The 72,089-nt window shown below is 44.4% G+C and overlaps 2 gene segments (V, D, J or C); both read left to right on the top strand.

The window, feature by feature from the left end:
• Positions 1–48,808: 48,808 nt before the first annotated feature.
• Positions 48,809–49,204, top strand: LOC138999354 (immunoglobulin heavy variable 3-7-like). The segment is given in 1 exon segment: positions 48,809–49,204. A coding segment is annotated over 1 exon segment (396 nt).
• Positions 49,205–54,592: 5,388 nt separating this feature from the next.
• On the top strand, positions 54,593–55,065 carry LOC138999353 (immunoglobulin heavy variable 7-4-1-like). The segment is given in 2 exon segments: positions 54,593–54,650; positions 54,737–55,065. Coding segments are annotated over 2 exon segments (375 nt in total).
• The last annotated feature ends 17,024 nt before the right edge of the window (positions 55,066–72,089 follow it).

Below are 72,089 nucleotides of genomic sequence, written 5' to 3'. Positions count from 1 at the left end.
TTTATCCAGGTTAAAACATGATTATTTCAGATGTGGTTATTTCAGGGTGTCTGCAATATGCCATGGGTTTACATAAGGGAAGAGTTTGCAGAGTGTGGCACATTAAGAGTTCCAACAACAAGAATCATGGGCTCCCTTTTTGTGGTTGGGAAGCAGGTACTCATATGAAAGTAGAAATGAAGACAATGTGACAGAAAAATGGTTGTGCTTTCTTCTTAAAATATTTTACACCAGGTGAACATAATTATCATATAAAATGGTAATGATAAACATTTATTACTTGTAGATATATGTAATTGTTGGATTCAGAAGCTAAACAAATGCTAAACCCTATTAAATTTGTTTGAAAGATGAATGAGAATTTATCAATGAAACCTACTTATCTAGTTCAACATTTCTTGTTCTGCTCAGGTGAGGTTGTCCTTGACCTAATTCCAATGTGCTTCACGACCCAGGTTGTTCCCTATCCCTGACTTAAATGGTGAGTGAGGTCAAGGAAAGAGATACCCCAACATGGACCCCAAAATGATTAGGGAATTCCTACCTCAGTCCCTCTACTTAGAAGGAAAATGCTTCCCCACATGCAAATGTCTGTTCAAACTCCAGGGTAAATCCTCTCCTGGGCTGTGCAGGCTCACAGCTCTCTCCTCACATAGGGCTGAGGTCTCTGGGAAGGCAGAGCTGTGGTCTAGATAAAGATGAGACTGCTGTGCCTGGTGACAACCTGTCAAGATGAGGGTCTCAGGGGTCATAGAGGGGTCAGGGGATGGGGGTGACTGCATATGACTGACAGGGACTGATGTTCCTTGTCCACAGGTGTCCTGTCCCAGGTGCAGCTGCAGGAGTCAGGCCCAGGACTGGTGAAACCCGCACAGACCCTCTCTCTCAGCTGCACTGTCTCTGGATTACCTCTAATGAGCTATGATGTGATCGGGACCTGCCAGGCTCTGAGAAAGGGGCTGGAGTGGGTTGGTGTTATATGAGGTTATGGGGGTACAAACTATAACCCCACACAGAAATCCAGACTCAGCACCACCAGGGACAAGTCCAAGAACCAGGTTTATTTACCATTGGACAGCCTGAGAGCCAAGGACACGGCCATGTATTACTGTGCAAGACAAAGTGAGGGGAAGTCAGTGTGAGCCCAGACACAAGCCACCCTGCGGGAGACAGCAGGGCTGGGCTATAGTGGGTGCTCAAGACACCAGGGGGCGCTCCTCACCCCTGAAGCCCAGAGGACAGCCTCAAGAGCAAGGGTAGAGGGAGGTAGGGAGGAAAGGGGCTCACTGGCAAAAAATCCTGTACCAATCAATAATTGTTTTAAATGTAAATGGCTTAAATGCTACAATCAAAAGACTTAGGGTAGCTGATCGGATAAGAAAGCAAGACTCACACCTATTCTGTCCACAACCAACATACTCCAGAATGAAAGATACACACAGAGAAAAGTAAAGGCTGAAAAAAGAAATTTCATGCAAATGGAAATGAAAAAAAACAAGACCAAACTGGGGCAGAAATACTTATATCTGAAAAAACAGACTTTGAAACAAAGACTATAGTAAGAGACAAAGATATACCCTACATAATAATAAAAGGAGCAATCCAACAAGAGGGTATAACGCTGGTAAACATTTATAAACCCAACAAAGGAGGACCTAAATATGTAAAGAAAATCTTGAGTCTGGCCTGTGTTGCTCAGTGGTTGAGTTCTGACCTATGAACCAGGAGGTCACAGTTGGATGCCCAGTCAGGGCACATGCCCATGTTACAGCCTCTTTCCCCAGAGCAGGCCAAGGCAGCCGATGAATGATTTTCTCTCATCGTTGAAGTTTCTTTCTCTGTCTCCCTCTCCCTTCCTCTCTGAAATCAATAAAAATAAATACATTTAAAAAAAACAAATCTTGAAGGACATGAAGGGAGAGATTGACAGGAATAATTTCATTGTATTGGACTTTAACACCCCATTGACATCAATGGATGGATGTTCCAGACAGAAAATCAACAAGAAAACAGAGATCTTCAATCACATACTAAATCAGGTGGATTTAATTGAAATATTCAGAGCATTCCACCCCAAAGCAGCAGAATATACATTCTTTCCATGTGCACATGAAACATGAAACATTTTCTAGGATAGACCACGTGTTAGTACACAAAGCAAATCTCAGTAAGGTTAAGATTGAAATGATATCGAGCACCTTCTCTGACTATAATGTTATGAAATTGTAAGTCAACGACAAGAAGAAAAAACAAAACAAAAACAGAGCAACACACAAAGTCAGTGAGGCTAAGGAACATGTTACTGAACAATGAATGGGTTATCAGACAGACCAAGGAAGAAATCAAAGTTACTTTAAAACAAATGAAAATGAGAACACAACAACCCAAATCTATGGGACAGAGAACAAGCAGTTATAATAGGGAAATCCAAACCAGTGCAAGTCCACCTCAGGAAACAGGAGCAAGGATACCAATCTAACTCTACACCTAAAGGAACGGGGTAAAAAACCTGGAGTGAGTACAAGGAAGGAAATAATAAAGACCATAGAGGAAATAAACAAAACACAATCTAAGGAAATTAATGAAACCAAGAGCTGGTTCTTTAAAAAGATAGACTAGCCCTAACTGGTTTGGCTCAGTGGATAGAGCATCGGCCTTCAGACTGAAGGGTCCCAGGTTCGATTCTGACCAAGGGCATGTACCTTGGTTGTGGGCACATCCCCAGTAGGGGGTGTGCAAAAGGCAGCTGATTGATGTTTCTCTCTCAGCGATGTTTCTAACTCTCTATCCCTCTCCCTTCCTCTCTGTAAAAAATCAATAAAATATTAAAAAAGATAGACTAGATTGACAAACGTTTAAACAGACTAGTCAGGAAATAAAGAGAGATGACACAAATAAATAAAATGAAAAATAAAAGTGAAGTAACAACTAACACCATAGAAATAGAAAGGGTTATAATAAACTATTATGAACAACCATATATCAATGTATCAGAAAACATGGGTGAAAATGCTAAATTTCTAGGAACATATATTCTTTCAAAACTGAATCAGAAACAATACGAAAATCTAGACCAAATTAACCTAATGAAATCAAAGCAGGAATTAAAAAACTCCCAGCAAACAAAAGTCCTGCACCAGATGACTTCACAGGTGAATCTGACCAGAAATTCAAAAAAGCACTAACACCGATCTTTCTCAAAATAGTCCCAAAATTCAAGAAGAAGAAAATCTCCCAAGCTGTCTTCCATTGTCCACATTCTCCCTAGATCTGTCTGAGTCCCTGAGCTCCATGGCCAGGCCCCTGCTGACTCTCCCCAGCTGTTCCCACAGCGTCAAGAGAAGATCAGACCCTGTAAAACCCACCTGTCCCCCTTCATCCACCAGCACCCCTCTCACAGGTGCATGCAGCTGTGGACACCCCAGGACAGGTCACAGACAGGAGACCTGAAGCTGAGCCAGGACATGGTGACAGCAGTCCCAATGGTCACATGCAGACATTGATGGTTCCAATAACAAAATTCTCCTGACCCAAATATGGTTATTCCTAAATCATTACCCACACCATCTCCTAAACACACCGGGTCATGATGGAGATTCTTCAATATCCCAATGTATGAACCTGGATCTACAACAAAGTCTAGAGAATAAACACCACAAAGGAGGTAGTGCAGCTGCTACACGATCAGCACCAAACTCCTCTGAAGGAACAGGACACAGGAGCTCTGTCTGTGTCTCTGTAGTTCATGCTTCTGGTTCCCAGAGACACACAGAGATGTTTCTCTCTCCCCCAACACTCGGTCCACTGGCTCTAGGCTCACACTCTGGTCTTAGTTTATCCTCTGAACACTTTGTAGGGGAAACAGTGTCAGATGGATCTTCCCGTCTCCTGATCATGAACTTATTGCACTTTTACTTGTTTCTCAGATTTGAGAGTTAATTTCTCTTGGTTGTCATTGCTGGTTACTGTCAAAGACATCTCTGATTTTCCGTCCTTCTTTTTTCATTTTATGACAATTATCTATCTGGAATGTTTGTACAGATTTCTTAGAGCAGTTGGGTCCAGTGGAGAAGGCACAGGCCCAGACGTGGTGAATTATTTTAACATACTTGAACCTTTGGACATGTCACACTCTGGGACCGTGTCATTGTATCAGATTCTAACTGAGAGCTCCCTATATAGCAGAAGGACATGCAAATAGGGCTCCCTCTGTTCATAAAAGCCAGCCCATCCCTGACCCTGCATCTCTGGGACAGGAGCCCAGCCCCGGGATCCCCAGGTGTTCCCATTCCCTTATCAGGACTGAACACAGACCACTCACCATGGGGTTTGGGCTCTGCTTGGTTTTCCTTGTTGCTATTTTAAGAGGTATTTTATGGAGAACTAGAGACACTGAGTATGTGAGTGGATGTGAGTGAGAGAAACAGTGGACGTGTGAGAGTTTCCTGACCAGGATGTCTCTGTGTTTGCAGGTGTCCAGTGTGAGGTGCAGCTGGTGGAGTCTGGGGGAGGCTTGGTGAAGCCTGGGGGGTCTCTGAGACTCTCCTGTGCAGCCTCTGGATTCACCTTCAGTAGCAACAGCATGAACTGGGTCCGCCAGGTTCCAGGGAAGGGGCTGGAGTGGGTGTCAATTATATGGAATGATGGAAGTCAGAAATACTATGCAGACTCTGTAAAAGGCCGCTTCACCATCTCCAGAGACAATGCCAAGAATATGCTGTATCTTCAAATGAGCAGTCTGAGAGCTGAGGACTCGGCCATGTATTACTGCGCAAGATACACAGTGAGGAGAAGTCAGTGTGAGCCCAGACACAAACCTCCCTGCAGCAAAGGCTGTGACCACCAGGGGGCGCTCAGGGTCCCGGAACACAAGGACTATCCCAGCAGCAGGTGCATTTGGAGGTTTGGGCTGGTTTCCTGTATGGTTTCCTGGTCATGTCACAGTTCCCCTCAGGGAACCTCTGGATTCCTGACTCTGCGTTTACCTCTGACGTCTCTGAGTTAGAAAGTCTGTTGTAAACAGAGACAACTTTCTCACATGGACAAAAGGCAGAGTCTCTTTCAGAGAATCTTTTGCCCAAATGACAATTAATGATCTAATATTCTGACCCAAGTTACATAAATCTAACGCAGGCTCTGCTGACTCAACAGTGCATCTCAGCCCCACACAGCTCAGGTCCCAGCCAGCCAGCAGCAGGAGACCTGTGTGCTGGACAGCGGACACCAGAGGAGTGTGACTGCAAAGCTAGAGAAGAAGGACCCTGGCGGTGAAGTTCATTCACTTGTCATCACTCTCATAGCACCAATAGCAGGTGATGCCATCAGGAGGAAGTAGAGGAACCCACCATACCTTGGAATGGATGTGCAGACTGATGATGTTCTCACACAGAGGGACCTTGACAAGGTTTATTGCTTCATGGAGGTGTCTGTTGGGAGCAGGGCAGGCTTTTCAACAAGTAAGTCTTGATGGGGCCTCCAGGTAAGGACACTCATTCATGTTTTTATTTTGTGTCAGTGATGGGGCCTGGGAGGATCCTGCTCATGGGAGGGGCTCGTGTGGGTTTAATGTCCCTCTCTCTTCAGTTTCCCAGGTGGACAGGAAAAGAGAGAGGGATGAACTTTAACATGTCAGCATCAAACATAAAAAATAGAGCCTGACTACTTATTCCACTGACACCTAAAAATCTGAGGGAACACAAGGAGCTACCCACCATTGTAGGTAAAAAACAGTTCTAAGTCTTCAAAGATAAGAATAGTGAGCACCTGTGAGCACTGATAAGGAACAAAAACAGGATTAACCAGAGGCCTTAGGTCAAGGTCCAGGGTGGACTCTGCAAGGTCATCAGCTTGTTCTGAAGGACTTGGGTCAGCTTTCTGCTTCCACAGACCAGGAGCTCCCTCAGGGTGATGAGGATCTTCAGGTGGGGGAGCTCTATTGGAGAAGCCTCCCAACTGGGTGGGGTCATGATTGGATCCTTTAGTTGCTGCTACAGACGATGCATGTGTCCCTCCAATACTCACACATTAAAATCTAAAACCCAAGGAGATGGTGTTAGGAGGTGGGGTCTGGGGACCTGCTTAGGTCTTGAGGGTGGAGTCCTCATGAGTGGGATTAGTGCCCTTAAAAAAGAGGGCTGGGGAAGCTCTCTTGGTCCCTCCACCTTCTGAGATTACAGATAAAAATGAGCCACTAGGATGCGAGTGCTCACCATAACCCAACCTGCCCTCATCAAGTCTTGGATTTTCCAGCCTCCTCACCTGTGAACCCCCAATCTGTGGACTGTGTCACAGCCCCAGGAACGATGGAGAGTGTGTTGTCACATGACCATCAGGACTGACCCTACAGTTTCACTGCTGCATTGGTTGTTCAAAGTACACCCCATGTTTCCTTCCAGTGATGGTCAAGGGCAGTGTTCCTCTGATGTTTCCTTCAACAGACAGAGTGTCCTGGTGGAAGGTCAGGGGAGGCTCTGACACAGCTGTGGTGGAAAGGCAGCATGAGAGCTGAGGGAAGGCATGAGCCCTTTCAGTACCTCCCACATCAGCACGCAGCAGGGTGGAGGGTCACTGGAGGTGAAATCTGTAAATGCCTGGTCCTCTCAGTTACCAAGTCACAGGGAGACGGCTGATGTCCTCCTGACACCGTGGACACCAAGGCCACATGGGAGGGCCTTTGGCCTAGAGGCTTTAAGGGTGCATTTAGGTTTGACCATTTTAACTTAAGAATGTCATTCTCTCAAATATTCCAAAGATTTTCTGTAATAATGATAGTGAGGCACTTGAATCCTAGTGGCTCCCTACAGACCATTTGTTGAATAATGATTCCTGTTATGTGAGCCCACGGATGAGTCACTCACTGTAAAAGTTCATCAGCCATTGGGGGGAGGGGTGTGCAGAGGCTGAGCCCAGAGAGTGTCTAGGGCAGATAAAAGGCTCTATGTGTACAGGCTCCTTCTCTCTGCTCTGATGGACCTGCAGCCACAGAAGGGTGTGGGCAGTGGTTATGTCTGGATGCCACAGAAGAGCAGCCTTGCAGGGCCCCAGCCCTGGGAGCTGGAGGTGAGTAGGAAGCTCTCTCCGGGAATTGACACATGGACAAGGACACATGAAGAATTTATGCTGAGCTGGAATATCCTGGCCCTGTGGGTGGGACATGATTGTAAATTATATAGAGTGTAACTGATGATGGTGGTATTACCAAAAACAACCGCACTGCAGCACACAAACGAGCCACCCCTCATGAACATCTGCAATCTCACAGGAGTTGCTTGTCCCTCTGAGTTGAAGGGGACTGTCCCCCAGGGTCTCCACTCCTCTGTCCCTAAGAGGAGGAGACCATACAAATGCGATCTCCTTGTGCTGATAAGCCTGGCCCAGGCCCTGTCCCTGCATCTCTGGGAGAGCAGCCCCACCCCCGGGACCTGCAGTCTCCATTCACTCCAGGAGTCAACCCAGAGGAAGCACCATGATGTGTGGGCTGATCTGGGCTCTCGCTTTGATGCTCTTACATGGTAACATCATGGAGAAGCTGGGCCTTGTGTATGAGTGTGTGTATGTGTGTGTGCCTGCTCCTAAAGACAACTCTCTTGTCTGCAGGTGTCCAGTGTGAGGTGCAGCTGGTGGAGTCTGGGGAGGCTTGGTGCAGCCTGGAGGATCTCTTAGACTCTTCTGCAAAGGCTCAGGATTCACTTTCAGTGACTATTATATAAGCTGGATCCGGCAGGCCCCAGGAAAGGGATGGGAGTGGGTAGGTTTCGTAAGAAACAAAGCCAATGGTCACACCATGGAATATGCTGCATCTGTGAAAGACAGAGTCACTATCTCCAGAGATGTTTCCAAAAGCACTGCCGACCTGCAAATGAGCAGCCTGAGAGCCAAGCACACGGCCTTGTATTACTGTGCAAGAGACACAGTGAGGGGAAGTCAGTGTGAGCCCAGACACAAACCTCCCTGCAGCAAAGGCTGTGACCACCAGGGGGCGCTCAGGGTCCCTGAACACAAGGACCATCCCAGCAGCAGGTGCATTTGGAGGTTTGGGCTGGTTTCCTGTATGGTTTCCTCTTCATGTCACAGTTTCCCTCAGGGAACCTCTGGATTCCTGATTCTGTGTTTACCTCTGACGTCTCTGAGTTAGAAAGTCTGTTGTAAACAGAGACAACTTTCTCACATGGACAAGAGTCATGGAGTCTTTTTCAGAGACCCTTGTGCCAAGTACAACCTAATGAGAAAAAATTCTGCCCAAGCCACCTAATCCCAACGAGATGCTCTGATGACTCAACAGTGCAGCTCAGCCCCACACAGCTCAGGGTCCCAGCCAGCCAGCAGGACAGGGGCATTTGGACAGTGGGCACCAGAGTCTTGTCACCCCAAAGCTAGAGAAGAAGGACCCCAGATGGTGATGGTCATTGACTTGTCATGCTCATAGTATTGAGAGTACGTGACACCAGGCAGAAGCAGGGGGACCCACAGCAGCTTGTACAGATGTCCAGGCTGACGAAAAACACACACACCAAGGGACATGGGATGATCATTGTGCTCATAGTTGAAATCTCTGGGAGGCGCAGGAAGGGCCCTCCAGGAAGTCAAAGGTGTTTGAATAGAGGCAGGAAAGGAGGCTTTTATTTTCTGTGAGGTGGGGGGAAGTGGGCAGAATTCTGCTTCCTTGTGTGGTTCCAACTTCTTGGTGACAAATGAAGAGGAGAACAGCCTTCTCACTTAAAGGCTAATCCCATCCAGCCTAATCCCACTCATGAGGACTCCACCCTCTTTCCTAACCGAGTCCCCTTGGGGCTGATGGAGAAGAGGCAGGACGTAGCCATCAGTTGTCAGCAGTGAAACATAAAGTAATATACAGTGTGACTACCAATCCCACTTAATAACCATAAATATGAGCAAAAATGAGACAGGGGGGCTCTTATATATGAAGAACAATGATACCTACATAAATTAGTAGAAGGGTGATTGATTATAAGTAAGGAAATAAGTAGGAGAATGAGAGGGGGTAGGAGGACAACAGACTGAGACTGGGGCCCTTGTCCAATGAAATGATGGCTCCTCATACAGACACACCATCACCACTGCTCCTGGGTGAGGGGTGTCCACTCTTCCCTGTCAGTGTTGAGAGATTTCATAAATGGAGACTGAAAACAATGCAGTTTGGGTGGTTCATGATGAGACCAGATCAGTAATGACCCCAAAGGTGTCCAAGTGCGGATCCCCTGGACCTGGGAAGGTGTTACCTTCTAGAACAGAGACACTGTGAGACTGTGCATGTAGGAAACAGGGATCCCCTTCCCACCAATTTGCAATGACACGTTCCTTATTTCTCTTGTTCCCTGCCTTCATGATCTTTAACGTTTCTATTTCTAACAAACTCCTGCTGATATTTTTTCAGATACTTCCTACAATGATTCAAGTTGTCTCTCTCATGCCCTGCACTTCCTTCTGGGCCTTCACTGGAGGAGGCTTTAAACCCACATGTCCAGTAACTCTCTGTCCATGAACATCAGGCACATTTCTCTCATGTGACTCAAAACAAGTCCAGCTTCCTCCCCTCACTCAGTCCCACAGTGACAGCCAGATTTTTGGGTAATTTCCCAGCAGTGCTCCCCTCTGATACCAGAGCCTGCTCCAATCCCTGTGGCTGCTGTAGCCAATCCACATTGACTGTGGAAACTCAGAATTTTCTGAGGAATTCTTAGTAAAATCTCCCAAAACAGGACTCATCAAAGAAAGTACTGATGAATTGAACTTTAGTAAAATAAAAAACATTGGTCCCACCAAATATTCCATCAAAGGTATTAAATGACAAGGTTAGCAAGAGAATATCTTTCAGAATCATGTGCCTGATGGGAGAATGTGTGTATTACACACATAGGATGTTGTATGTTGTATTGGGGAACCCAGCACCCTCTCACCACAGTGAGCATCCCCAGGGACAGGGCAGAGGGAGGCTGAGAGTGAGGGATTCCTGCCAGAGGTGAAGTTCCCTTTCCTGTGAGAAAACGTATGCCAGGAATTCTTCAATTTCCCTCACCCTGAATCCCAGCATCACTGATAACCTTAGCCTGAGAAATCAGGTCAATCTCCTTCCATCATCATTTCAACAAATGGATGATTCAGGGATGTACACATACATGATCACTATTTTCATTTCTGTGTTTCTCCATTTAAAACCATGATTATTTCTGATGTAACTAGTTTGGGGTCTCTGAAAATAGAAGAGTGTGCACAGGAAGCTCTAGACACAATTATAAAATTTGTAGCATCAAGAGTCAGGGCTGTCCCATCTGCCTGGGGTTGGGGGGTTCTTTGTTAGATCAAATAACGTTGTAAATTAAGATACAAGATATTAAAATGTCTATTTTTAATTCTTATTTTTTCACAAGGGTAGGAAATATTTATATAAAATGAGATTTAAAAATTTGGAAATCTTGCCAAGGCCGGTTTGGCTCAGTGGATAGAGCGTCGGCCTGCGGACTCAAGGGTCCCGGGTTCGATTCTGGTCAAGGGCATGTGCCTGGGTTGCCGGCACATCCCCAGTGGGAGATGTGCAGGAGGCAGTTGATTGATGTTTCTCTCTCATCGATGTTTCTAACTCTCTATCTCTCTTCCTTCCTCTCTGTAAAAATTCAGTGAAATATGTTTAAAAAAAATTTGGAAATCAATTCACTAGGATTTTGAGATTGAAGAGTGGTCTGAACAAATACTAATCTCTTTTGCATCTGTTTGAAAGATGCCTGAGAAGGGAAAAGTGTAACCTGCTCATCTAGTCCATATTTCTTATGCTCAGAAAGTTTAGGCCATTCTTTGCCCTAATTCCAATGTGCTTCATGATCCTAGTGGTCTCCTCTCCCTGACTTAGCTGGTGAGTGAGGTCTTGGGAAGAAATGCCCCCATAGAGATTCAGAATGACCAGGGCATCCTGACCACAGGCCCTACACTTATAAGAAAACCACTGCTCCACATGCAAATTTCTGTTCAAGCTCCAGGGTAAATCCTCTCCTGGGTGGTGCAGCTTCACAGCTCTCTCCTCACACAGGGCTGAGGTCTCTGGGAAGGCAGAGCTGTGGTCTAGAAGAAGATGGGATTGCTGGGTCTTCTCCTGTGCCTGTTGACAGCCCCCCAAGGTGAGGTCTCAGGGGTCAGACAGGGGTCATTGGATGGCTGTGACTGCAGGTGACTGACAGGACTGATGCTCTTGTCCCCAGGTGTCCTGTCCCAGGTGCAGCTGCAGGAGTCAGGCCCAGGACTGGTGAAGCCCTCACAGACCTGCTCCCTCACCTGCACTGTCTCTGGATTCACTGGACCCGCCAGGCTCCATGAAAGGGGCTGGAGTGGATCGGGGTTATATGGACTGATGGAAGCACAAACTATAACTTTCCCACTGAAATCCCGACTCAGTCTCACCAGGGACACATCCAAGAGCCAAGTTTATTTAACACTGAACAGCCTGAGTGCCGAAGACACTGCCATGTATTACTGTGCGAAACACACAGTGAGGGGAAGTCAGTGTGAGCCCAGACACAAACCTCCCTGAGGAGACATTAGGGCTGGGCTGCAGGGGGCGCTCAGGACCTACAGCACAGATAGCAGCCTCAGGAGCAGGGGCAGGGGGATGTGAGGAGGGAAGGGCCTTCCTGTTGGGCACAGGGGTTTCCTCTCAAGCTCTCAGATGCATCCAGGGATGGTTCTTGCTCTTTCTCTGTGGCTCTAACTTCCCGAATTCTCACTGCAGACACCAGAGGAGGAGGTCACATTGCTGTTGGCAGATGACATATGGGCAGTGACTGGGGCCTCTCCTCACCATGTGATTGTATTTTCTGCTTTTCTTTCTCCACAGAGACCATCCTCACTGCTCTCATTGGCCTGTGGTTGGAAACTTTCTCACAAAGAGAGACCCCAGCTCAGCCCAGTCACTTGTGTGCTGAGTTCAGGGTCTGAACCACATGCCCATGTGTCATCATAGGGACCTTCCTACTGACAGGCCCACAGTAAATAAAACATGTGCACGTCCCACGGACAGTGGAAACTGGATGAAACCCATCTGAATGGTGCAAGGGGCCCTTTAGCACTGCTACATGGTCATCTCACCTGTACAGGTGCCAGGCTTTTGCTGTTTCTGGTACCACAGAAGCAGGAAATGAGCTCAGCTTTTTGTAAAGATATTACACCAGCACTGATGTGAGATGATACCAGAGTGCCTATCCCCTGTAGTGCAGTTTAATAAGGAATTTAAATACAAAGGTTCATTGAAAATCATCTCATTTCAACAAGCAGCTGACATGAGAAATCAAATATCTTAGTGAAGAAGACAGCTATATAGTTTTCCATTATTTTTTACTTTAAAACCATGGGCTAAACTTTGACATTTTATAATGATGGTTTTGAATCCTCTGCAGAATAATCATTCGAGGCCTCAAATGGGATAATAACCCAGGTTGAGGCTGCTTGTTGGGCATCTTGATCTATCACAGCATTTTCCCAGCCTCCATGTTATAGGTGCTGTGGTGGCTCCACCTTCACCTCACTCATGTCTGCAGGACAGAGGAGAGCTCCCACACTCCCCTCCTTGTTCCTTTGATGGGTTTCCAGGAGGAATGAGAACCCACTTTGTCTGCACAGAACCCCCAAGTCCTGCAGTGGTCCCCAGACCTCTAGGTGTCTTCCCTGGGTCCCTCCTGACTGACATCTCTGGTGACTGTAGAACCTCCCACCAAGTGGCTGAGTTTACATCAGATAGAGGAACCGATTCTGAAGGAAACTCACTTTATTTCGCAAGTGCTGGTTCCAGCTTCCAGTTATAATACTGCTGTGTGATCCATCAGGTGCTATTAGGTCAAGGCTCTCCCTGGGAGTCTCTAATAAAGTGAAGGTGTGCACTGAGTCATCCCTGATGGAGGTAAAACAACTACCTCCCATTCTTGGAATTCAGCCATGACACCTGTCTGTCTGGCATGTACGACACAGTAGTTTGGACCTTACCTGGAACCTTGAACTTGGGTTAAATTTTAAGTCAGTGCTTCCTTACCTGAATGACTCTGGATGTTATGTGTGGCTACTTCGGGAAAATAGGAGAGAAATTGAACTGGGTAAACAATGAGGAAATCGCAGCATAATGAAAGGACAATCCTGGAGGTGTATCTGCTCAGACATGGTGAATTCCCGTCCATGGTAATTCATCTCCTGGGCCCAGGGTTGCTTTTCCCACATTGTACATTGATCCATCCAGTGAATGGGCTTCAAGTTCCAGGGGATGCCGATCATGTACAGACACGGTGACTGCACTGCCAAGGGCCTCATGCAGACGTGAATAGGGACTTGAGAGGGAGCAGATGATGCTTCTGATATGAGCTGGTGATGAAGCAGGAAAGCCCAACATGCCTTCCTGCTCCCAGGTTAGAAGTATGTAATATGTCCTCATGGACACAGGCCCTGAGGGTGAATACAAGGCAGAACCACCCAGGAGGAAAAGGTTTCTATGAAATTATATCCATCAGCTCCAGGAATGAGAGGTTATTTGAATGATTTATTCACGCTGTGATCCATGCACAGAGAAAAATAATATTGTTCATATCCATAATGGTTTTATTTATATCAGTTATTTCATATCAGTGATATGCATCAAGATTTTCCATAAACTTCCAAAATTAAACTTAATTCCCTCTCAATCTTTTCTTACAACTTCACCTAAACACACTTGGTCATGGCTGAGGTCTTCTATATTCCAATGTATGGAACTGCATCTACAACAGAGTTTAGAGAATAAACACCACAAAGGGGGCAGTGCAGCTGCTACACATCCAGCACCAAATCCCCTGAAGGAATAGGACCCAGGAGCTCTGTCTGTGTCTCTATAGTTCATCCTTCTGGTTCCCAGGGACCCACACAGACACTCCTCTCTCCCCCAACACTTGGTCCACTGGCTATGGTCTCACACCCAGGTCTTAGTTTATCCTCTGATCACTTTGTAGGGGAAATAATGTCAGATGGAACTTCCCATCTCCTGAACATGAACCTCCTGCACTTTTATTTCTTTCTCAGGTTGTGAGGGTTTATTTCTCTTGGTTGTCATTACTGGTGACTGTCAAAGGCATCTCTCATTTTAAACCTCCTCTTTTTTTCTTTTTGTGACAATTTTATCTCCTGGGTCTTTGTATAGGTCCCCTGGAGCAGTGGGGTCCAGTGGAGAGGACACAGGCCTAGATGTGGGGAGTAATTCTTAATAGACATCACCCTTGGACATGTCACACTCCAGGTTCATGTCTTCTATGTTAATATCCAACCCCAGAGCTCCCTATATAGCAGCAGGACATGCAAATAGGGCACCCTCTGCTCATAAAAACCAGCCCAGCCCTGACCCTGCAGCTCTGGGACAGGAGCCCAGCCCTGACCCTGCAGCTCTGGGACAGGAGCCCAGCCCAGGATCCCCAGGTGTTCCCATTCCCTGATCAGGACTGAACACAGACCACTCACCATGGGGTTTGGGCTCAGTTGGGTTTTCCTTGTTGCTATTGTAAGAGGTAATTTATGGAGAATGAGAAATACTGAGTATTGTGAGTGGATGTGAGTGAGAGAAACAGTGGAAGTGTGTTTCCTGACCAGGATGTCTTTGTGTTTGCAGGTGTCCAGTGTGGAGTGCAGCTGGTGGAATCTGGGGGAGGCTTGGTGCACCCTGGAGGGTCTCTGAAATTGTCATGTGCAGCCTCCGGGTTCGCCTTCAATAGCTCTGGCATGAACTGGGTCCACCAGGCTCCAGGGAAGGGACTCGAGTGGGTGGCAATTATATGGTTTGATGGAAGTCAGAAATACTATGCAGACTCTGTGAAGGGCCGCTTCACCATCTCCAGAGACAATGCCAAGAAGATGGCGTATCTGCAAATGAACAGCCTGAGAGCTGAGGACACAGCCATGTATTACTGTGCTGCAAACACAGTGAGGGGAAGTCAGTGTGAGCCCAGACAAAAACCTCCCTGCAACAGAGGCTGTGACCACCAGGGGGCAAACAGGACACACAGACCTTGGGTTGCAGCCCTAGGAGCAGTTGCAGGTGGTGTTTATGGCAGTTTCCTCTGAGGGTTCTGGGTTTCCTTTCCACATAACAGTTTATCCAGGAGCCTCTCTAGACCTAAGCCTCTGTGCCTACCACTGATGGCTCTGTGTTTCAGCAGTTTTGTTATATTAGTAGGAACACTCTCACATGCAGCACAGTTGAAGTTTCATGTTTGCAGGAAGAGAAATGCAGAGGGTGAGGGCGCAAGGTGGTTTTGATGTAGGTGGATTTTACACTCACCTCCTCCCAGAACCAACTGGAAATTACAACTAAAATGGGACTCAATAACCTTGAATTACCAACTAAAGGCTATCTGAAGAGGAGACATTTAACCAAGGAGCAGGGAGAAACCACCTGGAGACTGGAAGGAAGGGGGGGCACTCAAAAGAGGCTGGCCCCTCTACCCTGGTTGTCAAGCCAAGGTGATAGAGGGATAGTTCAGCTGCAGAGGTTCCCCTGAGAAGTGTGAAGCCCATAGCAAGACCAGGCCACAGGTGGAATGCCAGAGACTTGAATAGGCAACAACATAGCACCCAGTTGTGAAATGCAGGGAGGTTTCTGTCTGCCAAGGAGAAGCAGAACCTGCTGGAGACAAAACCACCACTTTAAAGGCTAAGGAGCAAAATGTGTGTTAGCAGCCACTCATGCTGTGCTCCAAGGGAAGGAGGGCAGTCAGAAATCACCTGCCTGAGGAGCGTCAGGATGGGTGGCTTTGGGGAGGGACATGGGGAAGAGCCTCCAGGACCCTGTACTGGGCCCTCCTCCATTCCTCAGCAGCCATCTTCTTGGGAGAATTATCCCCACCCCATAGCATCAGCCTGGGGAAGCAATCCCCCACCTCTGGAACCCTGTCACCCCGCCCTGCATCCTAGGACCTGCTGATTAGTCAGGGGCATAGGCCTGGTGTAGATGTCTGGGCATCTCAGGAGGTATCAGAGCCTGGCTTTGGTGAGGCCATTGACCCACTTTCTCATGAACCTCACTGGTGCCTGCTCCTCACAGGAGATCTAAGGAAAAAAATGCTCTTTTGGGCTCTGGGAGACCCAATCTCTTGTCTGCTTAGGCCCCAAATATCTGACCACCAGGGGTTCCAAGGTACCAAGTTCAGGAAAAAATCTTGGACAGACTCGGACAAGTGGCTCTGGAGCAGGGGAACACACCCACCATCTTCCCTGAAGTCTGATCAGTACTTCCTAGAGCCCCATCCTCCTGATTCCGCCAGGGGCTCTTTAAGAGACTGAGCCTTTCCAGGTACCAAGGTTAACAGCCAGTCAGCAGGTGGAGGCAGGGACAGGAGGATCCAGGGGTGCCTTGGGACATTTGCTGACCCCCAACCTGGGCTCTGTGGTGGTAAACACCAGGCTTGGCGCTCAGCTTGTTTCTTCCTATGCACAGCCAAGCCCAGCAGAGTCACCACAAAATATGGGTCACTTATATCTTCAAACTGGTCTCCAAGAGCTAGGCATAGACAACACTTAAGATCAGCCTGTACCAGAGAACCTTCCAGGAGGCCCTAAGCCAGCACACCCACTGGCCATCTTCAGACAACATTGGAGCAACATCCAACAAGCTTCACACACAGCATATCCAAAGGGAGATCACAGCAGGCACTACATACTCTGCTGAGGAGAACCCCTGTTTTACTTTTTATTCTTTTCATTATATTTAGTTTTCGATTTTTTCCTACTGTCTTCTATATTTCTTATTTTTCTCTATTTTTACTCTATTATTTCCCATTTACATTCCTTATTCCTTATTCGTCCTTCTTTCTTTTCATATTGAAGTATGGTAGCAATCTTCTCAGGTAGAAACTGTAGTTTAACTTTAACCCTGCTGTTTGGCTTTTGTACTTATTTGCTTTGTTTAACAATAGAAAAGTTATTTTGATTTTCTGAGTTATATAAATCATCCTATTCGATTGAATGCCTTATTGATTGTAATGTGAATATCCCATTGATTGTGATCTTACTGGTTTTAGAAAGCAAATTTCCCTGTACCTGGGTGTTAGGTTAGGTGGCTCAGGAGGCAGCGCAAGAAATAGAGAGTCCAGTGAATCAGAAAAGAAAGGAAAGGAAAAGGTTTATTTCTGCGTCCCCGGGAGACCCACGTACCTCCAAAGACAGGGCACGTGGATTCACACCAACAGGGAGGGGGGCGCTTTTTTATACTGCGGTTGGGTGAGGGGCGGGGACATGAGGTGAGGTATTCAGTTGAGGAAGTTTCAGCTGCAGGGGGGTCAGCCAGGTATTCAGGAATGAATCAGGATCTGTGTGGGGGTCGGTGTTGATTCAGGGAGAAGCCAGTATCTGTGTCTGGCATGCTGATCTGTTAGACATGCCAGGGAGAGTCCATTGTCTCATCACATGTCTGCATGTATCTGATCCTGGGCTCTCTCCGACCTAACACTGGGAACCAGGATAGCACAATTATCCCAAGACCTGAGGGTTCCAGATAATGTTTCCCTGTCAACTCAGTGGTCCCAAGACACGAGGGCTCTAGATAATGTGTTCCTGTTAACTCAGTGGTCTCAAGACCGGAGGGCTCTAGATAATATGTTCCTGTCAACTCAATGGTCCCAGATAATGTGTTCCTGTCAACTCAGTGATCCGGAGACCCAAAACTGTAATTAACATGCTTAATTCTGCTTCTGTAAACTGCTTTTTTGCGAACCAGGCTTCTCATTCCAAAACCTGGGATGTAATCAATACCTTTGTGATTTTTGCCTATATAAATCTGGTGTTGCAGCCATCTTATCACTATGAGATTTGGGAGAGTGAAATGCCCCCTCATAGTCCCGGATTTGCAATAAATGTGACTTTTTAATTCGACTTCTTGAGGCATCCTTCTGTGATTCGAGGGGTACATTACAACAATATATTTTGCAATTCTTTTTCTTCTTTCCTTATTCATTTTTTTCATGTTTATTTGTTTGTTTTTAGTTTTTATTCATGGTGGTGATGGTGTTTTGTTCTTATTTTTTTGTGTTGTATTGTACTGTATTATGTTGTCAACATCTGTATATCAATTCCATGATGTGGTCTGGTTTGAGCCTCACAGTCAGCCAGTCTGAAGGTCAATACCAGTCATGAATGGGATAAGAGAAATCAAGACCCAATTACAAAAAGAGGCCCCCCTAACCCACAATATGGACATTCCAGAGCATCAGGCTCAAGACATCAAGGAGCCGAAACCGGTTTGGCTCTGTGGATAGAGCGTCGGCCTGCGGACTGAGGGGTCCCGGGTTCGATTCCGGTCAAGGGCACGTACCTGGGTTGCGGGCACATCCCCGGTGGGAGATGTGCAGGAGGCAGCTGATCGATGTTTCTAGCTCTCTATCTCTCTCCCTTCCTCTCTGTAAAAAATCAATAAAATATATTAAAAAAAAATAAAGACATCAAGGAGACTGAACCAATGGGGCTCACAGGACACCTACAACCTACGGCCTCCCCACAAAGACCGGGAGTCATATCAGTTCTATCTGATACATAGAAAGAAACTCAAAGAGACAGCCATACTGGGGAGACAAAGAAACAGGCCCCAGAACAAACAAGAGGAATCTCCAGAAAATGAGCTAAATCAAATGGAGGCAAGCAATTTCTCAGATATAGAGTTCTAAGTAATGGTTATAAGGATGCTCAATGAACTTAGTGGGAACTACAAAGGCATTAAAAATTACATAGGGACTCTGAATAAGAACCAGTTTTAAATGAAGACTACCATATCTGCCATCAAGAACACAATGGAAGGAATTAAATGTAGGCTGGATGAAGCAGAGGATCAAAACAGTGATTTGGGAGAAAAAGTAGTGGGAGAGGACATTCGGAGAAGAAAAACATAATGAAAAAGAATGAGGATAGTTTTAGGTAAACTTGGAACAACCTGGAATGAAATAACATCTGCATAATAGTGGTATCAGAAGGAGGAGACACTGAGGAAATGATCAAGAACCTATTTTATGAATAATAACTAAAACTTTCCCTAAACTGGTGAAGGAAAAATATGCACAAGAACAGGAATCACAGAGCGTTCCAAATAAGATGAACCCAAAGAGGCCCACAAGACACATGATCATTTAAATGACAAATATTAAATACAAAGAGAGAATCTCAAAAGCAGCAAGAGAAAGGTAGTTAATTAACTACAGGGTAGCTCCCATAAGAATGTCAGCTGATTTATCAACAGAAATATTTCATGCCAGAAGAGATGGCAAGAAATATTCAAAGTGATGAAAAACAAGAACCTACAACCAAGACTACTTTACCCAGTAAGGTTTTTAGAATTGAAGGCAAAATAGTTTCCCAGACAAGAAAAAGTTAAAGGAGTTTGTTACTATCTAACCAGTATTGCAAGAAATATTAAGGGTCTGCTAGAAGGAAAGGAGGAGGAGGAGGAAGAGGAAAAGAAAAAAAATACAGAGGTGAAAGCATAAAATAGCAATAAATGTGTACCAATTAATCATCACTTTAAATGTAAATGGATTAAATGCTACAATCAAAAGACATAAGGTAGCTGATTGGATAAGAAAGCAAGACTCACATACATGCTGTCTACAACTGACATACTGCAGAATGAAAGATACACACAGAGAAAAGTAAAGGGATGAAAAAGAAATTTCATATAAATGGATATGAGAAAACACCTGGGATATCAATACTTACATCTGATAAAATAAACTTTGAAAAAACGACTATAATAAGAGACAAAGAAGAAGACTACAGAATAATAAAAGGAGCAATCCAACAAGAGGATATAATGCTTGTAAACATTTATAAACCTAACAAAGGTGTACCTTAATATATAAAGGAAAACTTGAGCTGGCCAGCATGGCTCAGTGGTTGATCAGCGACCTATGAACCAGTGGTCAGAGATGCATTGGCACTCAGGGCACAAGCCCAGGTTTCAGGCTCTATCCCCAGTAGGGGGTATGAAGTAGGCAGCAAATCAATGATTCTCTTTCATCATTGAAGTTTTTAGCTCTCTCTCCTTCTCCCTTCCTCTCTGAAATCAATAAAAATTCATTTATAAAAGCAAATTTTGAAGGACATATAGGGAGAGATTGACAGTAGTATGTTCATATTAGGGGATTTAAACACCCCATTGACATCAATGGATAGATTTTCCAGATGGAAAATCAACAAGAAAACACAGATCTTCAATCACATTCTAAAGCAGATGGATTTAATTGAAATCTTCAGAGCATTCCACCCTAAAGCAGCAGAATATACATTCTTTCCATGTGCACATGAAACAGGAAACATTTTCTAGGATAGACCACATGTTAGTACACAAAGCAAATCTCAATAAGTTTAAGAAGATTGAAACCATATCAAGCATCTTCTCTGATTATACTGGTATGAATTTAGAAATCACCACAAGGAAAATAAAAACAGAGAAACACAAATGCCATTGATGCTAAGGAACATGTTATTGAACAATGAATGGGTTATCAATGAGATCAAGGAAGAACTCAAAGTTACCTTAAAACAAATGAAAATGAAAGCACAACAACCCAAAATCTATGGGACACAACACAAGCAGTTATAAGAGGGAAATCTACACCATCACAAGCCCTCCTCAGGAAACAGGAACAAAGATGAACAATCTAACTCTACACCTGAAGAATTGGGATAAAAAGCCTGGAATGAATAGAAGGAAAAAAGATTAAAGACCTTAGCAGAAATAAACAAAACACAGTCTAAAGAAATTAATGAAACCAAGAGTTGGATGTTTGAAAGGATAGACTAGATTGACAAACTTTTAAACAGACCTATCAAGAAATAAAGACAGTGCACACAAATAAATAAAATAAAAAAATAAAAGAGAAGTAACAACTAAAACCATTGAAATACAAAGGATTGTAATAAACTACTATAGAATCCCTGACCGGTTTGGCTCAGCGGATAGAGCATTGGCCTGCAGATTCAAGGGTCTCAGGTTCAATTCCGGTCAAGGGCATGTACCTTGGTTGCGGGCACATCCCCAGTGGTGAGTGTGCAGGAGGCAGCTGATCGATGTTCCTCTCTCATTGATGTTTCTAACTCTCTATCCCTCTCCCTTCCTCTCTGTAAAAAATCAATAAAATATATTTTTTAAAAAAATAAAAAATAAACTACGATGGAAGATGGCGGCATAGGTAAACACCGGAAATTGCTGCCTCCCACAACAACTTCAAAAATACAAATAAAAGACAAAATGGACATCATCCAGAACTACAGGAAGGCTGGATGAGTGGAAATTCTACAACTAGAAGGAAAGAGAAAAGCACACTGAGACTCAGAGGAGGTGTGGAAGTAAAGTGCAGAGGTACGGAGACGCACGTGGCAAGGGCTGGCAACTGAGAACACGGCTGTCTTTTTCAATTGGGAGGGAGTCACAAGCCCCCGACTGCTCTGAACTCCAGTTCCAGGAAGTCTCTGGGGACCCAGAATCATACAAGAAGAAACTGGACTGTCTGGCAGCGGGCAGAACTCAGAACTTGAGGGCAGATTTCTCTCAGAGGTGCTTGCAGCAATTACCAGGACACTGAGACGTGGGGCCTCTTAGGGCAGGGCTGAGGATCAGCCATAGCTCTTTACTCTGCCCTGTTGATTCCCTGACACCCCACCCCACCCAAGCTGCTGCAGAGGCTTTTGCATATGAATGCCCCAGCTCTTTGCAATCTGAAAATTACCTAACAAACTGCAGCTGGGCCAGACAGACCCAGAACTTCCAAGAGAAGGCCCAAGGCTCCACAGCAGCTTGCATTGCTTCACAGCTGGGCCTCATCTGGGCACCTCCAAACCACAAATAAGGAAGGGGAATCTGCAGCTCTCTCTGTAGCTCCTGCTGGGTAGCCTCAGGCAGAGGCTAAATTAGCACCTCCTTAGATCCAAGAGCCAGTGTACCCAGTGGTCAGAGTGGGACCATCCATATTACAACTCCTCAGATCCATAAGGGACACACTCAGGGGGCAGATTCCGTGAGCACCAAAGCCCCACTGAAGCAAGTCTTGCCCCAGAAGGGTGTCTTCAGCACAGAAGTTCTCCCACCATAGACACAGCTGATTCTCACAGCCAATTGGCCTGGAGGTCAATTCTTCCCAGTGATACCTACAACAATCAAGGCTTAACTACAACAAGACTGTGCACAAAGCCCACAAAGGGGTGCACCAAGAGGGTCTAACTCAGGTAATTGGGGAGGCTGAGCCACAGGGCCCTATAGGACACCTAGCACACAAAGCCACTCTACCAACACAGGGAAGCATAAAAAATGTGGAGACAAAGAAACAGGTCACAAATGACAGAAATGGATGAAAGCAAACTACTGGATATAGGGTTCAAAACCACACTTTTAAGGTTTTTCAAGAATTTTCTAGAAACTGCTGATAAATTTAGTGAGACCCTGGAGGATATGAAAAAAAATTAAGCATACACTGACTGAAATAAAGAATAATATACAGAGATTCAACAGTAGACAAGAGGATTCCAAGAATCAAGTCAAAGATTTGAAATACAAAGAAGCAAAAAATACCCAACCGGAAAAGCAAAATGAAAAAAGAATCCAAAAATACGAGGATAGTGTAAGGAGCCTCTGGGACAACTTCAAGCATACCAACATCCAAATTATAAGGGTGCCAGAAGAAGAGAGAGATCAAGATATTGAAAACCTATTTGAAGAAATAATGACAGAAAACTTCCCCTACCTGGTGAAAGAAATAGACTTATAAGTCCAGGAAGCGCAGAGAACCCCAAACAAAAGGAATCCAAAGAGGACCACACCAAGACACATCATATTTAAAATGCCAAGGGCAAAAGACAAAGAGAGAATCTTAAAAGCAGCAAGAGAAAAACAGTTAGTTACCTACAAGGGAGTGCCCATACGACTGTCAGCTGATTTCTCAACAGAAACTATGCAGGCCAGAGGGAGTGCAAGAAATATTCAAAGTGATGAATGCCAAGAACCTACAACCAAGATTACTTTATCCAGCAAAGCTATCATTCAGAATTGAAGGTCAGATAAAGAGCTTCACAGATAAGAAAAAGCTAAAGGAGTTCATCACCACCAAACCAGTATTATTTGAAATGCTGAAAGGTATTCTTTAAGAAGAGGAAGAAGAAAAAGGTAAAGATAAAAATTATGAACAGCAAATACATATATATCAACAAGTAAATCTAAAAATCAAGTGAATAAAAAATCTGGTAAACAGAATAAACTAGTGAATATAATAGAACCAGGGGCATAGAAAGGGAGTGGACTGACAATTCTTGGGGGGAAAGGTGTGTGGAGAGCAGGAAGAGACTGGACAAAAATCGTACACCTATGGATGAGGACAGTGAAAGGGGTAAGGGCAGAGGGTGGGGTGGGAACTGGATGGAGGAGAGCTATGGGGGGGGAAAGAGGAACAACTATAATAATCTAAACAATAAAGATTTAATTTAAAAATAAATAAATAAATAATAAAACATCAAAAATTAATAAACTACTATGAACAACCATATACCAATATATCGGACCACATGGCAAACATGCTTAATTCCTAGAAACATACACTGAGTGGCCAGATTATTATTACCACCAAATCAGTACAATTAAGTGAATTAATTATGGAAATAATTATAAGAATAATAAAACCTTGAGAGTATTTGCTTAGGAAGTTTTCAATATTAAGTATTTTTGAAAGTGTTAATTAAGTACTGATGGGGTGGTCATAATAATCTGGCCACTCAGTGTATAACCTTTCAAAACTGAATCAGGAACAATCAGAACATCTAAATAAACCAAATTAGCCTAATGAAATTGAAGCAGGAATCCAAAAACTCCCAGCAGACGAAAGTCCTGGACCAGATAACTTCACAGGTGAATTTCACAAGACATTCAAATGAAAACTAACACCTATCCCTCTCAAAATATTCTCAAAATTCAAGAGGAGGGAAAACTCCCAAGCTGCCTTCCACTGTGTACATTCTCCTAGATCTCTCAGGGACCCTGAGCTCCATGGCCAGAGCCCTTCTGACTCTTCCCAGCTCCTCCCACAGTCTCATATGCTGAGCAGACCCCATAAAAACCCATCTGCCCCTCTATATCCACCAATACCCCTCTCACAGGTCAATCCACCTGCAGACACCCAAGGACAGGTCACAGAAAAGAGACCTGAAGGTGAGTCAGGACATGGAGACAGTAGTCCCAAGGGTCACATGCTAACATCAAAGCTTCCAATAACAACATTTTCCTGACCTGAACTTAGTTATTCCTAAATCATTACCCACATCTTCCCCTAAACACACCTGGGCATGACGGAGATTCTTCTATATCCCAATGTATGAAACTGTATCTACAACAGAGTCTAGAGAAGAAACACCACAAAGGAGGCCGTGCAGCTGTTATACTTTCAGCACCAAACTCCTGAAGGAATAGGACCCGGGTACTCGGTCTGTGTCTCTATAGTTCATGCTTCTAGTTCCCAAGGACCAACACAGATGCTCCTCTCTCCTCCAACACTTGCTCCACTGGCTCCACGTTCACACTCTGGTCTTAGTTTATCCTGTGATCACTTTGTAGGGGAAATGGTGTCAGATGGAACTTCCTGTCTCCTGAACATGAACCTCCTGCATTTCTACTTCTTTCTCAGGTTGTGAGGGTTGATTTCTTTTGATTCTCATTACTGGAGACTGTCAAAGGAATCTCTCATGTTAAACCTTATCTTTTTCTTTTTATGAAAATTTCTGGAACTCCTTCCTCCACATTTTCTCCTGGATCCAAGGATTTCTAGCTTCACTATGTGTGAGATGTGCATCAGGATCATGTTGGAAGCAGAGGAGCTGTCCATGGGACCTACTATATGCATACCAACCTCTTACTACTTTCCCAGGAAACACAGAGTCACATAGACATGTTGTCACACACACAGTCACACACACAGATACACACTCAGTCACACAGTTACAGAGAGAAAGGGAGAGGGATAGAGAGTTAGAAACACCAATGAGAGAGAAACAAATCAGCTGCCTTCTGCAAACCTCCCACTTGGGATGTGCCTGCAACCAAGGTACATGCCCTTGACTGGAATCGAACCTGCGACCCTTCAGTCCACAGGCTAATGTTCATCCACTGAACCAAACCGGCTAGGGCGGCAGTTGTATTTCTCAGTTCACTTAGTATGAGCTGAAATTAGGAACTGAGAATCAAACTAGCTAAATTGCCACAAATTTTTAAAAAGTAATTGAAGTGAAAACCTACCAGCAAATAAGAGTTAATGACCAAATGGACTCAAGAGTGAATTCTACCGGAATGTCAAATAAAAATTGATAACTTTTAGTCAACTCTTCTTGAGCTCTTCAAAGAATTAAAGAAAGAGACAACACTTCCAAACAAATTTATTTAGGTGACCATTGGACTCATGTCAAAGCAAATAAAAGCATACAAAATGAGAGGTGAATATCCCTGATGAACATACATAAAAAAATCCTCAACAATATACTAGGAAACTTAAAATCACACTGAAAGTATCATTTATCATGATCAAGTGGGATACCTTCCTAGCATGAAAGGATGGTTCTAGGTATGTAAGATAGAAAATGTGATCCATCTCTTCCTCAGAATGAAGGATAAAATATACCATCATATAAATAGATATAGAATAAAGCCTTTAAAATTAAAAATCACTTTAGAGTTAAAAATCATCATTGATTGGGTGTTGAAGTGATGGATCTCAATATACTAAAGGACACATTGGAGAAGCCAACATGTGACATCATGCTACACAGAGAAAAGTTCAAAACTTTCCTTCTTACATCAGGACAGAGACAATGGCTTCCCTGTGATAACTTATATTCATCAAAACTAGAAGTCCTTGTCAGATTAATTAGGCAAGAAAAGGAAATTTAAAATTCTAAATCAGAAAGAAATAAGTTAAAATGTCTCTTTTTATCTGTATACAGATGGCATGATCTTGTACATACAAAACCCTAAAAACTTTATGAGAAGCTAATAGAACTAGAATTCAGGAACCATGTAAGATAGAAAACTAGCAACAAATGATTTATGCTCCTGCACACTCTTAACAGAGTGTCTTCATGACTCTAGGATATATGTGGGGCTGTTTGGGAGGAAAGTAAGGGAAGAAAGCTTAAACTGGCTGTACAAGGACATGATAAACTAATGAAAAATGAACCACGGTGTGTGTGTCCTAGGTCGTGCTTAATCTCCCCATCATGATCCCAGGTAGCTTTCCCCCCAATGTGGCACTGAGTCAGGTTCAGGTTTCAGTTGACCCCCTTCATGTGGGGACATGGTGCCAGCAGTCCCAAAGGTCACATGAAGACATCATATTTCCAATAACAAGATTTTCCAAACCTAAACTTAATTATTCCTAAATCATTACCCACATCTTCCCCTAAACATACGTGGTCATGATGGAGATTCTTCTATATCCCAATGTATGAAACTGGATTCACAACAGAGTCAAGAAAATAAACACCACAAATGAGACAGTGCAGCTACTACATGTCTAGCACCAAACTCCCCTGAAGGAATAAGACCCAGATCTCTGTCTGTGTCTTTATAGTTATGCCTCTGGTTACCAGGGACCCACACAGACACTCCTCTCTCCCGAACACTTGGTCCACTGGCTCTAGGTTCACACACAGGTCTTAGTTTATCCTCTGATCACTTTGTAGGAAAAACAGTGTCAGATGGAACTTCCTGTCTCCTGAACATGAACCTCCTGCACTTTTACTTCTTTATCAGGTTGTGAGGGTTGATTTCTCTTGGTTGTTGTTACTGGTGACTGTCAAAGGTATCTCTCATGTTAAACCTCTTCTTTTTCTTTCTATGACAATTTTCTCTCCTGGGTCTTTCTACTGGTCTCCTGGAGCATTTGCGTCCACTGGGGAGGGCCCAGGTTCAGATATGGGGAGTAATCTTCACACAAGTCACCCTTGGACATATCACACTCTGGGACCATGTCTTTTATGTCCTAATCCAACCCCAAAGCTCCTAAAATAGGAGGCAGACATGCAAATAGGGCCCCCTCTGCTCATAAAAAGCAGCCTAACCCTGACCCTACAGCTCGCGGACAGGAGCCCAGCCCCAGGATCCACAGGTGCTCCCATTTCCTGATCAGGACTGAACACAGACCACTCACCATGGGCTATGGGTTCAGCTGGGTTTTCCTTGTGGCTATATTGAGAGGTAATTTATGGATAACACTGAGTATGTGACTGGATATGAGTGAGAGAAACGGTGGAAGTGTGTTTCCTGACCAGGATGTGTTTGTGTTTGCAGGTGTCCTGTGTGAGGTGCAGCTGGTGGAGTCTGGGGGAGGCTTGGTGCAGCCTGGGGGGTCTCTGAGACTCTCTTGTGTGGCCTCTGGATTCACCTTCAGTAGCTACTGGATGAGCTGGGTTCGCCAGGCTCCAGGGAAGGGGCTAGAGTGGGTCTCATATATTAATCCTGATGGGAGTACCACAAGCTATGCCCAATCTGTGAAGGGCCGGTTCACCATCTCCAGAGACAATGCCAAAAACACGCTGTATCTGCAAATGAACAGCCTGAGTGCCAAAGACATTGCCTTGTATTACTGTGCAAGACACAGTGAGGGGACTTCAGTGTGAGGCCAGACACAAACCTTCCTTTAGCAGAGGCTGTGACCACCAGGTGGCGCCCTGGGTTCTCTGAACACAAGGACCAGCCCAGCAGCAGGTGCATGTCACAGTTTCCCTCAGGGAATCTCTGGATTCTTGATTCTGAGCTTACCTCTGACGTCTCTGAGTTAGAAAAGTCTGTTGTAAACAGACAACTTTCTCACGTGGACAAACTGCAGAAATTTATTTTTCCGACACTCTGTGTCAAGTACTAGTTAATGATTAAAAATTCTGTCCAAGGCACCTAAGTCCAACTAGAGGCTCTGCTGACTGAACAGTGCAACTCAGACCCACAAAGTTCAGGGTCCCAGCCAGGCAGCAGCAGGACACGTATGCACTGGACAGCGGGCACCAGAGTCCTTTGACCTCAAAGCTAGAGAAGAAGGACCCCAGGTGGTGATGGTCATTGACTTGTCATGCTCATAGCAATGAGAGTAGGTGACACCAGGCAGAAGCAGGAGGAACCATGGCAGCTTGTACATATGTCCAGGCTGATGACAAACACACACCAAGGGACATGGAATGATCACTGTGCTCATAGTTGAAATATCTTGGAGGCACAAGGAAGGCCCTTGAGGAAGTCAAGGGTGCTTTGATGGAGTCAGGAAAGGAGGCTTTTATTTTCTGTGAGGTGGTGGGCCAGTGGGTGGAGTTCTGTTTTCTTCTGTGGTTTCAACTTCTTTGTCACAAATGAAGAGGAGAACAATCCTTTATTATCAGAGTCGCTTTGGGGCTGATGGAGAAGAGACAGGCTGGAGCCATCAGTTGTCAGCAGTCAAACATAAAGTAATATACAGTGTGACTATCAATCCCATTTAATAACCATAAAAATGTGCAAATATATGACCGAGGGCCATTATGTGTGAACAAAAACATCCTATATAATAAAGTTGTAATATGCAAATAGACCATCACTCCAACACATAAGATGGACAGCCCCATGTGGACACAAGATGGTCACCACAAGATGGCCTGCAGGGGAGGGCAGTTGGAGGGCACCAGACCTGCAGGGGAGGACAGTTAGGGGCAACCAGGCCAGCAGGGAAGGGCAGTTAAGGGTGACCAGGCCAGCAGGGGAGGGCAGTTAGGGGTGACCACGGTTGTAGGAGAGGGAAGTTGGGGGCAATCAGGCTGGTGGAGGAGGGCAGTTAGGGGCAACCAGGCTGGCAAGGGAGGGCAGTTACGGGTGACCGGGCTAGCAGGGGAGGGCAGTTGGTGCAACCAGGCCTGCAGGGGAGGATAGTTAAGGGTGACCAGGCCAGCAGGGGAGGGCAGTTAGGGACAATCGGTCTGGCAAGGGAGCAGTTAGGTGTCTATCAGGCTAGCAGGGGTGTGGTTAGGTGTTGATCAGGGTTGCAGGCTGAAGCAGTTAGGGGTAATCAGGCAGGCAGGCAGGCGAGCGGTTGGGAGCCAGCAGTCCTGGATTGTGAGAAGGTTGTCCTACTGCCGTTTGGACAGTCAGACAATCCCACCGGCAGTCAGACATCCCTCGAGGGGTCCTAGAGTGGAGAGGGTGCAGGCTGGGCTGAGGGACACACACCCTCGTGCACAAATTTTGTGCACTGGACCTCTAGTATCTACATAAAATGAGAAGAAAGAGGGAGAAGAAGAAAATAAAATGAGGATATGGTGATGACTATTGACTGAGACCCCTTATGAATTATGAAGATTCAGTACTACATGTTGAGACTAGATCTGTAATGACCCACAGGTGTCCAAATGCAGATCCCCTGGACCTGGGAAGGTGTTACTTTCTAGAACAGAGACACTGTGAGACTGTGAAAGTAGGAAACAGGGATCCCCTTCCCACTAGTTTGCAGTGACACTTTCCTTATTTCTCTTGATCCCTGACTGCATGATCTTTAACATTTCTATTTCTAACAAACTCATGTTAATCATTATTTAGGTATTTCCTGTGATGATACAAGCTGTCTCTATAATGTCCTGCACTTCCTTCTGGGTCTTCAAAGGAAGATGCTTTAAACCCACATGTCCAGTAACTCTATGTCCATGAACATCAGGCATATTTCTGTCATGTGACTCAAAACAAGTCCAGCTTCTTCTGGTACCAGAACCTGCTCCAGTCCCTATGGCTGCTGTAGCCAATCCACATGGGCAGTGGAGGCTCAGCATTTTCTGGAGAGTTCTTTGTAAAATCACCCAAAACAGATCTCATTAAAGAAAATAGTGTTCAATTAACCTTGGTTAAAATTATTTTTTTCATCAAAGATTCCATTAAGCAAATAAAACATAAACATTAAAAATATATTTCCAAGTCATATGTCTGATGGGAGATTTAATAAATTATACTTTAAGGATGTTATATGTTTGTGGGAGAGCTCAGCCACTTCTGACCACAGTGACCTCCCAGGGAAAGGGCAGAGGGAGGCTGGGAGTGAGGAATTCCTCTCAGAATTGAAGTTTCCTTTCTTGTGAGAAATTCTGTGGTAGAAATTCTCTTCACTCACTTCCCTATGGACCTCGGCATCACTGATAACATTAGACAGAAAAAACAGGTCAATCTCCTTCCAACATCATTTCAAATGTGAATGATTCTGAATTGTGCACCTGAAATATCACTGTTTTTATTTTGTCTATTTTATCCACTTAATACAATGACTATTTCTGATGTAACCAGTTTGGGGTCTCTGTAATAGGCCATTGGCTTGCATAAAGGAAGAGTTTGCACAGGAAGCTGTAGACCCAATCACAGAATTCCCAACATCAAGAATAAGAAATGGCTCACCTGCCTGTTCTTAGGAGGTAGTTTCTCACATCAAAGTGATGTCATAAATTAATATATAAGATATTGAAAGTGGCTATCCTTTATTTTTTATATTTTTTCACAATTGTATAAATTGTTTGTATAAATTTAGATTGAAAAACTTGGAAATTGTGGATGCACTACAGTTTTGAGATTTAGAGATGGTCTGAACAAATGCTAATCCCTCTGACATCGGTTTGAAAGATGCATGAAAAGTTAAAAGTGTAAACTACTCATCTAGTCCATATTGTTTCTGATGTTTAGAAAGTTTAGGCCATTAATTGACATAATTCCACTGTGCTTCATGAGCCAGGTGGCCCCCTGTCCCTGACAGACATGGTGAGTCAGGTCAAGGAAAAAGATGCTAGAATGACTAGGGCAGCTGAACTTCAGACTCTACACTTATAGGAAAGGTTTCCCCATGTGCAAATTTCTCTGCAAGCTCGTGTAAATCATCTCCTGGGCTATACAGGCTCACAGCTCTCTCCTCACACAGGGCTGAGGTCTCTGGGAAGGCAGAGCTGTGGTCTAGAAGAAGATGAGACTGCTGGGTCTTCTTCTTTGACTGGTGACAGCCCCACAATCTGAGGGTCTCAGGGGTCAGAAAGGTCATGGAATGGCTGTGACTGCAGGTGACAGAACTGATGCTCTTTGTCCCCAGGTGTCCTGTCCCCGGTGCAGCTGCAGGAGTTGGGCCCAGGACTGGTGAAGCCCTCACAGACCCTTTCCCTCACCTGCACTGTCTCTGGATTCTCTTTAACTAGCTATGCTGTGCACTGGACCCTCAAGGCTCCATAAAAGGGCCAGGGGTCGGTTGGGATTATATGCACCACTAGGCTCACAGCAGCACAATTTACAATAGCTAAGATCTGGAAACAGCACAAGTGCCCATCAGTAGATGAGTGGATAAAAAAAACACATTTATACTATGGAATATTATGCAACAGTATAAAAGAAGGATCTCTAACCCTTTGGGGCAGCATGAAGAAACCTGGAGAGCATTATACTAAGCAAAATAAGCCAGTTAGAGAAAGGTAAGTATCACATGATCTCACTCATATGAGGAATATAAGGAATAAAATAAACTGATGAACAAAATGCATACATAATCCTAGAGGCATGGAACAGACTTCGGAATCTCAGAGGGAAGGCAGGGGAAGGGTGGGTGGGTCAAAAAGATCAACCAAAAAACTTGTGTGCATATATGCACAACCCATGCACACAGACAATAGGATGGTGAAGGCCTGGGTCAGGGATTGGAGCTGACTAAAAAGGGTCAATTGGGGGATAAAAGGGGACATATGTAATACTTTCAACAATAAAGATAAAATTTTAAAAAAATAATGAAAACTTGGACACTCAGACTTGTACTGAGCATGCTCCTGTATCATTCATCTTCCCTCAGGTGGGGTCAAGACCTCATGAATATTCAAAAGAGAAGAGGTAGACTATGTTAAATATGGATAAGTATTTGCCCTAAGGGCATCAGCCACAACCTCCCCTTAAGAAGTGCTCACAGCACAGCCCCTCATTATGCACTATAGCTGGAGATCCCTCCACCTGGTGGCCATGGCTATAGGTAAGGGGCTCCTGTTCTGTGTTAAGAAGGGGACCAGGGATGGTCAAGAGGAATTTCCACCCTCTCCTGTCTCTTCTCCACAGGTGTCCACTCCCAGATACAGCTGGTGCGGTCTGGGGCTGAGGTGAGGATGGAGGAGAGCTCCCAGACTTCCCACCTTGCTCCTTTGATGGTTTTCCAGGAGGGATGATAACGCACCTGGTCTGCAAAGCATCCCCAAGTCATGCACTGCTCCCAGACCTCTGTGCATCTTGCCTGGCCCCCTCTTGACTGACAGCTCTAGTGACTGCAGAACCTCCCAACATGTGGGTGTGAGTTTACATCCAATAGAGGAACCGATTCTGAAGGAAACTCACTGTATTTATCAAGTGCTGGTTCCAGCCTCCAGTTATAATACTGCTTTGGGATCCCTCAGGTACTATTAAGTCAAGGCTCTCCCTGGGAGCCTCTAATAAACTGAAGTTGTGCACTGAGTCATCCATGATGGAAGTAAAACAACTGTAGACCCATTCTTGAAATTCAGCCATGACACTTGTCTGTCTGAGATGCACGATGCAGTAGATTTGACCCTGGAAATTGAATCATGGGTTAATTTCCAAGTCAATACTTTCTTGCCTGAATTACTCCAGATATTATGTGTAGCTATTTCAGAAAAAAATAGAGACAATGAGGAAATCAAAACATAATGAAGGGACAGTCTGGAGGTGTGCCTGGTCAGACGTGGTGAACTCCTGTCCGTGGAAGTTCATATCTAGGCTCAGGTGGATTTTTTCTTGTTGCACATTGTTCCATCCAGTTAATAGGCTTCAGGTCCCAAGGGAACAGACCCGGTGACAACACTGCCAAGGGCCACATGCAGATGTGAGTAAGGACTTGAGATGGAGCAGATGGTATTTCTCAAAGGAGCTGCTGATGAAACAGGAAAGCCCAACCTGCCCTCCTGCTCCTGGTTAGAACCATGTCATGTGTTCTCATGGACATAGACCTTGATGGTGAATACAAGGCAGAACCGCCAAGGCTGACCAGGTTTCTATGACATTAGATACATCAGCTCCAGGAATGGGAGGTTATCTGAATGATTTATTTATTCTGTAATAATGGACAGAGAAAAATAATATTCTTCAGGTCCATGATGATTTTATTTATATCTATTATTTCATATCAGTGATAGGCAATGAGATTTTCCATAATAAAATTTCCAAAACTTAAACATAATTCCTCCCTGATCTTTACCAACAACGTCACCTAAATACACCTGATCATGATTACTTTCGTCCACATCCCAATGTATGAAACTGGATCTACAAAAGAGACTAGAGAATAAACACCCCAAGGAAAACAGTGCAGCAGCTACACATCCAGCACCATACTCCCCTGAAGGAATAGGACCTGGGAGCTCTGTCTGTATCTCTATATTTCATGCTTCTGGTTCCCAGGGACCCAAACAGATGCTCCTCTCTCCTCTGATACTTGGTTCACTGACTCTAGGCCCACACTCTGGTCTTAGTTTATCCTCTGATCACCTTGTAGGGGAAAGTGTCATGTGGAACTTCCTGTCTCCTGAACATGAATCTCCTGCACTTTTATTTCTTTCTCGGGTTGTGACGGTTGATTTCTCTTGGTTGTCATTACTGGTGACTGTTAAAGGCATCTCTCATTTTAAACCTTCTCACTTTTTTATGAGAATTTTCTCTCCTGCATCTTTGTACAGGTCTCCTGGAGCACTTGAGTACACTGGGGAATTCATAGCCGAGAAGTAGGAAGAAATTAAAAATAGGCAAGAGCCTTTGCACATGTCATACTCTGGAACCATATACTTTATGTAATAACCCAGTACTGAGCTCCCTATATAAAAGGAGGACATGCAAATAACTTCCCCTCAGTTCATAAAAAAACAGCTCAGCCCTGACCCTGCAGATCTGGCACAGGAGCCCAGCCCCGGGATCACCAGGTGTTCCATTCCATGATCAGGACTGAACACAGACCACTCACCATGGGGTTTGAGCTCAGATGGGCTTTCCTTGTGGCTCTTTTAAGAGGTAATTTATGGAGAAGAAGAGACACTTAGTATTTGAGAGAACATGAGTGAGAGAAATAGTGGACTTGTGAGAGTTTCCTGACCAGGATGTCTTTGTGTTTGCAGGTGTCCAGTGTGAAGTGCAGATGGTGGAGTCTGGGGGAGGCTTGGTGCAGCCTGGGGAGTCTCTGAAACTCTCTTGTGCTCCCTCTGGATTCACCTTCAGTAGCTATGCGATGGATTGGGTCCGCCAGGCTCCAGGGAAGGGGCTGGAGTGGGTGGCAGACATATGGAATGATGGAAGTCAGAAATACTATGCTGACTCTGTGAAGGGCCGATTCACCATCTCTAGAGACAACACGAAGAACATGCTATACCTGCAAATGAACAACCTCAGAACCGAGGACATGGCTGTGTATTACTGTGTGAGGCGACACAGTGAGGGGAAGTCAGTGTGAGCCCAGACACAAACCTCCCTGCAGGAGAGGCTGTGACCACCAGCGGGCACTCAGGGTCCCTGAACACAAGGACCAACCCAGCAGCAGGTGCAGTTGGAGGTTAGGGTTGTTTTCCTGTGTGGTTTTTCTCTTCATGTCAGTTTCCCTCAGGGAATCTCTGGATTCCTGAGTCTGTGCTCACCTCTGAAGTCTCTGAGTTAGAAAAGTCTGTTGTAAACAGAGACAACTTTCTCACATGAACAATCCACAGAGAGCCTCTTTCATACACACTTGTGCTAAAATGACTATTAATCACAAATCTTCTGACCCCGGTCCCCTAAATCCAACATAAGGCTCTGTTGACACAACAGTGCAGCTCACCTGAATGCTGGACAGCGTGCACCACAAGTATGTGACCCCAAAGCTGGAAAAGAGGGAACCCCAGTGGTGATGGTCATTGACATGTCATCATGCTCATAGCACTGAGAGTAGGTGACACCAAGCAGAGGCAGGGGGACCCACAACAGCTTTGTGTAAATGTCCAGACTGATGACAAACACACACACCAAGTGAACATGGAATTTTTATTGTGTTCATAGTTTAAATTTCTGGGAGGCCAAGAAAGGCCCTCAAGACATCAGATTTGTTTTGATGGAGTCAGGAAAGGAGAATGGCTTGGGGTTTTTATTTTGTTGAGGTGATGGGGGAAGGGGAAGAATTCTGTCTCCAGGGGCTTGTGTGGTTTCAACCTCACAAAGACATATAAAGACAAAACCAAGATTTCTTGTTCGATTTCTCTTGAGTGGCAGATGGAGAAGAGGTAAGAATATTCCATCAGCTGTCAGGAGTCAAACAAAAAATAAAATAGAGTATAGCTACCTACTTTAATTAACAACTTTGCAAATATGCAAAAATTGAGATAAGGTGTCATAATATGTGTTCAAAAACGGGCCTACAGAAAATGAGAAGAATAATTATAGTAAGCAAATGAAGATGATTAAAGTGTTGATGATGATGATGATGATGATAATTGTGGTGGTGGACTTGGTAATGGAGATGATAGAATTGGATACTGGTTTTTGTCCAGTGTCTTAGCAGGAATATGTACTTCATCCGAAGTCAACAATGTTTAGAAGGCCTTGTGTCAACTTACAGTTGGGCCATTGGGGTTGCAATTTCCCAATAACAACCAAAGAGAAGATGCATGTCTACTTTTCCTATACAAATTCATTGTGTATGGACAACCACCAGGTCTACAGACAATGAGAGGTGCAACTATAAGTAATTAATGGTGATGATGTTGATGTTGATGATGATGATGATGATCACTACAATGGACTGAGACATGGGTCTTGGTCCAATGGAATGTGTGCCATGCCAGCATGGCCAGGTTCGGTGAGCCTGAGGAGGGGTGGTGAAGGATTAAAGAAGATAGACAAGAGGATCTTAAGCCAGCCAAAGGAATGACATTTCAATTTTTCATTTTTATTTTTTTATTATTATTTTGTTAGCTTTTTGGGGGTTTTTTTTTTGTTCTCCTATTTTTGTTTGTTCCTTTATTTCCTATTTCTTTGCACATTATTTTTTCAACCACGTGAGCAGCAGACACTTGAGCGGCGCACTCTTGTCCAGGGAGCATCAGCCCCGTGAGCAACCTGCCTCAAGCCTAAGAGCAGCAGCCTCATGTGGCCAGCCCCTGTCCAAAGAGCAGCAGCTGTGTGAGCGGCCCGATTCCCTGTTCAAGGAGGAGCAACCACGCGAGCAGTCTGATCTGTCCGAGGAGCAGCAGCCACACAAGCAGTCTTCTAACGTCTGAGGAGCGGCAGCCCTGCGCAGCCTGCCCCCATCCAAGGAGCAGCAGCTGCACACACCCTGCACTAGTCCAAGGAGCAACAGCTGCACAAGCATCTTGCCCTCATCCAAGCAGCAGCAGGAACACGAGCAACCTGCCCAATCCGAGGAGCAGCAGTTCTGCGAGCGGCCCGGCCCCATTTGAGGAGCAGCAGCAGCCCACCCCGGTCTGAGGAGCAGCAGCCACATGATCAGACTGCCCACATCCGAGGAGTGGCAGCCCTGTGCAGCACGCACCGGTCTGAGGAGCAGAGCCCCAACTGCCTGCACCTGTCCGACGAGCAGCAGCCAGGTGAGTGGCACGTCCCCATCTGAGGACGAGCAGCCACGCGTGCAGCTCACTCCCATCCAAAGAGCAGCAGCCGTGCAAGCAGCCCACCCCCATCTGAGGAGCAGCAGACTTGCAATCAACCTGCCCATGTCTTAGGAGCAGTAGCCCCACAAGCAGCCCACCACATCAGAGGAACAACAGCAGTGTGCAGCCAGCCCCATTCAAGGATCAGCAGCCACGTGAGCAGTCTGCCCCAGTTCAAAGAGTAGCAGATGCGTGTGTAGCCTGCCCCCATCCAAGGAACAGCAGCCTCATGATCAGCACACCCTCTGTCTGAGGAACAGCAGCTGTGTGTGTGAAGCCTCCCCCGACCAGCCAGAGGAGACACCACAGCTGTGAACAGCACCCACCAGAGGAGCTGCTGCTAACTGAGGAGCAGCTGCTACCACAACTGCCCAAGGAGCAACCACAGCCTGAGAAGCCACTGCCACCCAAGGAGCAGCCCCTGAACGACTCAACATCTAGGTATGTCTGTAAGATCAAACATGGGTAGACAAAGAAACCCCCAAAGGAAAGAAAAGGAGGACTCGTCAGAAAAGCAGCTAAGTGAAACAGAGGCATTCAGCATGACAGAAAAAGAATTAGATTAAGGGTCCTAGAATGCATAAACCAAATGGAGGGAAAAATCAACAATTTATGCAAGAATCAAAAAGAAAAGAATGAAAAAATCAATAACTAATGTAAGAATCAAAAAGAAACGAATGAAAAAAATCAATAAATTATGTAGGAACCAAGAAGAATGAAGAGTAATATAGCTGCAATAAAAACAACATTGAAAGTTTCAACAGTAGACTAGGAAAAGCAGAGGACCGAATTAGCGAATTAGAAGACAGGGAAGCAAAACACACCCAAACTGAACTGCAATTGGAGAAAAAAATTAAAAGACAGGACAACATGAAATCAAACAGCATATGAATAATAGGGGTGCCAGAACAACAGAAAGAGGAACAAGGGTTAGAAAACCTATTTGAAGAAATAATATCAGAAAACTTCCCTGAGGTGGAGAAGAAAAAAGTCACACAAGCACAGAGAGTCCCAAACAAGGTGGACCTGAAAAGACCCACACCAAGACTCATCATAATTACCATGGCAAATGTTCAGGACAAAGAGAAAATCTTAAAGGCTGCAAGAGAGAGACGGAAAGTTACATACAAGGGATCTCCCATTAGGTTATCAAATGATTTATCAACAGAAACACATCAGGCCAGAAAAGAATGGACAGAAATTTACAAAGTGATGCAAAGCAAAGGACTGAATCCAAGAGTACTCTATCCAGCAAGGCTATCATTCAAAATTGAAGGGGAAATAAGAAGCTTCACAGACAAAAAAAGGCTAAGGGATATTATCACCACCAAGCCAGTAATGCAAGAAATGCTAAAGGGACTGGTGTAAAAAGAAGAAATATCAAGCTCAGAAAGAAAACAGCAACACAAAAAAAGAAATGGCTACAAAAAAGTACCTTTCAATAATTTTAAATGTAAATGGACTAAATGCTCCAAACAAAAGACATCGAGTGGCTGAATGGATAAAAAAACATGACCCATACATTTGCTGTCTACAAGAGACGCACCTCAGAAGAAGGGACTCACACAGACTGAAAGTGAAGGGATGGAAAAATATCTTTCAGGCAAATGGAAAGGAAAAGAAAGCTGGGGTAGCAATACTTACATCGGACAAAATAGACCTCAAAGTGAAGGCCATAACAAGAGATAAGAAAGGCCACTTCATAATACTAAAGGGATCAATACAACAAGAAGATATAACCCTGGTAAACATATATGCACCCAATGCAGAAGCACCCAAATACAAAACTACTGGAAGATATCAAAGGAGAGATCGACAACAATACAATCATAGTAGCAGACTTTAATACACCACTGACATCACTGGATAAATCCTCTAGACAAACAATCAGCAAAGAAACAGCAATCCTAAATGACTCACTAGATCAGATGGAATTAATTGACATTTTCAGAACGCTTCATCCCAAAGCCACGAAATATACGTTCTACTCAAGTGCTCATAAGACATATTCAAAAATAGACCACATATAGATCACAAACAAAGTCTCCCCAATTTAAGGAGATTGAAATCATACCAACCATCTTCTCAGACCACAATGGCATAATATTAGAAATAAACTACAATAAAAACAACCCAAAATACTCAAACACTTGGAAGCTGAATAGCATGTTATTAAATATTGATTGGGTTACCAATGAAATCAAAGAAGAAATTAAAAACATCCTGGAAACTAATGACAATGAAAACACAACAATCCAAAACATATGGGACACAATGAAAGCAGTCCTGAGAGGGAAGTTTATAGCTCTACAGGCCTATCTCAAAAAACAACAAAAAATGATAGTAAACCATCTAACTCTACATCTCAGAGAATTAGAAAGCGAGCAACAAGAAAACCCCAGAGTGAGCAGAAGGAAGGAGATAATAAAGATTAGAGCAGAAACAAATGACATAGAGACCAAAAAAACAATACAGAAACTCAATGAAACCAAGAGCTGGTTCTTTGAAAGGATAAACATGATTGACGAACCTCTAGCTGGCTCACAAAGAAGCAAAGAGAGAGGACCCAAATAAACAAAATCAGAAATGATAGAGGCAAAATAACAACAGACCCCACAGAAATACAAATGATTGTTAAAAAAATACTATGGACAACTCTACTCCAACAAAATAGATAACCTGGAGAAAAAGGGCAAATTCCTAGAAAAATACAACATTCCAAAACTCAATCAAGAAGAATCTAAAAATCTCAATAGGCCAATAACTATGGAAGAAATTGAAGCAGTCATCAAAAAGCTTCCAGCAAACAAAAGCCCAGGACCAGACGGCTTCACAGGGGAGTTTTACCAAACATTCAAGGAAGAACTAAGACCTATCCTCCTCAGACTACTACAGAAAATTCAAGAGGAAGGAACACTTCCAAGCTCATTCTATGAAGCCAGCATCACCCTAATGCCAAAACCAGGTAAAGACAACACAATGAAAGAGAATTATAGGCCAATATCCCTCATGAACATAGATGCCAAAATCCTCAAAAAAATCTTAGCAAATCAGACCCAGCAGTACATCAGAAAGATCATACACCGTGACCAAGTAGGATTTATCCCAGGGATCCAAGGATGGTACAATATCCGCAAATCAATAAACGTGATACATCACAGAAACAAATTGAAAGAAAAAAAAAACACATGGTCATATCAATTGATGCAGAAAAAGCATCTGACAAAATCCACCACCCATTTTTGATAAAAACTCTCAGCAAGGTGGGAGTAGAAGGAAATAAACCTCAACATAACAAAAGCCATATATGAGAGGCCCAGAGCCAACATCATACTCAATGGACAAAAACTAACACCATTTCCCCTAAGAACAGGAACAAGACAGGGATGCCCACTCTCACCACTCCTGTTCAACATAGTACTGGAAGTATTAGCCATTGCAAGTAGACAAGAAGGAGAAATAACAGGCATCCAAATTGGAAAAGAGGAAGTAAAACTGTCCTTATTTGCAGACGACATGATATTATACATACAAAACCCTAAAGACTCCATCAAAAAACTACTAGACTTAATACATGAATTTGGCAATGTAGCAGGATACAAAATTAACCCCAGGAAATCTAAGGCATTTCTATACACCAATAGTGAACTTTCAGAAAGAGAGACTAAAAAAACAATCCGATTTACCATCGCACCAAAAATATTAAGCTACCTAGGAATAAACTTAACTAAAGAGGTAAAAGACCTCTACTCAGAAAACTACAGGACGTTGAAAAAAGAGATAGAGGAAGATATAAACAGATGGAAGAACATACCATGTTCATGGATTGGTACAATCAACATCATTAAAATGTCAATAATAGCCAAAGCAATCTATAAATTCAATGCACTTCCCATCAAAATACCAATGGCATATTTCACAGATCTAGAAAAAACTCTCCAAAAATTCATCTGGAATAAAAAAAGACCCTGAATAGCTGCAGCGATCCTGAGAAAGAACAAAGTAGGTGGGATCTCAATACCTGATATCAAGCTGTATTACAAAGCCACTTTTCTCAAAACTGCCTGGTACTGGCACAAGAACAGACATATAGATCAATGGAATAGAATAGAGAGCCCAGAAATCAGCCCAAACCGATATGCTCAATTAATATTTGACAAAGGAGTCAAGAACATACAGTGGAGTCAAGATAGTCTCTTCAATAAATGGTGTTGGGAAAATTGGACAGATACATGCAAGAAAATGAAACTAGACCACCAACTTACACCATGTGCAAAAATAAACTCAAAATGGATAAAGGACTTAAATGTACAACGGGAAACCATAAAAAGCCTAGAAGAATCCAAAGGCAACAAAATCTCAGACATATGCTGAAGCAATTTCTTCACTGATACAGCTCCTAGGGCACTTGAAACTAAAGAGAAAATGAACAAATGGGACTACATCAAAATAAAAATCTTCCGCACAGCAAAAGAAACCATCAACAAAACAACAAGAAAGCCCACTGCCTGGGAAAACATATTTGTCAATGTCATATCTGATAAGGGACTAATCTCCAAAATTTATAGGGAACTCATACAACTTAACAAAAGGAAGATAAACAATCCAATCAAAAAATGGGCAAAGGATCTAAATAGATACCTTTCAAAAGAGGAAATTCAGAAAGCCAAGAGACATATGAAAACATGCTCAAAGTCACTAATCATCCGAGAGATGCAAATCAAAACAACAATGAGGTACCATCTCACACCTGTCAGAATGGCTATCATCAACAAATCAACAAACAACAAGTGCTGGAGAGGATGTAGAGAAAAAGGAACACTGGTGCACTGCTGGTGGGAATGCAGACTGGTGCAGCCACTATGGAAGACAGTATGGAGTTTCCTCAAAAAACTGGAAATGGAACTTCCATTTGACCCTGTGATCCCACTTCTAGGAATATATCTCAAGAAACCAGAAACACCAATCAGAAAGGATATATGCACCCATATGTTCATAGTAGCACAATTCACCATAGCTAAGATCTGGAAACAGCCTAAGTGCCCATCAGTAGATGAGTGGATTAGAAAACTTTGGTACATCTACACGATGGAATACTATGCTGCTGTAAAAAAACAGACTGAAATTAGGTCAAAGTATGGCCTAAACTTTCCCATTTGCAACAGCATGGATGGAACTGGAGAGCATTATGCTAAGTGAAATAAGCCAGTCAATGAAGGAAAAATACCATATGATCTCACTCATTCATGAATAATAAAGACCATTATAAACTTATGAACAAAAATAGATACAGAGGCAGAGCTGCCTCAAACAGATTGTCAAACTGCAGCGAGAAGGCCGGGGATTTTAGGGAGGTAAGAAGAGGGGGGTAAGAGATCAACCGAAGGACTTATATGCATGCATATAAGCATAAACAATGGAAATAAGACACTGGGGGGTAGGGGAGGCCAGGACATTGTCAAGGGAGGGGGAAACAAGGAGACATACATAATACCCTTTGTAATACTTTTAGCAATAAAACAATTAAAAAAGATATAAGATATTGAGAATGACTGCCTTTATTTTTGCGTAAATGTAGAAAATAATTGTATAAAATTATATTCAAAAATTGGGAAATAGTAGATACACTAGGTTGTTGAGATTCAGCATTGGTCTGAACACACATTAATCCCTTTTACAACTGTTTGAAAGATTTGTGAAAAGTTAAATGTGTAACTTACTCTTCTAGTCCACCATTTATTCTTATGCTCAGAAAGTTTAGGCCATACTTTGACCCAATTTCAGTCTGTTTCATGACCCAGCTTGTCCCCTGACCCTGAATTACATGCAAAGTGAGGTCAAGGGAAGAATGGCCTTACAGAGATCCCAGAATGATCAAGGCTGCTTGACCTCAGCCCCTACACTTATAGCAAAGGTGACCCACATGCAAATTTCTGTTTAAGCTCCAGAGTAAATCCTCTACTGGCTTTGCAGGCTCACATCTCTCCCCTACCACAGCCTGAGGTCTCTGGGAAGACAGAGCTGTGGTCTAGAAGAAGATGAGACTTCTGGGTGTTCTCCTGTGCCTGGTGACAACCCCCCAAGGTGAGGGTCTCAGGGGTCAGAAGGGGTCATGGGATGGCTGTGACTGACAGGACTGATGCTCCTTGTCCTCAGGTGTCCTGTCCCAGGTGCAGTTTCAGGAGCCAGGCACAGGACTGGTGAAGCCTTCGCAAACCCTCTCCCTCACCTGTGTGGTCTATGGATTCTCCATCACAACCAGTGATTATGACTGGATGGACCCGTCAGCCCCAGGGAAGGGGCTTGAATGGATGGTGCACATAAATTTTGATGAAAAAACATACTACAGATCCTCTATCAAGAGCTGAAACTCCATCTCCAGAGAATGTCCAAGAACCAGTTCTCCCTGCAGCTGAGCTCCATGACAATGGAAGACACTGCCTTGTATTACTGTGTAAGAGACACACAGTTACAATCGCAGTCACAAACACAATAACAGATAGACAGTCATACATACGCACACTTACACACTCATTTTTTAAAAAGACATGCATTCATACATGAGCAGTAATACAAAACCATTCATGAATCACACACTGTACTTTATGAATCCTATATAAGAAAATGTGGTTATATTTCATTGTCTTGGATGGCACATGAAATAAACATATGGCCTGAAAACAACCATTATTTCGACACTGACCACACCCTGTGAAGATCAACAGTTGTATTTCTCAGTCCTCTTGGAAGGAACTCAGATTAGGAAATGGATCCCAAATTGGCTAGATTGCTATGAATTTAAAAAAAATAATTGAGATTGTAGTGAAAACCTTCTAACAAATAAAAGCCAATGACCAAGTGAATGGAAAGGTGAAGTCCAGCAAAACTTCAAAGAAGAATTAATGAGAGATTAAAAATGGCAGCAGAGTAGGAGGATGCTGCATAAACATGCTCCCAGGAACAAGTTAGAATTAAAAGTGAAATATGGAAAAGCTTCATGAATAATCAATGGAAAACTCACAGGAGAGAACCCTGATACCTAAGGACCAAAAGTGGAGTCTGCATAGATACTGGCAGAAGGGGCAAAGGCATGAAAGTGCTGGCCGGACACCCTCAGATGGCAAATGAAGTCCTGGAGAGATATCTCATCTGAGGAAGGGGGGACACCACTGAGTACTCTGGGATCTAATCCCGAAACTGGGATCCCCAGGAGAGAGCACCAAACAGAGAGGCTACCCATATAACATCTAGATGTAAAAAGCAGTGGGGTGCTGTCTGCCAGGGAGTGGCAGCTGAAAGTTCAGGCCCCCTATTAAAGGGCCAATGCACAAAAATTCCCTGAGGAGCCACCCACCTTGTGCTCTATCAAAGGAAGGGTGAAGTGGACTAGAGCTGTGAGAGCAGTACCCAGGACTGAAGGCTCAGGGGATAGAGCTCAGAAGGCAGACTCCCCAAGTTTCCTGGGCTGAGTCATTCCCTTACACAGCAGATGACATCTTTCACATAGACATCTGCCTTGCCTGGGGGAAGACAGTTGACACACCTTATTGGAAAACACCTTGCCCTAAGGCCACTTAAGAGATTAAAAGAAACAGACTCCAGGCAGAAGGAACTGCCCCATGCTGTTGAAAAACTCTTGCCACACCTGAGGACAATTGCCTGGGGGCAATTCAGGTTGGAATCCTATCAGTCTGTAGACAGAGGCTGTCTCTGGAGGCTTTGAGTCTTTGCCTAATCCAATTACTCAGAAACAGCCTTTAACACTTTACTGCACTAGAGATTGAGAGGTGTAAAGGACCTACCTAATACATAGTCACAAGCCCAAATAGACAACCAAAATGAGGAAACAAAGTAACAGCCCCCAAATTAAAGAACTAGTGAGTTCTACAGAAGAAGAGATAAATGAAGCAGAGATATGAAATTTATCTGAAACAGAGTTCAGAGTAATGATGTTAAAAATGGTCAACAGAATGAAAAAAAAAGATATAGTGACTATAAAAAAAGAACAGTCTGAGATAAAGAATGACATAACACAAATCAAGAACATATTGCAAGGAATACACAGCAGATTGAGGGAAGCTGAGGATCAAATTAGTGAATTAGAAGACAGAGTTGAAAATATCACTCAATTAGAAAACCAAAAAGAAAAAAAGAACAATTAAAAAATAGGAGGACAGCTTAAGTGAGCTGTGGGACAATGTGAAACTTAACAATATTAGAATAGTAGGTGTTCCAGAAAGAGAAAAAGGAATACAGAAAGTGTTTGCAGAAATAATGGTAGAAAACTTCCCTAACCTGGTAAAGGAAAAAGTCGCACAAGTTCAGGAGGCACAGAGAACCCCAAACAAGAAGAACCCAAACAGACCTATGCACAGACACATCATAATTAAAATACAAAAAATTAAAGACAAAGAGAGAATCTTAAAGGCAACAAGAGAAAAAAAAAAACTGTTACCTGCAAAGGGGTTCCTATAAGGCTGATACCTGATTTGTCATCAGAAACTCTACAGGCCAGAAGGGAATGGCACGAAGTACTCAAGGTAATGGAAAGCAAGGATCTGAGACCAAGATTACTATATCCAGCAAGGCTATCATTCAAAATAGACAGTCAAATAAAGAGCTTCCCAGACAAGAAAAAAAAAATCTAAAGGAGTTCATCACCACCAAGCCAGCATTACAAGAAGGTTAAAGGGATTGCTGTAACAGATTACTGAGAAAGAAACCTAGCCATACAGAATTGAAATGGCTATGAATAAGCACCTCTCAATAATAACCCTAAATATAAATGGATTAAATGCTCCAATCAAAAGGTGTAGGGTAGCTGAAAGGATACAAAAACATGACCCAACTATATGCTGTCTACAAGAGGCCCACCCCAAAACAAAGACACACACAGGATGAAAGTAAAGGGCTGGAAAAAAATTTTCATCACAAATGGAAAAAAAAAAAAAGCTGTAGTAGCAATACTAATATCCGACAAAACAGACTTTAAAAGCATCATGCTAAGTGAAATATCACAGTCGAAGAAAGATAAATATCATATGATCTCACTAATTTGTGGAATATAATGAACAACATAAACTGATAAACAAAAATAGAGCCAAAGGGGAAAAATATATATACTAGAATATGACAGAAGTAATCCTGTTATTTGCATATTTTTAATATTTTCTACAACTTTTGTGATATCATACTATGTTAGTACAGTTTTGGTAATATTATTATACTTAAAATCATTTTATTCTTGAAATATTAATATTTATTGCATGTAATATTATTATATGTAAGATCCTTTTTCTTGAAATAAAAAAAGAAGTATAGTGCTTTCCAAAGAATAGCAACTCATAAGTTTTTAATGACCTAAACAATGTACATGAAAACTGAAGAACAGCCTGGCTGGTGTGACTCAGTTTTCGAGCATTGACCTATGAACCAAGAGGTCACGGTTTGATTCTTGGTCAGGGCACATGCTGGGATTGCAGGCTCAGTCCCCAGTGTGGGTTGTATAGGAGGCATCTAATCAATGATTCTCTCTCATCATTGATGTCTCTATCTCTCTCTTCCTCTCTCGTCCTCTTGGAAATCGATAAAAATATATTTTTTAAAACCTGAAGAATAAAAATAGACTTTTTATGGCCTAGAGTACTAGAATATTTGGGTTCAAATACATGCATATATTTTATATATTTTTTTGAAATTATACTTGAATTTTAAGGCAAAAAATAAAAAAAAATCCTGTATCCATCTATGTAAAAGAAGCATATGTCCATCATGTCACTTTTTATCCAATCCCAGAGGTTTCCCTGCTTTGCTTTCTCCTACCTCCCTCATCTATCACCAATGGATTTCATGTAACTCACTTACATCTTTTCCTTTTGATGGTAATTTATAAAAACAGGGTATGAACTCGTCATTCTCCAGAGCATTATCCCAATCCATTGAGATTCTGTTTCCCAGCACTTGTCGACAGTATGGCTCAAATAAACTCACAAAATTCTTAAAAAAAAAAAGAATTGATAACTTTTTAATCAATCCTTCCTGAAATCTTCCAAGAATTAATAGAAGAGGCAACACTTCCAAACGGATTTATTGAGATGACCATTAAACTGATACCAAAGCCAAGTAAGGACACAGAAAAATGACAGGTCAATATCCGTGATGAACATAAATGCAAAAACCCTCAACAATTCACAAGCAAACTTAGCTGCACATTGAAAGGATCATTTACCATGATCAAGTGGGATACCGTCCTAACATGCAAGGGTGGTTCAACGTATGTAAACCAGAAAATGTGATAAATCTCATCCACAGAATAAAGGCTATAGTATACCATCATATAAATAGATATAGAAAAAGCCATTAAATTTGAAAATTGCTTCAGAATTACAATTCTTAGCAGATTAGGTGTAGAAGTTATGAACCTCAATATATTAAAGGCTACATTTGAGAAGCCAGAAAGTGATGTCAGCTACACAGAGAAAATTTCAAATATATTTTTCTTACATCAGGCCCAAGACAAGGGCACCCCTGTGAGTACATCTATTGAACAAAACTAGAAGTCTTTGTCAGAATACTTACCCAAGTAAAATATATACAAAATACATAAATCAGAAAGAAACATGTTGAAATGTCTCTCTTTAGCTCTATACTTAAATGATCTTTATACAGAAAACCCTAAAAACTGCACCAGAAAAGTGAAAGAACTAGAAAGGGAACTCTGGAATGATGTGAGGTACAACATCAACACAAAAATGGCTTGTGCACACTCTCAACAAAGTGTCTTCATGATTCTAGAAAATATGTGGGCTGTTTCAGAGCAAAGTGAGGAAAGAAAACTTGAATGGGCTAAACAACAAGGAGATAAAAACCTAATGAAACAAGAAACTTGGACGTGTGTGTCCTCTGTCTTGTTTAATCTTCCATCGTGTTCCCAGGTAGCTTTCACTCCATTGTGGCACTTAGTCAGGTCCAGGTTCCAGTTGACTCCCATCATGTGGTCCGAAGGGTCACATGCAGACCTCGGGTTTCCAATCACAGGATCTTCATAACTTAAACTTACTGTCTCATTTTTACCTATATCTTCACCACAACATCCTAGTTTTGACTGTTTTATCTACACCACCAATGATATAAATGGGCCTTACAAGTGAGTCTACAGAATAAACACCACAAAGGAGGCTGTGCAGCTGCTACACCCAGCACCAAACTCCCCTGAAGTAATAGGACTCAGGAGCTCTGTCTGTGACTCTATAGCTCACGCCTCTGGTTCCCTGAAACCAACACAGGCACTCCTCTCTCCCTAATACTTGGTCCACTGGCTCTAGGCTCACAGTCTGGAATGTTTATCCTCTGATTACTTTGTAGGGTAAATAGTGTCATATGGAACTTTCTGCCTCCTGCACTTTTACTTCTTTCTTGCTTTATGAGAATTGCTTTCTCTTGTTTGTCATGACTGGTGACTGCCAAAGGCATTAACATTTTTAATCTTCTATTTTTCTTTTTATGAACATTTTCTCTCCTTGGTTTTTGTACAGGTTTCCTGTAACTGGTGGATCCAATGGGGAGGTCACAGGCCCAGATGTGGGGAGTAATTTAAGACTCTAAGACAGTGATGGCAAACCTATGAAACGCGTGTTAGAGGTGACACGCTAACTCATTTTTTGTTGTTGATTTTTCTTTGTTAAATGGCATTTAAATATATAAAATAAATATCAAAAATATAAATCTTTGTTTTACTGTGGTTGAAAATATCAAAAAATTTCTATATGTGACACGGCACCAGAGTTAAGTTAGGGTTTTTCAAAATGCTGACAGGTCAAGCTCAAAAGGTTTGCCATCACTGCTCTAAGACAATGTTCTTAATGTCAATGTCTAACCCCAGAGATCCATATATAATAGGAAGATGTGAATATAGGGTCCCCCGTGCTCATAAAAACCAGTCCAGCCCTGACCCTGCAGCTCTGGGATAGTAACTCAGCCATGGGATCCTCAAGTGTTCCCATTCCCTGATCAGGACTGAACACAGACTACTAACCATGGGGTTTGGGCTCAGTTGGGTTTTCCTTGTTGCTTTTTTAAGAGGTAATTTATGGAGAATGAGAGACACTGAGTATGAGTGAGAGAAACAGTGGACATGTGGGAGTTTCCTGACCAGGACATCTTTGTGTTTGCAGGTGTCCAGTGTGAGGTGAAGCTGGTAGAGTCTGGAGGAGGCTTGGTGCCTTCTGGGGGATCTCTGAGACACTCCTATGCAGCCTCTGGATTCACCTTAAGAAAATACTGGATGAGCTGGGTCCGCCAGGCTCCAGGGATGGGGCTAGAGTTGGTGACAGTTATATGGAATGATGGAAGTCAGAAATACTATGCAGACTCTGTGAAGGGCCGCTTCACCATCTCCAGAGACAATGCCAAGAACATGCTGTATCTGAAAATGAACAACATGAAAGCTGAAGACACTGCCGTGTATTATTGTGTGAGAGACACACTGAGGGGAAGTCAGACACAAACCTCCCTGCAGGAGAGGCTGTGACCACCAGACGGTGTTCAGGGTCCCTGAACTCAAGGACCATCCCAGCAGCAGGTTCAGTTGGAGGTTTGGGCTGGTTTCCTGTGTGGTTTCCTCTTCATGTCACAGTTTCCCTCAGGGAGCCTCTCTGGTTTTCTGATTCTGTGCCTACCTCTGGAGTCTCTGAGTTAAAAATTTTGTTGTAAAGAGAGACAACTTTTTCACATGGACAATTGCCCAAATGACAGTTAATCATAAAATCTGGTGATCCACATTATATAAATCTAACAAAAGTCTCTGCTTACTTAACAGTGCAGCTCACCTGAATGCTGGACAGTGGCCACCACAGGTATGTGATCCCAAAGTTAGAAAAGAAGGACCCTGGTGGGTATTAAATTGTCATTACACTCATAGCACTGAGAGTAGGTGACAGCAGGCAGAGGCAGAGAAACCCACAGTAACTTGGTACAGATGTCCAGGCTGATTACAAATACACACACCAAGGGACATGGAATGTTCACTGTGCACATAGTTGAAATCTATGGGAAACACAGGAAAGTCATTCAGGAAGTCAGACATGCTCTGATGGAGCCAGGAAAGGAGACTGGCTCAGGGCTTTTATTTATTTGGGGTGGTGGGGAAGTGGAGGAATTCTTCCTACAGGGGCTTGTGTGGTTTCAACCTCTTATTGACATCTGGAGAGGAGAATCAATGTTCCTTTTCAGATTCCCACATGAGGCCAAGTGAGAAGAGGCAGGAAGGAGCCCTCAGTTTTCTGAAATCAAATGGAAAAGAAAATAAAGTACAGCTACATATTTTACTTAACAATTATAAAAATTGAGCAAACATTGAGATAAATGGTCAATTATGTGTGTAGAACAACCTCTACAGTAAATTAGAAAAATAATTATAAATTGGCAAATGATGATGATAACGATGATGGTGGTGGTTATGATGACCACAGAATTGTACAGCGGGCTTGGTCCATTGTCTTGGGTGGGATCTCTGCACTATCCAAGACCTTCAGCTACTTGAAAGGCCTTGTATCAACTTGTAGGTAAGGCCATTGTCTTTTCAATTTCCAATGACATCTAAAGAGGAAACACCTGCTTTTATTATTTGATAAGAATTCATTGTGTCTGGGTAACAAACATGTCAATATAATATTAGAACGATTATAAGTAAGCAAATTATGGTGCTGCTGCTGCTGTTGATGATGATGATGGACTGAGACAGGGGTCTTGGTTCAATGAATTGAAGGCTCCTCATACAGACACAACTTCACCATAGCTGCCCCAGTGAGTGGTGTTCTCTCTTCACTGTCAGTGTTGAGAGATTTTATAAATGGAACCCAAAATTTTCAGACTATGGTGATTCATAGTGTGAACATGTAAGTAATGGCCCCAAAGGTGTCCAAGTGCAGATCCTCCTGACCTGGGAATGTGTTAACCTCTAGAACAGAGACACAGTGAGAATGTGCATGTAGGAAACAGGGACCCCTTCACACCAGTTTGCAGTGACACTTTCCTTATTTCTCTTGATCCCTGCCTTCTAGTTCATGGGTCAATGCTCAACCACTGATGCACACCAGCTGGGTTTGGCTTTTCGTTATATTAATTCCACTGTCTAAAAGTACCAACTACCTGGATTGCACACACAAATTCATAACCACAAAAAATTCTAAATATTAAAGTAACAAGGTACAGCCCCATTTTGTAATTAATAAGAAAACTGTACATTTGCAAGAAATCCCCAGGTTCCATGTCCTCACGCTACTGTGCTCCTCACAGACTAGAACTAAACTTAACCATGGTTTTCTCAGCACAGCACTCTGCTGGACAGAAAGGCACAGGGTCAGGGTGCCCTGAGGCTCAGGGTGACACTAGGGCACCATGGCCCCTGTAGTCCTGGCCTGGGATGTCTCCTGAGTGGCAGCTCAGCAGCAGCCTGCAGGGAGAGTCTTCTTTCACAATCCCACCGCCCTCAGGTGGCGCGCATTCTTTATACCCTGGACATTGAAGGCTGCGTGCACACCTGTCTTCAGGCTGCAGTTCTGTTTGCCCTTTCCTTCCTCTGCTTCTGGTCCACACACAGCTCCACTGGCTGCTCTCTTGGGTCAGGAACCCTCAGCCCTGGCCAATCCAATCAGTCGGCTACTACTCACACTCTGAACAGCCTTGGTGCAGCCTTCCTTGTGGTGGCCCCATCCATCCCCTGAATATCTGAATATCTGTTCCCTATCATCAGGCTTGCCTGCGGGACAGGCCCAGCACACCCTGGGCTGTCTCCACAGCTCCCTGGCATTTAATGTGCCATATGCCCAGGATCACTTTGACAATCTGTGTAAAAATCCGGCCAGACTGTTAACACTATACAATACAATCTGATGCATTAACCCATGAAATGAGCCACCACCTCTGGGTTCAGCAGAGTCAGAGCCTCCAGGACACCAGGTGCTTTGAGGACAACCACAGCTGCCCTGCATGTGACTGTGTCCACTGTGTCCACCACGGGGTGTCTCTAGCCCTAGCCTTGGTGGCCAACAAGGGCACCTCCCACCAAGGCCGAACCAACTCCTGACCAGGGCCTCTCCATGACCAGCTTCAGTCAGCCTCCTCCCAATCTCTTCCCAACCAGGTTGTGATCTGTAGGCTTGAAGGGCCATCTCTGCACGGTCACTATTAGCAAGAATCCCATCAAGCTGGTTTGGCTAGAATCCCCCACCTCCAGTATGTGCTCCTCCTTGAGGCCTCATTTGGTTCCCTATCCAGCAACACCCCCAGGCCTTCAGGGGAGGGAGGGCAGTTGGGGGCGACCAGGCTTGCAGGGGAGGACAGTTGGGGTGACCAGGCCAGTAGAGGAGGGCAGTTGGGGGTAATTGGGCTAGAAGGGGAGCAGTTAGGTGTCAATCAGGCTGGCAGGGGAGTGGTTAGGGAGTGATCAGGCTGGCAGACAGAAGCAGTTAGGGACAATCAGACCAGACAAGCAGGCAGGTGAGTGGTTGGGAGCCAGCAGACCCAGATTGTTAAAGGGATGTCCGACTGCCAGTTTAAGCCTGATGTCTGGCAGTTGGACATCCCCTGAGGGGTCCCAGATTGGAGAGGGTGCAGGCTGGGCAGAGAGACACCCCCCCACACATCCAGTGCACGAATTTCATGCACCAGGCCTCTAATCTATAATAATAAAAGCATAATATGTTAATTAGGCCAGACGTCCTTCCAGATGACCTTCTGGAGGAAGCTGGGGCTTCAAGGGGAGCCCTGGTCCCAGGTGCCTGCTGGTGGCTGGAGGGAAGCCTGGGTCCCAGGTGCCAGAGGGAAGCCTGTGCCAATAGCCATGGGAAGGAAGGCCTACTCTTGCATGAATTTCATGCATCAGGCCTCTAGTATGAATATAAGTTCTTGGGTTAATCTTGCCTGCCCTCTTCTCCTCCCTTCCCTCTGAGATTCCTCAGTCTGTATCCCTGCCTCTGGTTCTATTTCATTCATTCATTTATTTAGTTCATTAGATTCCACCTATAAGTTAGATCATGTGATATTTTTCTTTCTCTGACTGGCTTATTTCCCTTAGCATGATATTCTCCAGTTCCTCCATACTGTCTCAAAGGGTAAGAGTTCCTTTATTGAGAGGGGGAGAATACACTATATTTTATTTATTAATTGATATACTATTTGTTTTTAGGGGGGGACAGAGAGGGATAGAGAGAGTGAAAAATCGATGATAGAAAAACATACATCAGCTGTGCCTACGTGGGAGGAGGAGGAGGAGGGTGCTCATGGGGAAGTTAACCATCAGGATGGAGTGTCAAGAATAGACAGGCCCCTAGCCTGTCCTGGAACAATGAGTCTTGAGAACACAAGGTTTGCCTCCCAAAGCTGGGCTCACTCATCTGTCCAATGTGGCCATGCCCTCCAGGTGACCTCAGAGAGCAACCTCACCTGACAGCTGACAATGCTGCTGCCTCCTTCCCTCCCAGTTCTGAGCTGTGTGCTCTGCTTTATGAGAGGGGTCTCCAGGGGCACAGCAACACACCCCTGTAGCAAAGGGTGACCCAGCCCCACCTCTGACTCTCCCTGGAGCAAACCTGACTGGTTCTTGCATCTGGGTGCACAGGACCTGCTAGAACACAAGTTCCTGCTCTTCAAAGTCTGTGTTTGTATCCTGAGTGCATTTTATTGGCTTCCAGAGAAAGTCACACCCAGGCCTAGAATCCATGTGTGGTCCTTGCCCATGTGCTATGTACAGGGAGGAGGGGCAAATGTGGATTCATAGCAAAGAAAATCATCACAGTGTGTGTGTGTGTGTGTGTGTGTGTGTGTGTGTGTGTGTGTGATTTATTAAATAGAAGTGCACTGAGATTTGGGCACATGTCAGGATGTGCAGATGGGACCTTCAACAGAGGGACCTGAGGACATACTAGTAAGAGGCCCGAGAGCCTCCAGGAGCTTTTGGATGAGGGAAGTGTTGGCTGTATCCCTGCATCTGTCAACTCCAGGGAAGGGCTCCCTGCTGACTTCCTAAAGCCCTGGTTTTGGGTCTCCCTGCAGCACCACTGGGGCTCAGTAAGGCCAGGTCACGTTGTCCACAGACGTCAAAATACCACAGTGTCCCTGAGAAAGCAATCTCTATTCAGGGAACATCCTTCACTAATGGACTAGAGACACTGAGAGGTCAATGCCCTGTGAGCCTGACAGGACCCTCCCCTGCAGAGAGCCAGGGCTGGACAGCAGGGGACACTCAGGGCCCAGGACACCAGCTGCTGCTCCAGGAGCAGGTGCAGAGGGAGCTGGGCAAGGACTTCCTCTGAGGCCTGGGGCTTCCTCTCTTCATACAAACAATCCAAACCAAAAGTTGGACACAACTGCTAAGGTGACTGTGAATATCCTGCTCTATCAGAGCATTTACCAAACTCAATGAGACATGAGAACCACACACAGGGCGGTGTTTCTATGGCTTCAGGATATCTGCATTGTAAGAAGCTGGCACAGGGATGGGTTTATTACCTTACTAGGGGCAGCATTTTGGAGACACACTGATCCAGGAAGACATTCAGGTATCAAAGCCCAGAGCTGGTACAACTGGCCCCATGTCACCTAAAGTGGGCCCACAATGAGGAGCATGTCCTTTGGGGGCTGATTACTCAGTGGAGGAGCTGTGTCTGCACAGAGCTCAGGCCCCGGCAAGGGACACACATCCTCCAACCAGGATTAGGAGTTGAACCCTCAGAATCTCACTGAGCCTCGTCCCTATGCCATCCATCTTCTCTCAGGTGGGATCAAGAACTCAGCTATGAAATACTTTGCCTCATGAACATGCAAAAGAGAGGAGGCAGACTAGGTTAAATATGGATAAGTCTGTGCCCTGAGGGCATCACCCACAGCCACACCCTCCCCTACAGAAGTGCTCACAGCACAGCTCCTCACCATGGACTGGAGCTGGAGAACCCTCCTCCTGGTGGCTGTGCCTACAGGTAAGGGGCTCCCCAGGGTCTGGGTTGAGGGGGGTACCAGGGAGAGTCAAGGAGGATTTCCACCCACTCCTGTCCCATTTCCACAGATGTCCACTACCAGGTGCAGCTGGTGCAGTCTGGGGCTGAGGTGAGGAAGACTGGCGCCTCCGTGAAGGTCTCCTGCAAGGGTTCTAGATACGCCTTCACCAGCTACTGGATGCAATGGGTGCGACAGGCCCCAGGAGAGCACCTAAAGTATATGGGCTGGATCAACACAAATACTGGGAAACCCACATATGCTCAGGGTTTCTCAGAAAGATTTGTCTTCTCCATTAACACCTCTGTCAGCACTGCCTATCTGCAGATCAATGGCCTCAAGTCTGAGGACATGGCAGTGTATTACTGTGCAAGACACAGTGAGAGGAAGTCAGTGTGAGCCCAGACACAAACCTCCCTGCAGGAGAGACTGTGACCACCAGGGGGCACTCAGGGTCCCTGAACACAAGGACCATCACAGGAGCAGGTGCAGTTGCAGGTTCCAGCTGGTTTCCTGTGGGGTTTCCTCTTCATGTCACAGTTTCCCTCAGGGAACCTCTGGATTCCTGATCTGCACTTACCTCTAAAGTCTCTGAGTTAGAAAAATGTGTTGTAAACAGAGACAACTTTCTCACATGGACAAACCGCAGAGCCTGCCCCTCAGACACTCTTGTGCCCAAACAACAATTAAACATCAAATGTTCTGACCCAAGTCACCTGATTCTAACCAGAGGCTCTGCTGACTCAACAGTGCAGCTCAGCCCCACAAAGCTCATGTCCCAGTCAGCAGCAGGACATGTGTGTGTTAGACATCTGGCCCCAGAGGAGTGTGTCCCCAAAGGTAGAGAAGAAAGACTCTGTTGGTGATGGTCACTGACTTGTCGTCACTCTCATAGCACCAATAGCAGGTGACACCATGCAGGGGAAGTAGAGGAACCCACTGTACCTTCCAATGGAGGTGAAGTCTGATGATGTCCACACCCAGAGGGACCTGGAAAAGGTTTATCACTTCATGGAGCTGTCTGTTGGGAGCAGGGCAGGCTTTTCAGCAAGTAAGTCTTGATGGGGTCCTCAGGTAAGGACACTCATTCGTGTTTTTATTTTGGGTCAGTGGTGGGGCCTGGGAGGATCCTGCTCAAGGGAGGGGCTTGTCTGGGTTTAATATCTCTCTCTTCTGTTTCCCAGGTGGACAGGAAAAGAGGGAGGAATGAACCTTGACATGTCACCGTCAAACATAAAAAAATAGAGCCTGACTACTTATTCCACTGACACCTATAAAATATGAATAAACACAAGGAGCTACCCACCATTGTGGGCAGAAAACAGTTCTAGGTTTTCAAACAGGAGAATAATTAGCACCTGTAAGCAATGATAAGGAACAATAACAGGATTAACCAGAAGCCTTAGGTCAAGGTCAAGGGCAGACCTCATTCTGCAAGGCCATCAGCTTGTTCTGAAGGACGTGGCTCAGCTTTCTGCTTCCACAGACCAGGAGCTCCCTCAGGATGACAAGGACCCTCAGGTGGGGGAGCCCTAGTGGAGCAGCCTTCCAACTGGGTGGGGTCATGATTGATCCTTGAATTGCTGCTATGAGCACAATGCATGTGTCCCTCATACTCACATATTAAAACCTAAAACCCAAGGTGATGGTATTAGGGGGTGGGGCCTGGGGACCTGCTTAGGTCTTGAGGGTGGAGTTCTCATGAGGGGTTCTTAAAAAAGAGGGCTGGGGAAGCTCCCTTGGTCCATCCACCTCTGAGATTCCAGAGAAAAATGGTGGTTGAGCATTTTTACCACCACATTTTTACAGTACTTTGGAATTAAAGGATTTTCAATGGCTGCAAATTGACGATTTAGAGATGCAACTTGCAGATTTTCAAGGTAGCATTTGGACTCATGTGTTTGTCTACTTAAGGTTGAAACTTGAAAATCTGGAACAAAATCGTTTGAATAATGAAGAAGAGTGCAACTACGAACAAGAAATTTTGAGTTCTTAGAACAGATTACCTGACACTTTTAGCAACATAAAAAATCTAGCGATGGCTTTCCTAACAATTTTTTATCAACATATTTTTGTGAAACTTTGTTCTCAGCATTAAATAATATTAAAACGAACAAAAGAAACCAGCTAACAGATGAAGTTAGTGGCGCTTGCTTGGCCTTGAAGTGCACCAAGTATGAACCTGCAATCAAAGAATTAGCAAACAAACTTCAGCACCAAAAAAGTCACTAATTTCTAGTTTTCATGCCATTTGATTATCATTGTTTTTATTATTTTTTCCTAAATGTACATTGTTTTTATGTTTTTGTTCATTTCATTCATATTTTTTGGTTGATTTTTCTTTGTTAAATGGCATTTAAATATATAAAATAAATATCAAAAATATAAATCTCTTTTTTTACTATGGTTGGAAATATAAAAAAAAAAAACACGAATATTTCTATATGTGACACGGCACCAGAGTTAAGTTAGGGTTTTTCAAAATTTTGACACGTCGAGCTCAAAAGGTTCGCCATCACTGGTTTAGGCCATACTTTTCTCCAATTCCAATGTGTTTCATGACCCATACAGTCCCCTTTCCCAGACTTAGCTGGTGAGTGAGGTCAAGGGAAGAGATACCCAAAAATAGATCCCAGAATGAGTAGGGCATTCTGGACTCAGTCCCTCTAGTTATAGAAAAGAGATGCCCCACATTAAAATTTCTGTTCAAGCTCCAGGGTAAATCATCTCCTGGGCTGTGCAGGCTCACAGCTCTCTCCTCACACAGGGCTCAGGTCCCTGGGAAGGCAGAGCTGTGGTTTAGAAGAAGAGGAGACTGCTGGGTCTTTTCCTGTGCCTGGTGACAGCCCCCCAAGGTGAGGGTCTCAGGGGTCATGGGAAGGCTGTGACTGCACGTGACTGACAGGGACTAATGCTCCTTGTCCCCAGGTGTCCTGTCCCAGGTGCAGCTGCAGGAGTCGGGCCCAGGACTGGTAAAGCCCTCAGAGACCCTCTCCCTCATCTGCACTGTCTCTGGATTCTCTTTAAGTAGTTATACCATGCACTGGACCCTCCAGGCTCTGGGAAAGGGCCTGGAGTAGATTGGGGGTATATAGACTGATGGAAATACAATCTATAGCCCAACATTGAAATCCTGACTCAGCATCACCAGGGACATATCTAAGAGCCACGTTTACTTAACACTGAACAGCCTGAGAGCTGAGGACACGGCCATGTATTACTGTGCAAGACATACAGTGAGGGGAAGTCAGTGTGAGCCCAGACACAAACCTCCACCAGAGAGACAGCAGACCTGGGCTAAAGGGGGCACTCTGGATAACAGGGTGCGATCAGGAACCACAGCAGGAGAGCAGCCCCAGGCGCAGGGGCAGAGGGAGGTGGGAAAGAAGGGTGTCCTTTTGGGAGCAGGGATTTCCTCTCAATGCTCTCAGCTGGGTCCAGGGACGATTCTTTCTTTTTCTCTGTGGCCTTAATTTCCCTTCTTCTCATGGCAGACAATAGAGGAGGAGGTCACATTGCTGTTGGCAGATGATATATGTGCAGTGACTGGGGACTTCCCTCACCCCATTCCCGTATTTTCTGCTGTTCTTTCTCGACAGAGACTATCCTCGGTGCTCATATTGGCCTGTGATTGGCAACTTTTCCCACCAAGAGAGACCCCAGCATAGCCCAGGCAGCTGTGTGCTGAGCTCAGTGAATGAGCCAAATGCCCACCTGTCCCCAGAGGGGCCCTTCCTTCTGATAGGCCCACAGCAAATAAAACATGTGCATGTCCCACCAACAGTGAAAGTTGAAAAAAATCCATCTAAATGGTGCCAAGAACTCTTAAGGGCTGCTCCCTGGTCACCTCTCACCTGTACAGGTGCCAAGGTTTGCTGTACCACAGGAGCAGGAAATGACCTCAGGTCTCTTTGTAAAGGTGTCACACAAACACTGATGTGACATGACACCAGAGTGCCTATCCCGTGTTGTTCAGTTTAATAGGGAATTTTAACAAAGGTTCATTGGGAATCATCTCATTTTAACAAGCAGCTGCCTTGAGAAATCAAATACCTTAGTGAAGGAGACAGCTATACAGTTGTTCATTCTTTTTTTTTCTTAAAATCATGGGCTAAACTTTGGCATTTCATAATGGCAGCATTGAGTCCTCTGTAGATTACTCCTTTGAGGGCTCAGAGGCGATAATAACTCAGGTTGGGACTGCTTGTTGGCATCTGGATCTATCTCAGCATTTTCCTAGCCTCCATGTTATAGGTCTTGTAGTGGCTCCACCCTCACTGCACTCACATCTGCAGGACAGAGGAGAGCTTCCCGCACTTCCCATGTTGCTCCTTTGATGGGTTTCCAGGAGCCATGAGAACACACTTTGTCTGCCCAGCACCCCCAAGTCATGCACTGGTCCCCAGACCTCTGCGTGTCTTCCCTGGGCCCCTCCTGACTGACAGCTCTGGGGACTGCAGAACCTCCTGCCACGTGGATGAGTTTACATCAGATAGAGGAACCGATTCTGAAGGAAACTCACTTTATTTAGCAAGTGCTGGATCCAGCCTCCAGTTATAATACTGCTGTGTGATCCATCAGGTGCTATTAGGTCAAGGCTCTCCCTGGGAGTCTCTAATAAAATGAAGGTGTGCACTGAGTCATCCCTGATGGAGGTAAGACAACTACCTCCCATTCTTGGAATTCAGCCATGACACCTGTCTGTCTTCATTGCATGACACAGTAGTTTGGATCTCACCTGGAACCTGCAACTTGGGTTAATTTTCAAGCCGGTGCTTTTTTACCTGAATGACTATGGATGTTATGCATGGCTATCTCAGGAAAAGGGGAGACAAATTAAACAATGAGGAAATCACAACATGATGAAGGGACCATCCTGGAGGTGTGTCTGCTCAGATGTGGTGAATTTCCATCCATGGTAATTCATGTCGAGGCTTGGAGTGGCTATTTCCACACTGCATATTGGTCCACCCAGTGAAGGTGTACAGACACAGTGAGAGCATTGCCAAGGGCCACATGCAGATGTGAGTAGGGACTTGAGAAGGAGCAGATGGTGCTTCTGAAATGAGCTGCTGATGAAGCAGGAAAGCCCAACATTTCCTCCCGCTCCCCAGTTAGAACTATGTCATGTGTCCACATGGACACAGACCCTGGTGATGAAAACAAGGCAGAACTGCGAAGGCTGACCAGGTTACTATGAAATTAGATCCATCAGCTCCAGCAATGGGAGGTTATCCGAATGACCTACTTAATCTGTAATCAAGGGATAGAGCAAATACTATTCTTCATATCAATAATTATTTTATTTAGATCAGATATTTCATATAAGTGATTTACATCAAGATATTTTATAATTAAATTTCCAAAACTAAAATGTAACTTCTCCCCCATTGATACCAACAAATTCATGTAAAAATATCTGGTTATAATTATTTTCTTCTATTTCCCAATGTTTGAAACTGGATGTACAACAGAATCTAGAGAATAAACACCACAAAGGAGGAAGTGCAGCTGCTACATGTCCAGCACCAAACTCCCCTGAAGGAATAGGACCCAGGAGCTCTGTCTGTGTCTCTATAGTTCATGCTTCTGGTTCCCAGGGACCCACACAGATGCTCCTCTCTCCCCTAACACTTAGTCCACTGGCTCTAGGTTCACACTGAGGTCTTAGTTTATCTTCTGATCACTTTGTAAAGGAAAAAGTGTCAGATGGAACTTCCCATCTACTGAACATGAACCTCCTGCACTTTTACTTCTATCTAAGACTGTGAGGTTGATTTCTCTTAGCTGTCATTACTGGTGACTGTCAAAGGTATCTCTCATTTTAAACCTTTCTCTCTTTCTTTTTATGACAATTTTCTCTCCTGGATATTTGTAAAGGAGTACCGGAGCATTTGGGTTTCATGGGAAGTGCACAGGCCCAGATGTGGGGAATTATTTAACATGCATGCACCTGTGGACATGTCATATTAAGGGACAATGTACTCTATGTCAGAGTCCAACACCAGAGCTCTCTATATAGCAGGAGGACATGCAAATAAGAACCCTTCTGCTTATAAAAACCAGACCAGCCTCGACCCTGCAGCTCTGGGACAGGAACCCAGCCCTGGGATCCCCAGGTGTTCCCATTCCATGATCAGGACTGAACACAGACCACTCACCATGAGGTTTGGGATCAGCTGGGTTTTCCTTGTGGCTCTATTAAGAGGTAACGTATGGACAATAAAAGACACTGAGTATGTGAGTGGACATGAGTGAGAGAAACTGCACATGTGAGAGTTTCCTAACTAAGACATCTTTGTGTTTTCAGGTGCCCAGTGTGAGGTGCAGCTGGTGGAGTCTGGGGGAGGCTTGGTGCAGCCTGGGGGGTCTCTGAGACTCTCCTGTGCAGCCTCTGGATTCACCTTCAGTAGCTACTACATGAACTGGGTTCACCAGGCTCCAGGGAAGGGGCTGGAGTGGGTTGCACACATTACTAACAGCGGTGGCAGCTCATACTATGCAGAGTATGTGAAGGGTCGATTCACCATCTCCAGGGACAACGCCAAGAACACACTGTACCTGCAAATGAACAGCCTGAGAGTGGAGGACACGGCCATGTATTACTGTGCTACAGACACAGTGAGGGGAAGTCAGTGTGAGCCCAGACACAAACCTCCCTGCAGGAGGAGCTGTGACTACCAGGGGGCGCTCAGGGTCCATGAACACAAAGACCATCTGAGGAGCTGGTGCAGTTGGTGGTTTGGACTGGTTTCCTATGTGGTTTCCTCTTTATGTCACAGTTTCCCTCAGGGAACCTCTCTGGATTCCTGACTGCGTTTATCTCTGAGGTCTCAGACTTAGAAAAGTGTGTGGTAAAGAGAGAGAACTTTCAGACGTGGACAAACCACAGAGCCTCTTTCAGATACTCTTGTGCCAAGTTCCAATTAATAATCAAATCTTCTGCTAATGTCACCTAAACCCAAATAGAGGCTCTGCAGACTCAACAGTGCAGCTCCTCACAGCTCAGTGCCCATCCAGTAAACAGCAAGACTCGTGTGGGCTGGACTGTGGGCACCAATATTGTGTGACCTCAAAGTTAGTGAAGAGAGACCCAGGTGGTGAAAGTCAATGACTTGCCATCATGCTCATAGCACCTAGAGTAGGTGATGGCAGGCAGAGGCAGAGAGACCCATAACAGCTTGTTACAAATGTCCAGGCTGACAACAAACACACACACCAAGGGACATGGAATGTTTATTATGTACGTGGTTGAAATATCTGGGAATCGCAGGAAAGGTGATTCAGTAAGACAGAGCTGATTTCATGGATCCAGGAAAGGGGACTGGCATGGAGTGTTTATTTTGGTGAGGTAGTGGGGAGAGGGAGGAATTCCCCTTCCAGGGGCTTGTGTGGTTTCAATTTCACAATGACATCTAAAGACAAAAGCATGATTTCTTATCCAATATTCCATGTGGGGCAGATGGATAAGAGGCAGTAATGACCACCTGTTTTCAGAAGTCAAATGAAAAAGAAATACAGTATGGCTACCCACTTACTTACATCTATGAAACTTTAGGAAACAAAGGGTCCATATGTTTGTGCAAAACTAATGTCTGCATAAAATGAGAATACTAAATATAAGTAAACAAATGATGACAATGATGGTGCTGATGATGATGGTGCTGATGGTGACAATAATGATGATGGTGGTAGTGGTGATGGTGATGGTGATGGTGATGGTGATGGTGATGGTGATGGTGACGATATTATTGGAAAGGAATCTTGGTCCAATATCTTGGTGGGATTCTGTACTTTGTCCAAGGTCATTGCCTTATAGCAATTTACAGTTGAGATTTTGGGGACTCAATCCCCCAGTGGTATCTGAAGAGGATATGCCTGATTTATTTTCCTATAAAAACTCATTATGTGTGGACAACCACCATGTCTATAGAAAATGAGAGGGATGGTTAAAGTAAGCAAATGGTGATGAATATGGTAATGATGATGATGACCATGATGGACTGAAAGAGGGGCCCTGGTTCAATTAAATATTTGCTCCTCCTACTGACCCACAATCACCATGGCTCCTCCAATAGAGAGTGTCCACTCTTCCCTCAATGTGTTGACATATTTTATAATGGGAGCCCCAATAATTATGCAGCTACACTGATTCATGTTGAGACCATGTGAGTAATGACCAAAAGGTGTCCAAATCCTAATCCGCTGGATCTGGGAAGGTGTTACCTTCTAGAACAGAGACACTGTGATAATGTACATGTCAAAAACAGGGAGTCCCCTTTCCACCAGTTGAAAACGACATGTTCCTTATTTCTCTAGATCCATACCTGCATGATCTTTAACATTTCTATTTCTAAAAAACTGCTATTCATAATGATTCATGTACTAGAGGCCTGGTTCATGGGATTTGTGCACTAAGGGAACAGTCCATCCTGGTCAGCCGAGCAGCTGTGGACCTGCCCTGTAAGCTGCTGCTCCTGCTGTAGGAGTGCACTGACAACCAGGGGGCAGCTCCAGCATTGAGTGTCTGCCACCTGGTGGTCAGCGTGCCTCATAGCGACTGGTTGACTGGTCATTCTGATTGTTCTGCCATTTGGTTGCTGGGCTTTTATTATAAAGGATACTCTACAATGATGTAAGCTGTCACTATCATTCCCTGTATATCCTTCTAGGGCAGTGGTTCTCAACCTTCTGGCCCTTTAAATACAGTTCCTCATGTTGTGACCCAACCATAAAATTATTTTCGTTGCTACTTCATAACTGTAATGTTGCGACTGTTATGAATCGTAATGTAAATATCTGATATGCAGGATGGTCTTAGGCGACCCCTGTGAAAGGGTCGTTCCACCACCAAAGGAGTCGCGACCCACAGATTGAGAACTGCTGTTTTAGGGCTTTAGTGGAAGAGGTTTTAAACCCCATGTCTAGTAACTCTGTTCCTGAAAATAAGGCATATTTTGTCATGTGACTGAAAACAAGTCTAGCATCGTCCACTAACCCAGGTCCAATGTCAACAACATACTAGGAAATTGAACAGCACATTGAAAGGATCATTTACCATGATCAAGTGGGATATAGTCTTAGAATGCAAGGATAGTTCAACATATGAAAACCAGTCAATGTGCTACAACTCATTCACAGAATGAAGGACAAATATATACCTATATATCATCATATAAACATATATAAAAAAGAAAAATATTTTAAATATCTAGAATAATTTCATGACTAAAGTGTAAATAATTTAGCAATACAAGGTATGTACTGCAACATAACAAAGGCCGCATTAAAAAAATTCAACAGGAAACACAATACTAAACTGAAAAAAATTGAATGTTATTCTTCTAATATCAGGACAAACAGGCATATCCACTGTGACTAATTCTATTCTAAAAACCAGAAGTACTTGTCAAAAAATTAGGCAATAAAAATATATAAGATAAAACAAGTTAAAATGTTTCCCCTTATCTCTATGCAGATGATATGATCTTGTACATAGAAAACCCTAAAAACTGCACTAGAAAACTGATGAAACTAGAAAGTAAACTCAGGAACAATATAAGGTACAAAACCAACACAAAAATGACTTGTGCCCCTAACCACTCTCAATAAAGTGTCTTCATGACTCTAGGAAATATGTGGGGCTGTTTCACAGGAAAGTGAGGAAAGAGAACTTGAAGTGGATAAACAACAAGGAGATGACAACCTAATGAAACAAGAACCCTGGACGTGTGTGTCCTCAGTCTTGGTTAATCCCCATTTATGTTCCTAGGTAACTTTCCCCTATGTGGCATACAGTCAGGTGCAAGATCCAGTTAACACCCATCATGTGGAGACACGGTGACAGTGGTCCCAAGTGTCAATTGCAGACGTTTCTGCTTTCCAAGAACAACATTTATCTTACCTAAACTGAATTATTCCTAAATCATTATTCACATCTTCCCCTAAGCACACCTTGTAAAAACTGAGATTCTTCTATATCCCAAGGTATGAAATGGAATCTACAACCAAGGCTACAGAATCAACACAGCAAAGGAGGCAGTGAAGCTGCTACACATCCAGCACCAAGCCCCCTAAAGGAATAGGACCCTAGAGCTCTTTCAATGACAGGAAGTCATTGTGAGCCCAGATGCAAACCTCCCTGAGGGAGACAGCAGAGCTAATAACACTAGACTAATAAAACTGTTCAATCTCCTTCCACCATCATTTCAACATATGAATGATTCCAAGTTGTGCACATGCATAATGGTAGAACATATTTGTATAAAAGTAGATTCAAAAATTTTGAAATTGTGGATACACTCAGGTTTTGAGATTCAGAAATGGTCTGAACAAATCCTAATTCCATTTACACCTGTTTGAAAGATGCACAAAAAGTTACAAGTGTAACCTACTCACCTAGTCCACCATTTCTTCTTATGCTCAGAAAGTTTTGGCTATTCTTTGACCAAATTACAATGTGTTTCATGACCCAGGTGGTCCCTTGTCCCTGACTTACATGCTGAGTGAGGTCAAGGGAGGAGATGCCCAAATAGGGTTCTAGAATGACCAGGGCGACCTGAGCGCAAGCCCTATACTTACAGAAAAGGCTGTCCCACATGCAAATTACTACTCAAGCTCCTAGGAAAATCCTCTCCTGGGTTGTTCAGGCTCACAGCTCTCTCCTCACACAGAAAAGAGGTCCCTGGGAAGACAGAGCTGTGGTCTAAAAGAAGATGACACTGTTGGGTCTTCTCCTGTGCCTGGTGACACCCATAAAAATTGAAGATCTCAGGGGTCATACAGGGGTCATGGGATGGCTGTGACTGCAGGTGACTGACAGGACTGATGATCCTCATCCCCAGGTGTCCTGTCCCAGGTGTAGCTGCAGGAGTCTGGCCCAGGACTGGTTAAGCCCTCGCAGACCCTCTCCCTCACCTGCACTGTGTCCAGGGGCTCAGTCATAAGCAATTAATTCTGGAACTGGATCCACCAGCCCCCGGGGAAAGGTTGCAATGGATGGGATACTGGACAGGGAACATAAGGCACAACATGGTTTTTCAGGGCCGCATCTCCATCACTGCTGACACAGCCAGAAACCAGTTCTTTCTGCAGCTGAGCTCTGTGTCCACTAAGAACACTGCTGTGTATTACTGTGCAAGACACAGTGAGGGGAAGTCAATGTGAGCCCAGACACAAACCTCCCTGAGGGAGGCACCAGCACAGAGAGCAGCCCCAGGACCAGGGGTAGAGGAAGGTTGGGATTTAAGGGGCTTCCTGTTGTGCTCAGGGATTTACTCTCAAGCTCTCAGCTGCATCCAGGGATGATTCTTCCTTTTCATATTCTCACTGCGGACAACAAAGGAAGAAAGGACATTGTCCATTGCTCGTGACATATTGGCAGTGAAGGGAGCTTCTCCTTCACCAAGGCTCCTTCACAAATTCTAAAACTGATTTTTTTCACTGTCTTTTAAACATATCACTGATGAGTGTGAACTTCACAGGTGGGTTGCTAGGATTGGGCTGTGTGCACAGCTCCTCGTCCATCCCTCAGAGGTTACAGCTACCTTCAGTGTCTGACTCTCTGTGTGCTCTCCCCATCCTGGTTCCAGGAAGATCACAGGGCCCTCCAGCTGCTGAAAGGCCTGAGCACAGTCAGGGCTGGCGGATCTCACCCATCCTCTCTGAGTCTACATTAATTCCCGGAGGAGCTGTCAGCTCAGTGTACCAAACACAGGGAGCCCACACATCCGTCCACATGAGGGACCCCTGCTGTCCTGCATGAAGCAGTGCTAACCCCATCGTGGAGACAGGTGATCCTGTGGGCTAGGATGTGCATCATCAAACTCCTGCTTCCACCTTTTCTCCTGGATCCAAGGTTTTCTAGCTTCACTGTGGGTGAGATGTGCATTGGTAGCATGTTGAAAGCTGAGGAGCTGTCCATGGGATCCCTGCATCCATACTGTTCTCTTACTACTTGCCCAGGAAACACAGAGTCACATAGATACATAGTCACACACACACAGAGTCACAAACAGTCACACATACAGGCACACACACACATAGTCACACACATAGTCACAATACACAGTCACACATTCACCAAGTCGCACACTCATTTCTGGAAAAGACATGCATTCATACATGAGCAGTGATACAAAGACATGAATTCACTCATGTCACTACACACTATACTTTATGAATCCTATATAAGAAATTGTGGTTATATTTCATTCTCTTGGATGCCAAATGAAATAAATATGTGGTCTGCAAGCAACTATTATTTCAACACGGACCACACCCTGTGAAAATCAACAGTTGTATTTCTCAGTCTACTTAGTAAGGGCTCAAATTAAGAATTTGATCTCAACTTTGCTAGATTGCTACAAATTAAAAAAAACTTAATTGAAATAATATTGAAAACCTTCCACCAAATAAAAGCCAAGGGCCAAATGGACTCAAGGGGGAATTCTACCAGAATTTCAAATAAGAATTAATAAATTTTAAACCAACTCTTCTTGAACTCTTCCAAGAATTAAAGGAAGAGGCAACTTTGTCAAACAGATATATTGAATTGACCATTACTCTCATATCAAAGCCAAGTAAACATACAAAAATGACAGGTCCATATCCCTGATGAACATACATGCAAAAACCCTCAACAGCCAAAACCGGTTTGGCTCAGTGGATAGAGGGTCGGCCTGCGGACTGAAAGGTCCCGGGTTCGATTCTGGTCAAGGGCATGTACCTGGGTTGTGGGCACATCCCCCGTGGGAGATGTGCAGGAGGCAGCTGGTCGATGTTTCTCTCCCATCGATGTTTCTAACTATCTATCTCTCTCCCTTCCTCTCTGTAAAAAAATCAATAAAATATATTAAAAAAAAAACCCTCAACAATATACTAGGAAACTTAACAGCACATTGACAGGATCATTTACCAAGATCTAGTGGGATACCGTCCTAGCATTAGTATGCAAGGATGGTTCAATGTATGTAAACCAGTAAGTACGATACATCTCAGCCACACAATGAGGGATAAAGTATCCTGTATAATAAAAGCCTAATATGCAAATTGTCCCCTCTACTGGAGTTGGGCTGGGAGTTTGACTGCTCAACCAGTTGCTCTGACGTGCATTGACCATCAGGATGCAGATGCTCCAACCAGTAGGTTAGCTTGCTGTGGACACTGGTGGGCTGGACTGGAAAGTGAGGTGTGAGGTGAGAGTCTTCAGGAATCTCCCAGGGTTTGGCCTGTGCCCTGGGTGTAGGAGGGCGGGTATGGGAGCCAGGAGGGACCAGGTGGCATGAGAGGCTGCTATGCATTATCTGAGAGCCGTGGACTGCACAGCCCTCTGCAGCCTGTGGCATTCTCAGAGTTCAATTTATAATCTTCAGAGCTGCTTCTTTTTATTTGTTAAGTTTCACTAACTACTCCAGGAGAGTGGGTAGCACCATTAAGGAGGGGTGGGTAGACAGGCCAGGCAAGCCTGCCAGAGGCAGAGGCTAAGGGGCAGCCTCAAGCTCCCTGGAATGCAGCAGAGAGGGGGGGTGGGGCTGAGTCAGAGAAATGGAGTCCAAAACTTGAAAGGAAGCAGGAGGCAGTGAGGGGCAGAGGGTGATTGCTGTGCATGGGCCTAGAAAAGCTGCTGGGTGGGGGCAGCCTAGGAGCCTGGTGCCTCTCCCACAGAGCAGGCTCCACATCCCTCCCTCCTCCTCCCCATGACCCATCACCCCAGCTATCCTTTGAAGCCCTTCTAAGCTCCCCCTGAACAGCTCAGCACCACATCTTGGCCCTGCAAGGCGCCGCCCACCCTGCCTAGCTCACACCACCTAGCCTGCCCAGCACAGCACCACCCTGCCCCACACAGCCTTTGGGGAGCTCTATCTCCAGAGGAGAAACGGGGAGGCTGCAGACAGAAGGTCACAGGAGGAGGGGCCAGAGCAGGGCCCACCAAGTTATATGGAGGGGAGGCAGGAAGAGACCCCACAGGACTGGGGACAGAGATGGGCAGAGAAGGAGGGCTGTGAGGAAGCGTTACCCTTGGTTGAAGTAAAAATCCTGACCCCATTTTACAGACCCCAGCAGAGTGTGTGTGGAAGGGGGGGAGGCAAAGACAAAAGAGGGTGTGAGGGAACTGGATGGATGGAGAGCAGCGACATTTGATTCATGGCCTATCTATTTTTATTTTTGATAATATGTTTTTATTGATTTCAGAGAGGAAGGCAGAGGGAGAGAAAGATAGAAACATCAATGATGAGAGAGACTCGATCTGTTGCCTCCCACACACCCCCTACTGGGTATTGAGCCCGCAAACCCAGGAATGTGCCCTTGAGGGGAATCAAACTCAGGACCTTTCAGTCTTCAAGCCATGGTTCTAACCACTGAGCCAAATCATCAAGGGTGACCCATGGCCTATTTAAAACTGATGCAGTAAGCTGAGCAGGGGTCTTTCCACAATGATGTTACCTGATAATGAGTATGTCTCTCCTTATGTTGGGATAATCTGAACTGGAGCAAAGTAAAGACACACCCATGGAGCCTGCAAAGGTTTTCCATGCACACTTTGTAATTTACTTCCTGTGTCAGCTGAAGAGGTGAGCAGAGCTTGGGAAGGACAAGGGTCCAGGGGCCAGAGGGAAAGTCTGCTGAGCATTCTGCACAGTGAGTTACAAAATATATATATTTTGTGGGACAGCACTAATATATATATATGCCTAATATGCTAAGTGTCTGACCAAGTGCATTCTGCACAGTGAGTTACAAAATATATATATTTTGTGGGACAGCACTAATATATATATATGCCTAATATGCTAAGTGTCTGACCAAGTGGTCACTATATCTGACCAAGTGGTCACCTCTTGGTCGACCAACTGGTCACTATGATGTGCTCTGACCACCAGGGGGCAGATGCTCTGACCGGTAGATTAGCTTGCTGCTGGGGTCTGGTCAATTGAGACTGAGCAAGATGGGGTCAGACACACCCTGGAACCCTCCTGCGGTCCCTCTCAGGCCACCAGCCCTGATCACCCCCATTTGGACGAGATGGCCCTGATTGGCCCATATGGCTGGCCAGGCGGAGGAACCCCACCTGTGCACTAATTCGTGCACCAGGCCTCTAGTCATCATATGAATAAATATAGAATGATACCTTTAAAACTGAAACTCGCTTCAAAATTTAAATTATTGGGAGATTAGGTGGAGAAGCGATGAATCTCTATACTAAAGGCCAAATTTGAGAAGCCAACAAGTGACATCATGTTACACAGAGAAAATTTCCAACATATTATTCTTACATCAGGACCAAGACAAGGGCTCCCCCTTGACTACTTCTATTCATCAAAACTAGAAGTCCTTGTCAGAATAATTATAAAGAAAAGGAAATGTAAAATGTCTAAATCAGAAAGAAACAACTCATTGGTGTGAATTATCCCTGAGTTCTGAAAACAGCAGGGAGGAGGGAAATGCAACAATGCAGCTTTGAGAGTAGCTATCTTCTCCCTCAGTTTGAACAGAGGGGCTATTTGAATCAGAGAAGCTAACAATTTGGGGTTTCATTATCAGGTGCTTCTCATACATTGTGGTGGCCACAGCAAAGGAAAAGAAAGGCCTTTTTTTTTGTCCTTACAATCAGGTTTCCAATCACATTTCCATGATGTAAAGTTAATTACTCCTAAATCATTAAGGGCAACTCCACCTAAATAGAACTGGTTATGCTTAAAAGTGTTCTATATCCTGGGACAGCCTGTCCCAGAGCAGAGGTGCAGACAGGCCTACAAAGCTGGCGGGGCCAGGACCCTGGCTGACACCAGGCCATGGAGGACCAGTCAAAGTTGCTTACCCGCCAGCTGCTAATGGACTCCCTGGAGTACTACACCAGGAGGCCCAGCAGCTCCCTACACCCACCATCCTCGCTTGAGGCTGCTGTGATGCATTCCGTCGCCTCCCTTTCACAGGAGCGTTACCAGCTCTCCTGGACCCGCTACTGCCAATGTCGGGGTAACCATGTGGAGATGGTGGCCAACATGATGCAGAACATATTTTGACAACCCCGGGCTCCAACTGGGGCTGGGTGGTGGCACTCCTGACTTTGGTGGGGTTCCTGCTGGAGAGACCACCAGCAAGCCACAAGTGGGCATTGAAGAAGTGGGATGCCAGGGTTGACCTGGACTGCCAGAGCCTGGTGACCTTGCTGTGCGCTTGTCTCATGGGGAAGCACCGCACCTGGCTGGAGGCACAAGGCAGCTGGGATGGCTTTTGCCACTTCTTCAGAGCTACATGGTCACGTTGGAGCAAAATGCTGGTTCTGTTTCTTCAGTCATGCCTTACACTAACATTCATTGCCTATTTGTGTAGAAATTGACTTGTCAAATGTTTAAACCATTTTACCTGCCTACTTGTGACCAGCCAAGTGAATCTGAGATGTGAGAGAACAGAGTAAAGCACCTTCTGAGAACTTTTGCCTGCACCTTATCAGGAGTCCGGTGGTGATAATTCAGCCAGTGCTTTAACTCCTGACAAGTAGGACAAAGACACTTGAGTGGCTCTTCTCTGACTGGGGAAAATGAGAATATAAAGGCTTATTGCTCCAAAGAATTGTAAAAGGAACTGCATTTCATTAAATGGGAAACGTGGTGCTATTTACTTCACTTAGATAAATACGAATATGAGACTCTCATCTATCCACAATCTCATGTGATACTGCTGGCCAATTTATCCAGGCACTGGGTTTGGGGTGAAATGATAATCAATGTGTTCCAAGTACCAGTCTAACAAAGAATGTAATAGTAACATCTTCATCAGGAATTCTTTCTAAAGCCTTTGAAATTGAATTCTTGTGTTTCTAGAATGAATATTAAGAATTTGTATTTCTGAATTTAATAAATTGTTAAATGTCTTCAATGCTTTAACAAATGTATGCATATTTTTTAAAAAGTGCTCTGTATCCTAATGTATGAAAGTGGTTTTCCAACAGAGTCTAGAGAATAAACACAACAAAGGAGGCAGTGCAGCTGCTACAAGTCCAGCACCAAACTCCCCTGAAGGAATAGGACCTGGGAGCTGTGTCTGTGTCTCTATAGCTCATGCTTCTGGTTCCCAGGGACCCACATAGACTCTCCTCTCTCCCCCAACACTTGGTCCACTGGCTCTAGGCTCACACTCTGGGCTTAGTTTATCCTCTGATCACTTTGTAGGGGAAATAGTGTCAGATTGAACTCCCCGTCTCCTGACTTTTACTTCTTTCTCTGGTTGTGAGGGTTGCTTTCTCTTGGTTGTTATTACTGGTGACTGTCAAAGGCATCTCTCAGTTTAAACCTCTTCTTTTTCTTTGTATGACAATTTTCTCTCCTGGGTCTTTGTACAGGTCTCCTGGAGCATGTGTCCACTGGGGAGAGCACAAGCCCAGGTGTAAGGAGTAATTCTTCACAGAAAACCCCCTTGAA

This window comes from Myotis yumanensis, unplaced genomic scaffold (assembly GCF_028538775.1).
Source record: "Myotis yumanensis isolate MYYU_CA2020_CCGP unplaced genomic scaffold, mMyoYum1.0.hap1 SCAF_22, whole genome shotgun sequence".
NCBI classification, from domain to species: domain Eukaryota; kingdom Metazoa; phylum Chordata; class Mammalia; order Chiroptera; family Vespertilionidae; genus Myotis; species Myotis yumanensis.
This window is presented reverse-complemented; position numbering and strand designations above follow the sequence as displayed.